Here is a 71,662-nt window from a genome sequence, read left to right as displayed (position 1 = left end):
TTGATTTCCTCTCCCTGTAATATCTCGAGACTTCCTTTCCTCTCCGAGTAACATCTCCAACCTTGCTTTTCTCTCTCTGTAACATCTCCAGCCTTGCTTTCCTATCTCTGTAACATCTACAGCATTGCTTTCCTATCTCTGTAACATCTACAGCCTTGCTTTCCTCTCTCTGTAACATCTCCTGCCTTGTTTTCCTCTCTGTAACATCTCCAGTATTGCATTCCAATCTCTGTAACATCACCAGCCTTGCTTTCCAATCACTGTAACATCTGCAGCTTTGCTATCCTCTCACTACGTAACATCTCCAGCCTTGCGTTCCTATCTCTGCAACATGTCCAACCTTGCTTTCCTGTAACATCTCCAGGCTTGCTTTCTGCCCTCGCTCTAACAGCCCCAGCCTTGCTTTCCTCTCAATGTAACATATCCAGCTTTGCTTTCCTCTCTCTGTCACAACTCCAGCCTTGCTTTCCGATCTCCGTAACAGCTCCAACCTTACTTTTCACTCTCGGTCACATCTCCAAACTTTCTTTCTGCTCTCAGTAACATCTCCAGCCTTGCTTTCATATCTCTGTAACATCTCCTGCCTTGCTTTCCTCTCTGTGTAACATCTCCTGCATGGCTTTCCTCTGTCTGTAATATCTCCAGCTTTGATTTTCTCCCTCTCTAACATTGGTAACCTTGCTTTCCTATCTCTGTAACATCCCCAGCCATTCTTTCCTACCTCTGTAACATCTCCAGCCTTGCTTTCCTGACGCTCTGTAACATCACCAGCCTTGCTTTCCTATCTTTCTAACATCTCCAATCTTGCTTTCCTTTCTCTGTAAAATCTCCAGCCTTGCTTTCCTCTCTCTCCGTAACATCACCAGCCTTACTTTCCCGTCTGTCTAACATCTCCAACCTTGCTTACCTCTCTCAGTAACATCTCCAGTCTTGCTTTCCTCTCTCTCCGTAACATCTCCAGCCTTGCTTTCCTCTCTATGTAACATTTCCAAATTGCTTTGCTCTCTCTCTGTATCATCTCCTGCCTTGCTTTCCTGTCTCTGTGTAACATCTCCAGCCTTGCTTTTCTATCTCTGTTACATCTCCAGCCTTGCTTTCCTATCTCTGGACCATCACCAGCCTTGCTTTGCTATCTCTGTAACATATCCTGCCTTGCTTTCCACTCTCTGTCACAACTCCTGCCTTGCTTTCCTCTCTCTGCAACATCTCGAACATTGCTTTCCACTCTCGCTGTAACATCTCAAGCCTTGCTTTCCAATCTCTGTAACAACTTCAGAGATGCTTTCCTATCACTGTATCATCTCCAACATTTCTTTCCTATCTCTCTGTAACATCTCTAAACTTGGTATCCTCTCTCTGTGTGACATCTCCAGTCTTGCTTTCTATCTCTGTTACACCTCCAGGCTGGTTTCTCTCTCTCTGTAACACGTCCAGTCTTGCTTTCCTCTCTCTGTAACATCTCCAACCTTACTTTTCTATCTCTGTTACATCTCCAGCCTTGCTTTCCTATCTCCGTACCATAACCAGCCTTGCTTTCCTATCTCTGTAATATCTCCTGCCTTGCTTTCCACTCTCTGTCCCAACTCCTGCCTTGCTTTCCTCTCTCTGTAACATCTCCAGCATTGCTTTCATATCTCTGTAACATCTCCTGCCTTGTTTTCCTCTGTTTGTAAGATCTTTGAGGAGAAAGTGAGGTCTGCTGATGCTGGAGATCAGAGATGGAAATGTGTTGCTGGAAAAGCGCAGCAGGTCAGGCAGCATCTAGGGAACAGGAGAATCGACGTTTCGGGCATTAGCCCTTCTTCCTGAAGAAGGGCTAATGCCCGAAACGTCGATTCTCCTGTTCCCTAGATGCTGCCTGACCTGCTGCGCTTTTCCAGCAACACATTTCCATCTCTGTTTGTAATATCTCCAGCTTTGATTTCCTCCCTCTCTAACATTGGCAACCTTGCTTTCCTATCTCTGTAACATCCCCAGCCATTCTTTCCTATCTCTGTAACATCTCCAGCCTTGCTTTCCTGACGCTCTATAACATCACCAGCCATGCTTTCCTATCTCTCCAACATCTCCAATCTTGCTTTCCTTTCTCTGTAACATCTCCACCCTTGCTTTCCTCTCTCTCCGTAACATCACCAGCCTTGCTTTCCTGTCTGTCTAACATTTCCAACCTTGCTTTCCTCTTCAGTAACATCTCCAGTCTTGCTTCCTCTCTCTCCGTAACATCTCCAGCCTTGCTTTCCTCTCTATGTAACATTTCCAAATTGCTTTCCTCTCTCTCTGTATCATCTCCTGCCTTGCTTTCCAGTCTCTCTGTAACATTTCCAGCCTTGCTTTTCTATCTCTGTTACATCTCCAGCCTTGCTTTGCTATCTCTGTAACATCCCCTGCCTTGCTTTCCTTTCTCTGTAACATCTCCAACCTTGATTAGATTAGATTAGATTTGATTACATTACAGTATGGAAACAGGCCCTTCGTCCCAACAGGTCCACACCGACCCGCCGAAGCGCAACCCACCCATACCCCTACATTTACCCCTTACCTCACACTACGGGCAATTTAGCATGGACAATTCACCTGACCTGCACATCTTTGGACTGTGGGAGGAAACCAGAGGAAACCCACACAGCCTTCCCTTCTGCTCTCTCCGTAACATATTCCGCCTTGCTTTCCTCTCTGTGTAACATTTCCGATCTTGCTTTCCTCTCTCTGTAACATTGCTTTCTTATCTCTGTAAAATCTCCAGCCTTACTTTCCTATCACTGTAACATCTCCAAACTTTCTTTCCTATCTCTCTGTAACATCACTAGCTTTGCTATCCTCTCTCTCTGTAACATCTCCAGCCTTGCTTTCCTCTCTCTCCGTAACATCTCCTGCCTTGCTTTCCTCTCTGTGTAACATTTCAAACCTTGCTTTCCTCTCTCTCTGTAACATCTTCTGCCTTGCTTTCCTGTCTCTGTAACATCACCACCCATGCTTTCCTATCTCTGTAACATCAACAGCCTTGCTTTCCTCAGTCTGTCAAATCTCTAGCCTTGCTTTCCTATCTCTGTCACATCTCGTGTCTTGCTTTCCTACCTCTGTAACATTACCAGCCATGCTTTTCTCACTCTGTAACATCCCCAGCCTTGCTCTCCCCTCTCTGTAATATTCCCAGCCTTGCCTTTCTATCTCTGTAACATCGCCAGCCTTGCTTTGCTATCTCTGTAACATCTCTAGCCTTGCTTTCACTCTCTGTAACGTCTCCGGCCTTGATTTCCTCTCTGTAACATCTCCGGCCTTGCTTTCCTATCTCTGTGACATCTCCAGCCTTGCGTTCCTCTCTCTCCGTAACATCTCCTGCCTTGCTTTCCTCTCTATGTAACATTTGCAAACTTGCTTTCTTCTCTCTCTGTAACATCTCCTGCCTTGCTTTCCTATCTCTCTGGAACACCTCAGCCTTCCTTTCCTCTCTCGCTGTAACATCTCCAGCCTTGCTTTCCTATCTCTGTAACATCTCCAGCCTTGTTTTCCTATCACTGGAACATCTCCAACATTTCTTTCCTATCTCTCTGTAACATCTCTAGCCTTGCTTTCTTCTCTCTCTGTAACATCTCCAGTCTTGCTTTCCTATCACTGTTACATTCCAGCCTTACTTTTCTCTCCCTGTAACACGTCCAGCCTTGCTTTCCTTTCTCTGTAACATCTCCAACATTGCTTTTGTCTCTCCCTGTAATATCTCCAGCCTTGCTTTTGTCTCCCTGTATCATCTCCAGCTTTGCTTTCTTCTCTCTGTAACATCTCTAGACTTGCTTTCCGATCTCTGTAACATCTCCTGCTTTGTTTTCCTATCTCTGTAACATCACTAGCCATGCTTTTCTCTCTCTGAAACATCTCCAGCCTTGTTTTCCTTTCCCTTTAATATCTCCAGCCTTGCTTTCCTCTCCCTGTAACATCTCCAAACTTGCTTTCTTCTCTCCGTAACATATCCAGGCTAACCGTCCTATCTCTGTAACATCTGCAGCCTTTCTTTCTTATCTCTGTAACCTCATCAGCCTTGCATTACTCTCTCTGGAACATTTCCAGCCTTGCTTTCCTTTCTCCGTAACATCTCCAGCATTACTTTCCTATATCTGTAACATCTCAAGCTTTGCATTCCTATCTCTGTAACATCTCCAGCCTTGCTTTACTATCTCTGTGACATCTTTAGACTTGCTTTCCTCTATCTGTAACTTATCCTGCTTTGCCTTCCTCTCTCTGTAACATCACCAGCCTTGCTTTTCTTTCTCTGTAACATCTCCAGTCTTGCTTTCCTATCACTGTAACATTCCAGCCTTATTTTTCATTCTCTGTAACACGTCCAGCCTTGCTTTCCTTTTTCTGTAGCATCTTCAACATTGCTTTTGTCTCTCCCTGTAATATCTCCAGCCTTGTTTTCCTCTCCCTGTATCATCTCCAGCCTTGCATTCTTCTATCTGTAACATCTGTAACTTAGCTACATTTCAATGTAGCTATGTGTGAGGTGATTCACTTTGGCAAGAGTAACAAAAAGATGAGGTACTGGGCTAATGGTCGGATACTTGGTATTGTGGATGAGCAGAGGGATCTTGGTGTCCATGTACACAGATCTTTGAAAGTTGCCACCCAGGTAAATAATGCGGTGAAGAAGGCATATGGCGTACTGGCTTTTATTTGTAGAGGAATTGAGTTCCGGAGTCCTGAGGTCATGTTGCAGTTGTATAAGACTCTGGTGCGGCCGCATCTGGAGTATTGTGTGCAGTTTTGGTCGCCATACGATAGGAAGGATGTAGAGGCACTGGAACGGATGCAGAGAAGGTTTACCAGGATGTTGCCTGGTATGGTAGGAAGATCGTATGAGGAAAGGCTGAGGCACTTGGGGTTGTTTTCATTCGAGAAAAGAAGGTTTAGGGGTGACTTGATAGAGGTGTACAAGATGATTAGGGGTTTAGACAGGGTCGACAGTGGGAATCTTTTTCCACGCATGGAGTCAGCTATTACAAGGGGGCATAGCTTTAAATAAAGGCGGGGGGGGGGGGGGGGTTTAGGTATAGGACAGATGTTAGGGGTAGGTTCTTTACTCAACGAGTCGTGAGTTCATGGAATGCCCTGCCAGTAGCAGTGGTGGACTCTCCCTCATTATGGGCATTTAAGCGGGCATTGGATAGGCATATGGAGGATAGTGGGCTGGTGTAGGTTAGGTGGGCTTAGATCGGCACAACATCGAGGGCCGAAGGACCTGTACTGCGCTGTATTCTTCTATATTCTATGTTCTATCTCTAGACTTGCTTTCCTATCTCTGTAACATCTCCTGCCTTGTATTCCTCTCTCTGAAACGTCACCAGCCTTGCTTTCCTATGTCTGTAACATCTCCAGCCTTGCTTTACTCTCTCCCTGTAACGTCTCCAGCCTTGCTTTCCTGTCTCAGTAGCATATCCAGCCTTGCTTCCATCTCTCTCAGTAACATCTCCAACATTGCTTTCCTCTCTCCCTGTAACATCTCCAGCCTTGCTTTCCTATCTCTGTAACATCTCCCACCTTGCTTTCCCATCACTGTAACATCTCCAAAATGTCTTTCCTATCTCTCTGTAACATCTCTAGCCTTGCTATCCTCTCTCTCTGTAACATCACCAGTCTTGCTTTCCTATCTCTGTAACAGCTCCAGCCTAGCGTTTCTCTCCGTGTAACACGTCCATCCTGGCTTTCCTCTCTCTGTAACATCTCTAGCGATGCCTTCCTATCTCTGTAACATCTCCAACATTGCTTTCCTATCTCTGTAACGTCTCCAACATTGCTTTCGTTTCTCCTTGTAATATCTCCTGCCTTGCTTTCCTCTCCTTGTAACATCTCCAGCCTTGCTTTCTTCTCACTGTAACATCTCCAGCCTTACCGTCCTCTCTCTGTAACCTCTCCAGCCTTGCTTACCTCTATCTGAAACTTCTCCTGCCTTGCTTTCCTATCTCTGTAATATCTCCTGCCTTGCCTTTCTCTCTCTGTGACATCACCAGCCTTGCTTTCCTATCTCTGTGACATCTCCAGCCTTGCTTTCCTATCTCTGTAACAGCACCAGTCTTGCTTTCCTATTTCTGTAACCTTTCCAGCCTTGCTTACCTCTATCTTAAACTTCTCCTGCCTTGCTTTCCTATCTCTGTAATATCTCCTGCCTTGCCTTTCTCTCTCTGTGACATCACCAGCCTTGCTTTCCTATCTCTGTGACATCTCCAGCCTTGCTTTCCTATCTCTGTAACAGCACCAGTCTTGCTTTCCTATTTCTGTAACCTCTCCAGCCTTGCTTACCTCTATCTGTAACTTCTCCTGCCTTGCTTTCCTATCTCTGTAATATCTCCTGACTTGACTTTCTCTCTCTGTGACATGAGGAGAAAGTGAAGTCTGCAAATGCTGGAGATCAGAGCTGAAAATGTGTTGCTCGAAACGCGCAGCAGGTCAGACAGCATCCAGGGAACAGGAGAATCGACGTTTCGGGGATACGCACTTCTTCAGGAATGAGGAAAGTGTGTCCAGCAGGCTAAGATAAAAGGTAGGGAGGAGGGACTTGGTGGAGGGGCGTCGGAAATGCGATAGGTGACATCACCAGCCTTGCTTTCCTGTCTCTGTAATATCTCCAGGTTTCTTTCCTATCTCTGTAACATCACTAGCGTTGCTTTCCTATCTCTGTAACATCACCAGCCATGCTTTCCTATCTCTGTAACATCACTAGCGTTGCTTTCCTATCTCTGTTACATCTTCAGCCTTGCTTTCCTCTCTCCCTGTGATGTCTCCAGCCTTGTATTCTTTTCTCAGTAACATCACCAGCCTTGCTTTCCTCTCTCTATAACATCTCCAGCCTTGCTTTCCGCTCTCGGTGTCATCTGCAGCCATGCTTTCCTGTCTCTGTAACATCTCCAACATTGCTTTCCTAACACTGTGACATCTACAACATTGCTTTCGTCTCTCCCTCTAATATCTCTAGCCTTGCTTTCCAATCTTTGTAACAGGACCAGACATGCTTTCCTATCTCTGTAACATCTCCAGCCTTGCTTTCCTATCTCTTAAACATCACCAGCCTTGCTTTCCTCTCTCTGAATCATCTCCAGCCTTGCTTTCCTATGTACGTGTCATCTCCAGCCTTACGTTTCTCTCTCTGTAACATCTCCAGCCTTGCTTTCCTATCTCTGTAACATATCCTGCCTTGCTTTCCTATCTCTATAACAGCACCAGCCATGCTTTCCTATTTCTGTAACATCTCCTGCCTTGCTTTCCTCTCTCTGCAACATCTGCAGCCTTGCTTTCCTCTCTCTCCGTAACATCTCCAGCCATGCTTTCCTCTCTATATAATAGTTCCAACCTTGCTATCCTGTAACATCCTAGCTTTCCTCTCAATGTAAGATCTCCAGCCTTGCTTTCCTCTCTCCCTGCAACGTTTCCTGCCTTGCTTTCCTCTCTCTGTAACATCTCCAGCCTTGCTTTCCTGTCTCTGTAACATCTCCAACCTTGCTTTCCTATCACTGTAACATCTCCAAAATTTCTTTCCTATCTCTCTGTAACTTCACTAGCTTTGCTATCCTCTCTCTCTGTAACATCTCCAGCCTTGCTTTCCTCTCTCTCCGTAACATCTCCTGCCTTGCTTTCCTCTCTGTGTAACATTTCCAATCTTGCTTTCCTCTCTCTCTGTAACATCTCCTGTCTTGCTTTCCTGTCTCTGTTACATCACCACCCATGCTTTCCTATCTCGGTAACATCAACAGCCTTGCTTTCCTCAGTCTGTCACATCTCGTGCTTTTGCTTTCCTATCTTTGTAACATTACCAGCCATGCTTTTCTCGCTCTGTAACATCTCCAGCCTTGCTTTCCTATCTCTGTAACATCTCTAGCCTTGCATTCACTCTCTGTAACATCTCTAGCCTTGCTATCCTCTCTCTCTGTAACATCACCAGTCTTGCTTTCCTATCTCTGTAACAGTTCCAGCCTAGCGTTTCTCTCCGTGTAACACGTCCATCCTGGCTTTCCTCTCTCTGTAACATCTCTAGCGATGCCTTCCTATCTCTGTAACATCTCCAACATTGCTTTCCTATCTCTGTAACGTCTCCAACATTGCTTTCGTTTCTCCTTGTAATATCTCCTGCCTTGCTTTCCTCTCCTTGTAACATCTCCAGCCTTGCTTTCTTCTCACTGTAACATCTCCAGCCTTACCGTCCTCTCTCTGTAACCTCTCCAGCCTTGCTTACCTCTATCTGAAACTTCTCCTGCCTTGCTTTCCTATCTCTGTAATATCTCCTGCCTTGCCTTTCTCTCTCTGTGACATCACCAGCCTTGCTTTCCTATCTCTGTGACATCTCCAGCCTTGCTTTCCTATCTCTGTAACAGCACCAGTCTTGCTTTCCTATTTCTGTAACCTTTCCAGCCTTGCTTACCTCTATCTTAAACTTCTCCTGCCTTGCTTTCCTATCTCTGTAATATCTCCTGCCTTGCCTTTCTCTCTCTGTGACATCACCAGCCTTGCTTTCCTATCTCTGTGACATCTCCAGCCTTGCTTTCCTATCTCTGTAACAGCACCAGTCTTGCTTTCCTATTTCTGTAACCTCTCCAGCCTTGCTTACCTCTATCTGTAACTTCTCCTGCCTTGCTTTCCTATCTCTGTAATATCTCCTGACTTGACTTTCTCTCTCTGTGACATGAGGAGAAAGTGAAGTCTGCAAATGCTGGAGATCAGAGCTGAAAATGTGTTGCTCGAAACGCGCAGCAGGTCAGACAGCATCCAGGGAACAGGAGAATCGACGTTTCGGGGATACGCACTTCTTCAGGAATGAGGAAAGTGTGTCCAGCAGGCTAAGATAAAAGGTAGGGAGGAGGGACTTGGTGGAGGGGCGTCGGAAATGCGATAGGTGACATCACCAGCCTTGCTTTCCTGTCTCTGTAATATCTCCAGGTTTCTTTCCTATCTCTGTAACATCACTAGCGTTGCTTTCCTATCTCTGTAACATCACCAGCCATGCTTTCCTATCTCTGTAACATCACTAGCGTTGCTTTCCTATCTCTGTTACATCTTCAGCCTTGCTTTCCTCTCTCCCTGTGATGTCTCCAGCCTTGTATTCTTTTCTCAGTAACATCACCAGCCTTGCTTTCCTCTCTCTATAACATCTCCAGCCTTGCTTTCCGCTCTCGGTGTCATCTGCAGCCATGCTTTCCTGTCTCTGTAACATCTCCAACATTGCTTTCCTAACACTGTGACATCTACAACATTGCTTTCGTCTCTCCCTCTAATATCTCTAGCCTTGCTTTCCAATCTTTGTAACAGGACCAGACATGCTTTCCTATCTCTGTAACATCTCCAGCCTTGCTTTCCTATCTCTTAAACATCACCAGCCTTGCTTTCCTCTCTCTGAATCATCTCCAGCCTTGCTTTCCTATGTACGTGTCATCTCCAGCCTTACGTTTCTCTCTCTGTAACATCTCCAGCCTTGCTTTCCTATCTCTGTAACATATCCTGCCTTGCTTTCCTATCTCTATAACAGCACCAGCCATGCTTTCCTATTTCTGTAACATCTCCTGCCTTGCTTTCCTCTCTCTGCAACATCTGCAGCCTTGCTTTCCTCTCTCTCCGTAACATCTCCAGCCATGCTTTCCTCTCTATATAATAGTTCCAACCTTGCTATCCTGTAACATCCTAGCTTTCCTCTCAATGTAAGATCTCCAGCCTTGCTTTCCTCTCTCCCTGCAACGTTTCCTGCCTTGCTTTCCTCTCTCTGTAACATCTCCAGCCTTGCTTTCCTGTCTCTGTAACATCTCCAACCTTGCTTTCCTATCACTGTAACATCTCCAAAATTTCTTTCCTATCTCTCTGTAACTTCACTAGCTTTGCTATCCTCTCTCTCTGTAACATCTCCAGCCTTGCTTTCCTCTCTCTCCGTAACATCTCCTGCCTTGCTTTCCTCTCTGTGTAACATTTCCAATCTTGCTTTCCTCTCTCTCTGTAACATCTCCTGTCTTGCTTTCCTGTCTCTGTTACATCACCACCCATGCTTTCCTATCTCGGTAACATCAACAGCCTTGCTTTCCTCAGTCTGTCACATCTCGTGCTTTTGCTTTCCTATCTTTGTAACATTACCAGCCATGCTTTTCTCGCTCTGTAACATCTCCAGCCTTGCTTTCCTATCTCTGTAACATCTCTAGCCTTGCATTCACTCTCTGTAACATCTCCTGCCTTGCTTTCCTATCTCCCTAACATCGCCAGCATTGCTTTCCTATCTCTGTAACATCCCCAGCCTTGCTTTCCTCTCTGTAATATTCCCAGCCTTGCCTTTCTGTCTCTGTAACATCTCCAGCCTTGCTTTGCTATCTCTGTAACATCTCTAGCCTTGCTTTCACTCTCTGTAACGTCTGCAGCCTTGTTTTCCCTCTCTGTAACATCTCAGGCCTTGTTTTCCTATCTCTGCGACATCTCCAGCCTTGCTTTCCTCTCTGTGTAACATTTGCAAACTTGCTTTCCTCTCTCTCTGTAACATCTCCTGCCTTGCTTTCCTATCACTGGTACATCTCCAACATTTCTTTCCTATCTCTCTGTAACATCTCTAGCCTTGCTTTCCTCTCTCTCTATAACATCTCCAGACTTGCTTTCCTATCACTGTAACATTCCAGCCTTACTTTTCTCTCTCTGTAACACGTCCAGCCTTGCTTTCCTTTCTCTGTAACATCTCCAACATTGCTTTCTTCTCTCTGTAACATCTCTAGACTTGCTTTCCTATCTCTGTAACATCTCCTGCTTTGGTTTCCTATCTCTGTAACATCTCCAGCCTTGCTTTCTATCTCTGTAACATATCCAGCCTTGCTTTCCTATCTCTGTAACATCTCCAGCCTTGCTTTCCTATGTCTGTAACACCTCTAGCCTAGCTTTTTTCACTCTGTAACATCTCCTGCCTTGCCTTCCTATCTCTGTAACCTCTCCTGCCTTGCTTTCCACTCTCCCTGTAACGTCTCCAGTCTTGCCTTCCTGTCTCAGTAGCATCTCCAGCCTTGCTTTCCTATCTCTGCAACATCTCCATGTTTGCTTTCCAAACTCCGTAACATCTCCAGCCTTACTTTCCTCTCTGTAACATCTCCAGCCTTGCTTTACTATCTCTATAACATCTCCAGCCTTGCTTTCCTATCTCTGTAACAGCACCAGCCAAGCTTTCCTAACTTTATAACATCTCCAGCTTTGCTTTCCTATCTCTTTAAAATATCCAGCCTTGCTTTCCTCGCTCTGTAACATCACCAGCCTTGCTTTCCTCTCTCTGTAACCTCACCAGTTTTGCATTCCTCTCTGTGTAACACCGCCAGCCTTGCTTTCCTATCTGTGTAAATTCTTCAGCCTTGCTTTCCCATCTCCGTAATATCTCCAGACTTACTTACCTCTTCTGTAACATCTCTAGCCTTGCTTTCCTATCTCTATAAAATCTGCAGCCTTGCTTTCCTATCACTGTAACATCTACAGCGTTGATTTGTACTCTCTGCAACATCTCCAGACTTACCATCCTCTCTCTGTAACCTCTCCAGCCTTGCTTTCCTCTCTCTGTAACCTCACCAGCCTTGCGTTCCTCTCTCTGTAACATCTCCAGCCTTGCTTTCCTATCTGCGTAAATTCTCCAGCCTTGTTTTCCTATCTCTATAACATCTCCAGCCTTGCTTTCTTCTCTCTGTAACATCTCCAGTCTTACCGTCCTCTCTCTGTAACCTCTCCAGACTTGTTTTCCTCTCTCTGTTACCACACCAGCCTTGCTTTCCTGTCTCTGTAACATCACCAGCCATGCGTTCCTATTTTTCTAACATCTCCAGCCTTGCTTTCCTATCTCTGTAACCTCTCCTGCCTTGCTTTCCACTCTCCCTGTCACGTCTCCAGCCTTGCCTTCCTGTCTCAGTAGCATCTCCAGCCATGCTTTCCTATCACTGCAACATCTCCAGGTTTGCTTTACAATCTCCGTAACATCTCCAGCCTTACTTTCCTCTCTCTCTAACATCTCCAGCCTTGCTTTACTATCTCTTTAAAATATCCAGCCTTGGTTTCCTCTCTCTGTAACATCTCCTGCCTTGCCTTCCTCTCACTGTAACATCACCAGCCCTGCTTTCCTATCTCTGTAAAATCTCCATCCTTGCTTTCCTCTGTCCCTGGAACATCTCCAGCCTTGTTTTCCTGTCTCAGTAGCATCTCCAGCCTTGCTTTCCAGTCTCTCTGTCACATCTCCAACATTGCATTCCTCTTTCCCTGTAACATCTCCAGTCTTGCTTTCCTGTCTCTGTAACCTCACCAGCTTTGCTTACCTCTCTCTGTAACATCTCCAGCCTTGCTTTCCTATCTCTGTAACATTTCCAGCCATGCTTTTCTCTGTCTGTAACATCTCCAGACTTGCTTTCCTCTCTCTGGATCATCTGCAGCCATGGTTTCCTATCTCTGTAACATCCCCAACATTGCTTTCCTACCTCTGCAACATCTCCAACATTGCTTTCGTCTCTCGCTGTAATATCTCCAGCCTTGATTTCCTCTCCCAGTAACATGACCTCCCTTGCGTTCTTCTCTCTGTAACATCTCCAGGCCTTACCGTCCTCTCTCTCTAACCTCTCCAGCTTTGCTTTCCTCTCTCTGTAACCTCACCAGCCTTGCTTTCCTCACTCCGTAATATCTCCAGCCGTGCTTTCCCATCGCCGTAACATCTCCAGCCTTACATTCCTATCTCTGAAACTTCTCGAGCCATACTTTCCTATCTCTGTAACATCTCCAGCCTTGCTTTCCTATCTCTGTAACATAGCCAGCCTTGCTTCCTCTCTCTGTAACATAGAACATAGAACATAGAAGAATACAGCGCAGTACAGTCCCTTCGGCCCTCAATGTTGCGCCGATCCAAGCCCACCCAACCTACACTAACCCACTATCCTCCATATGCCTATCCAATGCCCGCTTAAATGGCCATAATGAGGGAGAGTCCACCACTGCTACTGGCAGGGCATTCCATGAACTTACGACTCGTTGAGTAAAGAAGCTACCCCTAACATCTGTCCTATACCAACCCCCCCCCCCCCCCCCGCCCCCTTAATTTAAAGATATGCCCCGTTGTAATAGCTGACTCCACACGTGGAAATAGATTCTCACTGTCGACCCTATCTAAACCCCTAATCATCTTGTACACCTCTATCAAGTCACCCCTAAACCTTCTTTTCTCGAATGAAAACAACCCCAAGTGCCTCAGCCTTTCCTCATACGATCTTCCTACCATACCAGGCAACATCCTGGTAAACCTCCTCTGCACCCGTTCCAATGCCTCCACGTCCTTCCTATAGTATGGCGATCAAAACTGCACATAATACTCCAGATGCGGCCGCACCAGAGTCTTATACAACTGCAACATGACCTCAGTAATCCTGAACTCAATTCCTCTACCAATAAAAGCCAGTACGCCATATGCCTTCTTCACCGCACTATTTACCTGGGTGGCAACTTTCAAAGATCTGTGTACATGGACACCAAGATCCCTCTGCTCATCCACACGACCAAGTATCCGTCCATTAGCCCAGTACCCCATCTTTTGCTTTTTCTTACCAAAGTGAATCACCTCACACTTAGCTACATTGAACTCCATTTGCCACCTTTCTGCCCAGTTCTGCAGCTTATCTATATCCCGCTGTAACCTGCCACATCCTTCCTCACTGTCTACAACTCCTCCGACTTTCGTATCATCCGCAAACTTGCTCACCCAACCTTCTAACCCCTCCTCCAGGTCATTTATAAAAATGACAAACAGCAATGGTCCCAAAACAGATGCTTGCGGAACACTGGTAGTGACGGCACTCCAAGATGAACCTTTGCCATCAACTCCTACCCTCTGTCTTCTTCCGGCCAGCCAACTCCTAATCCAAACCTCCAACTCACCCTCAATGCCATGCCTCCGTATTTTTTGCAGTAGTCTACCATGGGGAACCTCATCAAACGCCTTACTAAAATCCATATACACCACATCTACCGCTTTACCCTCGTCTACCTCCTTAGTCACCTTCTCAAAGAATTCAATAAGGTTTGTGAGGCACGACCTGCCCTTCACAAAACCATGCTGACTATCCTTGATCACATTATTCCTATCCAGATGTTCATAAATCCTATCCCTTACAATTCTCTTTAAGATTTTGCCCACAACAGAAGTGAGACTCACCGGCCTATAGTTATTAGGGTTATCCCTACTCCCCTTCTTGAACAAGGGAACCACATTTGCTAGCCTCCAATCTTCTGGCACTACTCCTGTAGACAACGAGGACATAAAAATCAAGTCCAATGGCTCTGCAATCTCCTCCCTTGCTTCCCAGAGAATCCTAGGATAAATGCCATCAGGCCCAGGGGACTTATCTATTTTCACCCTTTCCAAAATTTCCAACACCTTTTCTCTACATACCTCAAAGCCATCCATTCTACTTAATTGTGACTCAGTATTCACATTGACAACAATGTCCTGTTCCTGATTGAATACTGACGAAAAGTATTCATTCAGTGTCTCCCCAATCTCTTCAGCCTCCACACGCAACTTCCCACTACCATCCTTGACTGGACCTATTCCTACCCTAGTCATTCTTTTATTCCTGACATTACTATAGAAAGCCTTAGGGTTTTCCCTAATCCTACCAACTAAGGACCTTTCATGTCCCCTCCTTGCTGCTCTTAGCTCTCTCTTCAGGTCCTTCCTGGCTACCTTATAACTCTCAATCGCCCCAATTGAACCTTCACGCCGCCCTCTTCTATTTAACAAGGGATTCCAATTCCTTATTAAACCACGGCTCCCTCACACGACCCTTTCCTCCCTGCCTGACGGGTACATACTTATCAAGGACACTCAATAGTTGCTCCTTGAACAAGCTCCACATATCAATTACGTCCTTGCCTTGAAGCTTTTTTTCCAAACCACACATCCTAAGTCATGCCTCACCGCATCATAATTTCCCTGCCCCCAGCTATAACTCTTGCCCTGTAGTGCACACTTATCCCTCTCCATCACGAGAGTAAAAGTCACCGAATTGTGGTCACTGTCCCCAAAGTGCTCACCTATCTCTAATTCTAACACCTGGCCTGGTTCATTACCCAGAACCAAATCCAGTATGGCCTCACCTCTTGTTGGCCTATCTACATATTGTGTCAGGAAACCCTCCTGCACACATTGGACAAACACTGACCCATCTAACGAACTTGTGCTATAGCTTTACCAATCAATATCAGGAAAGTTAAAGTCCCCCATAACAACCACCCTAGTACTTTCACTCTTCTCTTGAATCATCCTCGCAATCCTTTCTTCTACGTTTCTAGGACTATTAGGAGGCCTGTAAAATACTCCTAACAGGGTGAGCTCACCTTTCCTATTCCTAACCTCAGCCCAAACTACCTCAGATGGCGAGTCTTCATCCATCGTCCTTTGACAAGCAATGCCACACCTCCCCCTCTTTTACCCCCACCTCTGACCCTACTAAAACATTTAAACCCTGGGACCTGCAACAGCCAATCCTGTCCCTGTTCTACCCATGTCTCCGTAATAGCCACAACATCGAAGTCCCAGGTACCAACCCACGCTGCAAGTTCACCTACCTTATTTCTTAGACTTCTTGCATTGAAGTATTCACACTTCAAGCCACTTTCCTGTTTACAGGCACCCTCCTTTGAAATTGATGCCATGTTCCTAACCTCCCTCCACTCCAGGTCCTGCACCCTAAAGCTACAGTCTGGGTTCCCATGCCCGTGCAGAATTAGTTTAAACTACCCCCAAGAGCACTAGCAAACCTCCCACCAAGGATACTGGTGCCCCTCAGGTTCAGACGCAGGCCATCCTGTTTATAGAGGTCCCACCTTCCCCAGAAAGAACCCCAGTTATCCAAATACCGGAATCCCTCCCTCCTGCACCATCCCTGTAGCCACGCATTTAACTGTTCTCTCTCCCTATTCCTCGACTCTCTATCACGTGGCACGGGTAACAAACACATCTCGTGCCTTGATTTCCTATCTCTGTAACATCTCCTGCCTTGCTTTCCTCTCTCTGTAACATCACCAGAATTGCTTTCCTCTCTATGTAAATCACCATCCTTGCTTTCCTCCCTCTGTAACATCACCAGCCTTGCCTTCCTTTCTCTGTAACATTACCAGCCTTGCTTTCCAATCTCTTTAACATCTCCATCCTTGCGTTGCGCTCTCCCTGTAACGTCTCCAACCTTGCTTTCCTGTCTCAGTAGCATCTCCAGCCTTGCTTTCCTCTCCCTTTATCACATCTCCAACATTGCGATCCTCTCTCCCTGTAACATCTCCAGCCTTGCTTTCCTATCTCTGTAAAATATCCAGCATGGCTTTTCCATCACTGTAACATCTCCAAAATTTATTTATATCTCTCTGTAACAACTCCAGTCTTGCTTTCCTATCTCTGTAACCTCAACAGCCTTGCTGTCCGCTGTCTGTAACATCTCCAGCCTTGCTTTCCCATCTCCGTAATATCTCCAGCCTTACTTTCCTCTCTCTGTACCCTCTCCAGCCTTCCTTTCCTCTCTCTGTACCCAGACCAGCCTTGCTTTCCTGTCTCTGTAACATCACCAGCCATGCTTTCCTATTTCTGTAACATCTCCAGCCTTGCGTTCCTCTCTTTGTAACCTCGCCTACCGTGCTTTCCCTCTCTGTAACTTTTCCAGCCTTGCTTACCTCTCCCCTGTAACGTCTCCAAACTTGCTTTTCTGTCTCAATAGCATCTCCAGCCTTGCTTTCCTATCTCTTGAACATCTCCTGCCTTGCTTTCCAATCTCCGTAACATCTCCAGCCTTGCTTTCCTATCTCTGTAACAGCACCAGCCATGCTTTCCTAACTTTGTAACTTCTCCAGCCATGCTTTCCTATCTCTTTAACATAAACAACCTTGCTTTCCTCTTTCTTTAAAATCTCCAGCCTTGCTTTCCTTTAGTAGAACTTCTCCTGTCTTGCCTTCCTATCTCTGTAACATCTCCTGCCTTGCCTTCCTCTCTCTGTAACATCACCACCCTTGCTTTCCTATCTCTGTAACATCACCAGCCTTGCTTTCCTATCTCGGTAACATCTCCATCCTTGCTTTCCTCTGTCCCTGTAACGTCTCCAGCCTTGCTTTCCTGTCTCAGTAGCATCTCCAGCCTTGCTTTACTTTCTCTCTGTCACATCACTGTAACATCTCCAAAATTTCTTTATATCTCTCGGTCACATCTCTAGCCTGGCTGTCCTCTATCTCTGTAACATCTCCAGCCTTGCTTTCCCATCTCCGTAATATCTCCAGCCTTACTTTACTCTCTCTGTAACATCTCCAGCCTTGTTTCCCTATCTGTAACATATCCAGCCTTGCTTTCCTCTCTCTGTAACATCTGCAGGCATGCTTTCCAATCACTGTAAAATCTCCAACATTGCTTTCCTACATCTGTAACATCTCCGACATTGCTTTCGTACTCCCTGTAGTATCTCCAGCCTTGCTTTCCTCTCCCTGTAACATCTCCTGCCTTGCTTCCTTTTCTCTGTAACATCTCCAGACTTACCGTCCTCTCTCTCTAACCGCTCCAGCAATGCCTTCCTCTCTCTGTAACCTCAGCAGCCTTGCTTTCCTCTCTCCGTACCATCTCCCACCTTGCTTTCCTATCTCCGTAACATCTTCCACCTTACTTTCTTATCTCTGTAACGTCTCCAGCCAAGCGTTCCTATCTCTGTAACATATCCAGCCTTGCTTTTCTCTCTCTGTAACATCTCGTGCCTTCGTTTCCTATCTCTGTAGCATCTCCTGCCTTGCTTTACTCTCTCTGTAACATCAGTAGCCTTGCTTTCCTCTGCATGTGACATCACCAGCCTTGCTTTCCTCTCTATGTAACATCTCTAGCCTTGATTTCCTATCTCTGTAACATGTCCAGCCTTACTTTCTAATCTCTGTAACATCTCCAACCTTACCGTCCTCTCTCTGCAACCTCTCCAGCCTTGGTTTCCTACCTCTGTATCATCTCAAACATTCCTTTCGTCTCTCCCTGCAACATCTCCTGCCTTGCTTCCCACTCTCTGCAACGTCTCCAGCCTTGCTTTCCTCTCTCTCCGTAACATCTCCAGCCATGCTTTCCTCTCTATGTAACAGTTCCAACCTTGCTATCCTGTAACATCCCCAGCCTAGCTTTCCTCTCAATGTAAGATCTCCAGCCTTGCTTTCCTCTCTCCCTGTAACGTCTCCAGCCTTGCTTTCATGTCTCAGTAGCATCTCCAGCCTTTCTTTCCTCTCTCTCTATTACATCTCCAACATTGCAATCCTCTCTCCCTGTAACATCTCCATCCTTGCTTTCCTCTCTCTGTAAAATCTCCAGCCTTGCTTTCCCATCACTGTAACATCTCCAAAATTTCCTTATATCTCTCTGTCTCATCTCTGGCCTTGCTATCCTCTCTCTCTGTAACATCTCCAGCCATGCTTTCCTCTCTCTGTAACATCTCCAGCCTTGCTTTCCTATCTCTGTAAAATCTCCAGCCTTGTTTTCCTACCTCTGTACCGTCACCAGCCTTGCTTTCCTGTCTGTGTAACATCACCAGTCATGCTTTCCTATTTCTGTAACATCTTCAGCCTTGCTTTCCTATCTCTGTCACCTCTCCTGCCTTGCTTTTCGCTCTCTTTAACATCTCCAGCCTTACCGTCCTCTCTCAGTAACCTCCCCAGCCTTGCTTTCCTCTCTCTGTAACCTCACCAGCCTTGCTTTCCTCTCTCTGTAACACCTCCAGCCTTGCATACCTATCTCTGTAAAATCTACAGCCTTGCTCTGCTATCTCTGTAATATCTCCAGCCTTTCTTTCCTCTCTCTGTACCCTCACCAGCCTTGCTTTCCTTTCTCTGTAACATCACCAGCCATTCTTTCCTATTACTGTAACATCTCCAGGCTTGCTTTCCTCTCTGCCTGTGACGTCTCCAGCCTTGCTTTCCTGTCTCAGTTGCACCTCCAGCCTTGCTTTCCTATCTCTGTAACATCTCCAGCCTTGCTTTCCAATCTCTGTAACATCTCCAGCCTTACTTTACTCTCTCTGTAACATCTCCAGCCTTGCTTTCCTATCTCTGTAACATGGGGAGAAAGTGAAGTCTGCAGATGCTGGAGATCAGAGCTGAAAATGTGTTGCTGGAAAAGCGCAGCAGGTCAGGCAGCATCCAGGGAACAGAAGAATCGACGTTTCCGGCATAAGCCCTTCTTCAGGAAGAAGGACTTATGCCCGAAACGTCGATTCCCCTGTTCCCTGGATGCTGCCTGACCTGCTGCGCTTGTCCAGCAACACATTTTTATCTCTGTAACATCTCCAGTCTTGCTTTCCTATCTCTGTAACAGCACCAGCCATGCTTTCCTAACTTTGTAACATCTCCAGCCTTGTTTGTCTGACTCTGTAACATCTCCAGCCTTGCTTTCCTATCTCTGTAAAATCTCCAGCCTTGCTTTCCTCCAGGTTGAACTCCTCCTGCCTTGCCTTCCTATCTCTGTAACACCTCCTGCCTTGCTTTCCTATCTCTGTAACATCGCCATCCTTGCTTTCCTCTCTCCCTGTAACGTCTCTAGCCTTGTTTTCCTGTCTCAGTAGCATCTCCAGCCTTGCTTTCCTCTCTCTGTCACATCTCCAACATTGCGTTCATCTCTCCTTGTAACATCTCCAGCCTTGCTTTCCTATCTTTGTAACATCTCCATCCTTGCTTTTCCATCACTGTAACATCTCCAAAATTTCTTTATATCTATCTCTAACATCTCCAGTCTTGCTTTCCTACCTCTGCAACATCACCAGCCTTGCGTTCCTATCACTGTAAAATCTCCAGCCTTGCTTTCCTATGTCTGTAACATCTCCTGCCTTGCTTTCCTCTCTCTGTAACATCTCCAGCCTTGCTTTCCTCTCTCTGTATCATCTGCAGCAATGCTTTCCTATCTCTGTAACATCTCCAACATTGCTATCCTACCTCTGTAACATCTCCAACATTGTTTTCGTCTCTCTCTGGAATATGTCCAGCCATGCTTTCCTCTCCCAGGAACATCTCCTTCCTTGCTTTCTTCTTTCTGCAACATCTCAAGCCTTAACATCTTCTCTCTCTAACCGCTCAGGCAATGCTTTCCTCTCTCTGTAACCTCAACAGCCTTGCTTTCCTCGCTCCGTAACATCTCCAGCCTTGCTTTCCTATCTCCGTAACATCGCCAGCCTTACTTTCCTATCTCTGTAACAGCTCCAGACATGCGTTCCTATCTCCGTAACATCTCCAGCCTTGCTTTCCTATCTCTGTAACACCATAGCCCAGCTTTTCTCTCTCTGTAACACGTACAGCATTGCTTTCCAGTCTCTTGAACATCTCCAGCCATGCTTTCCTATCTCTGTAACATTTCCAGCCTTGCTTTCCTCTCTATGTAACATCTCCAAAATTGCTTTCGTCTCTCCCTGTGATATGTCCAGCCTTGCTTTCCTCTCCCTGTAAAATCTCCAGCCTTGCTTTCTTCTCTCTGTAACATTCCTGAAGCAAGGGCCTGTGCCCGAAACGTCGAATCTCCTGTTCCCTGGATGCTGCCTGACCTGCTGTGCTGTTCCAGCAATAATGTTATAGAGAGAAGAAAGCAAGGTTGGAGATGTTACAGAGATAGGAAAGGAATGCTGGACACTTTATAGAAATAGGAAACCAAGACTGGAGGTGTTACAGAGAGAGGTAAGCAAGGCTGGTGAGGTTACAGAGAGAGGAAAGCAAGGCTGGGGAGGTTACAGAGAGAGGACGGTGAGGCTGGAGATGTTAAAGAGAATTGAAAACAACGCTGGACATGTTACAGAGATAGGAAAGCAAGGTTGGAGATTTGACAGAGATAGGAAAGCAAGGCTGTTGAGGTTACAGAGATAGGAAAGCAAGACTGGAAATGTTACAAAGAGAGGATTGCAAGGCTTGAGTTGTTACAGAGAGATATAAAGAAATTTTGGAGATGTTACATTGATGGGCAAGCAAAGCTGGAGATGTTTACATTCCTGAAGAAGGGCCTGTGCACGAAACGTCGAATCTCCTGTTCCCTGGATGCTGCCTGACCTGCTGTGCTGTTCCAGCAATAAAGTTTCAACTTTGATCTCCAGCATCTGCAGACCTCACTTTCTCTCTATAACATCTCCAGTCTTAGCGTCCACTCTCTGTAACCTCTCCAGCCTTGCTTTACTCTCTGTACCCTCACCAGCCTTGCATTCCTGTCTCTGAAACATCTCCAGCCTTACTTTCATCTCTGTAACATCTCCAGCCTTGCTTTCCCATTTCTGTCACCTCTCCTGCCTTGCTTTTCTCTCATTGTAACATTTCCTGCCTTGCTTTCCTCTCTCCCTGTTACGTCTCCAGCCTTGCTTTCCTGTCTCAGTTGCATCTCCAGCCTTGCTTTCCTATCTTCGTAACATCGCCAGCCTTACTTTCCTCTCTCTGTAACATCTCCAGCCTTGCTTTCCTATCTCTGTAAATCTCCTGCCTTGCTTTCCTCTCTCTCTGTTACTTCTCCAGCCTTGCTTTCCTATTTCTGGAACATCTCCAGCCTTGCTTTCCAATCTCCGTAACATCGCCAGCCTTACTTTCCTCTCTCTGTAGCATCTCCAGCCTTGCTTTCCTATCTCTGTAACAGCACCAGCCATGCTTTTCTAACTTTGTAACATCTCCAGCCTTGCTTTCCTATCTCTTTAACATATCCAGCCTTGCTTTTCTCTCTGTAACGTCTCCAGCCTTGATTTCCTCTCCATGTAAAATTTCCAGCATTGCTTTCCTCTAGCTAGAACTGCTCCTGCTTTGATTTCCTATCTCTATAACATCTCCTCCCTTGCCTTCCTCTCACTGTAACATCACCAGCCTTGCTTTCCTCTCTCTGTAACATCTCCAGCCTTGCTTTCCTCTCTCTGTATCATCTGCAGCAATGCTTTCCTATCTCTGTAACATCCCCAACATTGCTTTCCTACCTCTGTAACATCTCCAACATTGTTTTCGTCTCTCTCTGGAATATGTCCAGCCATGCTTTCCTCTCCCAGGAACATCTCCTTCCTTGCTTTCTTCTTTCTGCAACATCTCAAGCCTTAACGTCTTCTCTCTCTAACCGCTCAGGCAATGCTTTCCTCTCTCTGTAACCTCACCAGCCTTGCTTTCCTCGCTCCCTAACATCTCCAGCCTTGCTTTCCTATCTCCGTAACATCGCCAGCCTTACTTTCCTATCTCTGTAACAGCTCCAGACATGCGTTCCTATCTCCGTAACATCTCCAGCCTTGCTTTCCTATCTCTGTAACACCATAGCCCAGCTTTTCTCTCTCTGTAACACGTACAGCATTGCTTTCCAGTCTCTTGAACATCTCCAGCCATGCTTTCCTATCTCTGTAACATTTCCAGCGTTGCTTTCCTCTCTATGTAACATCTCCAAAATTGCTTTCGTCTCTCCCTGTGATATGTCCAGCCTTGCTTTCCTCTCCCTGTAAAATCTCCAGCCTTGCTTTCTTCTCTATGTAACATTTCCAGGATAACCGTCCTCTCTTTGTAACATCTCCAACGTTGCTTTCCTCTCTCTGTAACGTCACCAGCCTTGCTTTCCTCTGTCTGTAACATCTCCAGCCATGCTTTCCTATCTCTGTAACATCTCCAGCCTTGCTTTCCTCTCTATGTAACATCTCCAAAATTGCATTCGTCTTTCCCTGTGATATATCCAGCCTTGCTTTCCTCTCCCTGTAACATCTCCAGCCTTGCTTTCTTCTCTCTGTAACATTTCCAGGATAACCGTCCTCTCTTTGTAACATCTCCAACGTTTCTTTCATCTCTCTTTAAATTTCCAGCCTCACCGTCCACTCTCTGTAACCTCCCCAGCCTTGCTTTCCTCTCTCTGTAACCTCACCAGCCTTGCTTACCTCTCTCCGTAACACCTCCAGCCTTGCTTTCCGATCTCTGTAAAGTCTCCAGCATTCCATTCCGATCTCTGTAACATCTCCAGCCTTGCTTTCCTTTCTCTGTAACATCTCCAGTCTTACCGTCCACTCGCTGTAACCTCTCCAGCCTTGCTTTCCTCTCTGTACCCTCACCAGCCTTGCTTTTCTGTCTCTGCAACATCTTCAGCCTTGCTTTCCTATTTCTGTCACCACTCCTGCCTTGCTTTCCTCTCTCTGTAACATTTTCAACCTTGCTTTCCTCTCTCCCTGTAAAGTCTCCAGCCTTGCCTTCCTGTCTCAGTTGCACCTCCAGCCTTGCTTTCCTATTTCTGAAACATCTCCAGCCTTGCTTTCCAATCTCCGTAGCATCTCCAGCCTTGCATTCCTATCACTGGAACATCTCCAACATTGCTTTCCTACCTCTGTAACATTTCCAACATGGGTTTCGTCTCTCCCTGTGATATATCCAGCCTTGCTTTCCTCTCCCTGTAACATCTCCAGCCTTGCATTCTTCTCTCTGCAACATCTCAATGCTTAACGTCCTCTCTCTCTAACCGCTTCAGGAATGCTTTCCTTTCTCTGTAACATCACCAGCCTTGCTTTCCTCTCTCCGTAACATCTCCAGCCTTGCTTTCCTATCTCCGTAACATCTCCAGCCTTACATTCCTATCTCTGTAACATCTCCAACATTGCCTTCCTATCTCTGAAACATATCCAGCCTTGTTTTCCTCTCTCTGTAACATCACCAGTCTTGCTTTCCTCTTTATGTAACATCACCAGCCTTGATTTCCTCTCTATGTAACATCTGCAGCCTTGCTTTCCTCTCTCTCTATCACATCTCCAACATTGTGATCCTCTCTCCCTGTAACTTCTCCAGCCCTGCTTTCCTATCTCTGTAACATCTCCAGCTTTGCTTGCCCATCAATGTAACATCTCCAAAATTTCTTTATATCTCTCTGTAACAACTTAACATCTCCAGCCTTGCTTTCCTATCTCTGTAACAGCACCAGCCATGCTTTTCTATCTTTGTAACATCTCCAGCCTTGCTTTCCTATCTCTTTAACATAACCAGCCTTGCTTTTCTCTCTGTAACGTCTCCAGCCTTGCTTTCCTCTCCATGTAAAATTTCCAGCATTGCTTTCCTCTAGCTAGAACTGCTCCTGCTTTGCTTTCCTATCTCTATAACATCTCCTCCCTTGCCTTCCTCTCTCTGTAACATCACCAGCCTTGCTTTCCTATCTCTGTAACATCTCCATCCTTGCTTTCCTCTCTGTCTGTAACGCCCACAGCCTTGCTTTCCTTTCTCAGTAGCATCTCCGCCCTTGCTTTCATCTCTCTCTTTCAAATCTCCATCATTGCGTTCCTCTCTGCCGGTACCATCTCCTGCCTTGCTTTCCTATCTCTGTGACATCTCCAGTCTTGCTTTCCCATCACTGTAACATCTCCAAAATTTCTTTATACCTCTGTGTAACATCTCTAGCCTTGCTATCCTCTCTCTCTGTAACATCTCAAGTCTTGCTTTCCTTTCTCTCTATCCTCACCAGCCTTGCTTTCCACTCTCTGTAACATCTCCAGCCTTGCCTTCCCATCTCTGTAATATCTCTAGATTGACATTTCCTCTTTCTGTCACATCTCCAGCCTTGCTTTCCTTTCTCTGTAAAATCTCCAGCCTTGCTTTCCTCTCACTGAAAAATCTTCAGCCTTGCTTTCCACTCTCTGTATCATGTGCAGCAGTGCTTTCCTATCTCTGTAACATCTCCAACATTGCTTTCCTTCCTCTGTAACATCTCCAACATTACTTTCGTCTCTCCCTGTGGTATGTCCAGCCTTGCTTTCCTCTCCCTGTAACATCTCCTGCCTTGCTTTCATCTCCCTTCAACATCTCAAGCGTTTCTATCCTCTCTCTCTAACCGCTCCAGCAATGCGTTCCTCTCTCTGTAGTCTCACCAGTCTTGCTTTCCTATCTTTGTAACCTCAACAGCCTTGCTTTCCTATCTCTGTCAAATCTCCAGCCTTGCTTTCCTATCTCTGTAACATGTCCAGCGTTGCTTTCAATTCTCTTTAACATCTCCAGCCTCACCGTCCTCTCTTTGTTACCTCCCCAGCCTTGCTTTCCTCTCTCTGGAACCTCACCAGCCTTGCTTACCTCTCTCTTTAACACCTCCAGTCTTGGTTTCCTATTTCTATAAAGTCTCCAGCATTCCTTTCCTATCTCTGTAACATCTCCAACCTTGCTTTCTTCTCTCGATAACATTTCCAGTCTTACCGTCCACTCTCTGTAACCTCTCCAGCCTTGCTTTACTCTCTGTACCCTCACCAGCCTTGCGTTCCTGTCTCTGAAACATCTCCAGCCTTACTTTCCTCTCTCTGTAACATCTCCAGCCTTGCTTTCCTATTTCTGTCACCTCTCCTGCCTTGCTTTCCTATCTCCGTAACATCGCCAGCCTTACTTTTCTCTCTCTGTAAAATCTCCAGCCTTGCTTTCATATCTCTGTAACATCTCCTGCCTTGCTTTCCTCTCTCCCTGTTACGTCTCCAGCCTGGCTATCCTATTTCTGTAACATCGCCAGCCTTACTTTCCTCTCTCTGTAACATCTCCTGCCTTGCTTCCCTCTCTCCCTGTTACGTCTCCAGCCTTACTTTCCTCTCTCTGTAACATCTCCAGCCTTGCTTTCCTATCTCTGTAACAGCACCAGCCATGCTTTTCTAACTTTGTAACATCTCCAGCCTTGCTTTCCTATCTCTTTAACATAACCAGCCTTGCTTTTCTCTCTGTAACGTCTCCAGCCTTGCTTTCCTCTCCATGTAAAATTTCCAGCATTGCTTTCCTCTAGCTAGAACTGCTCCTGCTTTGCTTTCCTATCTCTATAACATCTCCTCCCTTGCCTTCCTCTGTCTGTACCATCACCAGCCTTGCTTTCCTATCTCTGTAACATCTCCATCCTTGCTTTCCTCTCTCTCTGTGACGTCCGCAGCCTTGCTTTCCTTTCTCAGTAGCATCTCCAGCCTTGCTTTCATCTCTCTCTGTCAAATCTCCATCATTGCGTTCCTCTCTGCCGGTAACATCTCCAGCCTTGCTTTCCTATCTCTGTAACATCTCCAGTCTTCTTTCCCATCACTGTAACATCTCCAAAATTTCTTTATACCTCTGTGTAACATCTCTAGCCTTGCTATCCTCTCTCTCTGTAACATCTCCAGTCTTGCTTTCCTATTTTGTAACCTCACCAGCCTTGCTTTCCACTCTCTGTAACATCTCCAGCCTTGCTTTCCCATCTCCGTAATATCTCTAGACTGACATTTCCTCTTTCTGTCACATCTCCAGCCTTGCTTTCCTTTCTCTGTAAAATCTCCAGCCTTGCTTTCCTCTCACTGAAACATCTGCAGCCTTGCTTTCCCCGCTCTGTATCATGTGCAGCAATGCTTTCCTATCTCTGTAACATCTCCAACATTGCTTTCCTTCCTCTGTAACATCTCCAACATTACTTTCGTCTCTCCCTGTGGTATGTCCAGCCTTGCTTTCCTCTCCCTGTAACATCTCCTGCCTTGCTTTCATCTCCCTTCAACATCTCAAGCGTTTCTATTCTCTCTCTCTAACCGCTCCAGCAATGCGTTCCTCTCTCTGTAGTCTCACCAGCCTTGCTTTCCTCTCTCCGGAACATCTCCAGCCTCACATTCCAATCTCTGGAACATCTCCAGCCATGCGTTCCTATCTCTGTAACATCTCCAGCTTTGCTTTCCTATCTCTATAACATATCCAGCCTTGCTTTCCTCTCTCTGTAACATCTCGTGCCTTGCTATCATATCTCTGTAACATCTCCTGCCTTGCTTTCCTTTCTCTGTAACATCACCAGCCTTGCTTACCTCTCTATGTAACATCTCCAGCCTCGCTTTCCTGTCTCTATAACATCTCCAGCCTTGCTTTCCTATCTCTGTAACATCTCCAGCCTTGCTTTCCTCTCTCCGTAACATCTCCAGCCTTGCTTTCCTATCTCCGTAACATCTCCAGCCTTACATTCCTATCTCTGTAACATCTCCAACATTGCCTTCCTATCTCTGAAACATATCCAGCCTTGTTTTCCTCTCTCTGTAACATCACCAGTCTTGCTTTCCTCTTTATGTAACATCACCAGCCTTGATTTCCTCTCTATGTAACATCTGCAGCCTTGCTTTCCTCTCTCTCTATCACATCTCCAACATTGTGATCCTCTCTCCCTGTAACTTCTCCAGCCCTGCTTTCCTATCTCTGTAACATCTCCAGCTTTGCTTGCCCATCAATGTAACATCTCCAAAATTTCTTTATATCTCTCTGTAACAACTTAACATATCCAGCCTTGCTTTTCTCTCTGTAACGTCTCCAGCCTTGATTTCCTCTCCATGTAAAATTTCCAGCATTGCTTTCCTCTCGCTAGAACTGCTCCTGCTTTGCTTTCCTATCTCTATAACATCTCCTCCCTTGCCTTCCTCTCTCTGTAACATCACCAGCCTTGCTTTCCTATCTCTGTAACATCTCCATCCTTGCTTTCCTCTCTGTCTGTAACGCCCACAGCCTTGCTTTCCTTTCTCAGTAGCATCTCCGGCCTTGCTTTCATCTCTCTCTTTCAAATCTCCATCATTGCGTTCCTCTCTGCCGGTACCATCTCCTGCCTTGCTTTCCTATCTCTGTGACATCTCCAGTCTTGCTTTCCCATCACTGTAACATCTCCAAAATTTCTTTATACCTCTGTGTAACATCTCTAGCCTTGCTATCCTCTCTCTCTGTAACATCTCAAGTCTTGCTTTCCTATCTCTCTATCCTCACCAGCCTTGCTTTCCACTCTCTGTAACATCTCCAGCCTTGCCTTCCCATCTCTGTAATATCTCTAGATTGACATTTCCTCTTTCTGTCACATCTCCAGCCTTGCTTTCCTTTCTCTGTAAAATCTCCAGCCTTGCTTTCCTCTCACTGAAAAATCTCCAGCCTTGCTTTCCACTCTCTGTATCATGTGCAGCAGTGCTTTCCTATCTCTGTAACATCTCCAACATTGCTTTCCTTCCTCTGTAACATCTCCAACATTACTTTCGTCTCTCCCTGTGGTATGTCCAGCCTTGCTTTCCTCTCCCTGTAACATCTCCTGCCTTGCTTTCATCTCCCTTCAACATCTCAAGCGTTTCTATCCTCTCTCTCTAACCGCTCCAGCAATGCGTTCCTCTCTCTGTAGTCTCACCAGTCTTGCTTTCCTATCTTTGTAACCTCAACAGCCTTGCTTTCCTATCTCTGTCAAATCTCCAGCCTTGCTTTCCTATCTCTGTAACATGTCCAGCGTTGCTTTCAATTCTCTTTAACATCTCCAGCCTCACCGTCCTCTCTTTGTTACCTCCCCAGCCTTGCTTTCCTCTCTCTGGAACCTCACCAGCCTTGCTTACCTCTCTCTTTAAGACCTCCTGTCTTGGTTTCCTATTTCTATAAAGTCTCCAGCATTCCTTTCCTATCTCTGTAACATCTCCAACCTTGCTTTCTTCTCTCGATAACATTTCCAGTCTTACCGTCCACTCTCTGTAACCTCTCCAGCCTTGCTTTACTCTCTGTACCCTCACCAGCCTTGCGTTCCTGTCTCTGAAACATCTCCAGCCTTACTTTCCTCTCTCTGTAACATCTCCAGCCTTGCTTTCCTATTTCTGTCAACTCTCCTGCCTTGCTTTCCTATCTCCGTAACATCGCCAGCCTTACTTTTCTCTCTCTGTAAAATCTCCAGCCTTGCTTTCATATCTCTGTAACATCTCCTGCCTTGCTTTCCTCTCTCCCTGTTACGTCTCCAGCCTGGCTATCCTATTTCTGTAACATCGCCAGCCTTACTTTCCTCTCTCTGTAACATCTCCTGCCTTGCTTCCCTCTCTCCCTGTTACGTCTCCAGCCTTACTTTCCTCTCTCTGTAACATCTCCAGCCTTGCTTTCCTATCTCTGTAACAGCACCAGCCATGCTTTTCTAACTTTGTAACATCTCCAGCCTTGCTTTCCTATCTCTTTAACATAACCAGCCTTGCTTTTCTCTCTGTAACGTCTCCAGCCTTGCTTTCCTCTCCATGTAAAATTTCCAGCATTGCTTTCCTCTAGCTAGAACTGCTCCTGCTTTGCTTTCCTATCTCTATAACATCTCCTCCCTTGCCTTCCTCTGTCTGTACCATCACCAGCCTTGCTTTCCTATCTCTGTAACATCTCCATCCTTGCTTTCCTCTCTCTCTGTGACGTCCGCAGCCTTGCTTTCCTATCTCTGTAACATCTCCAGTCTTCTTTCCCATCACTGTAACATCTCCAAAATTTCTTTATACCTCTGTGTAACATCTCTAGCCTTGCTATCCTCTCTCTCTGTAACATCTCCAGTCTTGCTTTCCTATTTTGTAACCTCACCAGCCTTGCTTTCCACTCTCTGTAACATCTCCAGCCTTGCTTTCCCATCTCCGTAATATCTCTAGACTGACATTTCCTCTTTCTGTCACATCTCCAGCCTTGCTTTCCTTTCTCTGTAAAATCTCCAGCCTTGCTTTCCTCTCACTGAAACATCTGCAGCCTTGCTTTCCCCGCTCTGTATCATGTGCAGCAATGCTTTCCTATCTCTGTAACATCTCCAACATTGCTTTCCTTCCTCTGTAACATCTCCAACATTACTTTCGTCTCTCCCTGTGGTATGTCCAGCCTTGCTTTCCTCTCCCTGTAACATCTCCTGCCTTGCTTTCATCTCCCTTCAACATCTCAAGCGTTTCTATTCTCTCTCTCTAACCGCTCCAGCAATGCGTTCCTCTCTCTGTAGTCTCACCAGCCTTGCTTTCCTATCTCCGGAACATCTCCAGCCTTACATTCCAATCTCTGGAACATCTCCAGCCATGCGTTCCTATCTCTGTAACATCTCCAGCTTTGCTTTCCTATCTCTATAACATATCCAGCCTTGCTTTCCTCTCTCTGTAACATCTCGTGCCTTGCTATCATATCTCTGTAACATCTCCTGCCTTGCTTTCCTTTCTCTGTAACATCACCAGCCTTGCTTACCTCTCTATGTAACATCTCCAGCCTCGCTTTCCTGTCTCTGTAACATCTCCAGCCTTGCTTTCCTATCTCTGTAACATCTCCAGCCTTGCTTTCCTCTCTATGTAACATCTCCAGCCTTGCTTTCCTGTCTCTGTAACATCTCCAGTCTTACCGTCCACTCTCTGTAACCTCTCCAGCCTTTCTTTCCTCTCTGTACCCTCACCAGCCTTGCTTTCCTACCTCTGTAACATCTCCAGTCTTGCTTTCCGATCTCCGTAACATCTCCAGCCTTGCTTTCCTATTTCTGTCACCTCTCCTGCCTTGCCTTCCTCTCTGTAACATCTCCGGCCTTGCTTTCCTATCTCTGTAACATCTCCAGCCTTGCTTTCCAATCTCCGTAACATCTCCAGACTTGCTTTCCTATCTCCGTAACATCTCCAGACGTGCTTTCTTATCTCCGTAACATCTCCAGCCTTACTTCCCTTTCCCTTTCACCTCCCCAACCTTGCTTTCCTCTCTCCGTAACATCTCCAGCCTAGCTTTCCTATCTCCGTAACATCTCCAGCCTTACATTTCTCTCTCTGTAACATCTCTAGCCATCCATTCCTATCACTGTAACATATCCAGCCTTGCTTTCCTGTCTCTGTAACATCTCGTGCCTTGCTTTCCTATCTGTGTATCAGCACCAGCCATGCTTTTCTCTCTCTGTAACATCTCTAGCATTGCTTTCCTATCTCTGTAACATCTCCAGCATTGCTTTCCTATCACTGTAACATCTCCAGACTTGCTTTCTTATCTCTGTAACAGCAGCACCATGCTATCCTATCCCTGTAACATCTCCAGACTTCCTTTCCTATCTATGTAACATATCCAGCCTTGCTTTCCTCTCTCTGTAACATCAACAGCGTTGCTTTCCTATCTCTGTAAAATCTCCAGCCTTGCGTTCCTATCTCGGTAATATCTCCTGCCTTGATTTCCTCTCTCTGTAACATCTCCTGCTTTGCTTTCCTCTCTCTGTAACATCACCAGCCTTGCTTTCCTATCTCTGTAAAATCTCCAGCCTTGCTTTCCTCTCTATGTAACATCTCCAGCCTTGCTTTCCTGTCTCTGATACATCTCCAGCCTTGCTTTCCTATCTCTGTAACATCTCCAGCCTTGCTTTCCTATCTCTGTAACACCTCCAGCCCAGCTTTTCTCTCTATGTAACATCTCCAAAATTGCTTTCGTCACTCCCTGTGATATGTCCAGCCTTGCTTTCCTCTCTCTGTAACATCTCCAGCCTTGCTTTCCAATCGCCGTTACATCTCCAGCCTTACTTTCCTTTCTCTTTAACCTCACCAGCCTTGCTTTCCCATCTACGTAATATCTCCAGCCTTACTTTCCTCTCTCTGTAACATCTCCAGCCTTGCTTTCCTATCTCTGTAAAATCTCCAGCCTTGCTTTCCTATCTCTGGAGCATCTCCAGCGTTGGTTTCATCTCTCTTTAACATCTCCACCCTCACCGTCCACTCTCTGTAACCTCCCCAGACTTGTTTTCCTCTCTCTGTAATCTCACAGAGCCTTGCTTACCTTTCTCTGTCACACCTCCAGCCTTGCGTTCCTATCTCTGTAACATCTCCAGCCTTGCTTTCTTCTCTCTGTAACATCTCCAGTCTTACCGTCCACTCTCTGTAACCTCTCCACCCTTTCTTTCCTCTCTGTACCCTCACCAGCCTTGCTTTCCTACCTCTGTAACATCTCCAGTCTTGCTTTCCGATCTCCGTAACATCTCCAGCCTTGCTTTCCTATTTCTGTCCCCTCTCCTGCCTTGCCTTCCTCTCTGTAACATCTCCGGCCTTGCTTTCCTATCTCTGTAACATCTCCAGCCTTGCTTTCCAATCTCCGTAACATCTCCAGACTTGCTTTCCTATCTCTGTCAAATCTCCAACCTTGCTTTCCTATCTCTGTAACATGTCCAGCGTTGTTTTCAATTCTCTTTAACATCTCCAGCCTCACTGTCTTCTCTCTGTAACCTCCCCAGCCTTGCTTTCCTCTCTCTGTAACCTCACCAGCCTTGCTTACCTCTCTCTGTAACACCTCCAGTCTTGGTTTCCTATTTCTATAAAGTCTCCAGCATTCCTTTCCTATCTCTGTAACATCTCCAACCTTGCTTTCTTCTCTCTATAACATCTCCAGTCTTAGCGTCCACTCTCTGTACCCTCTCCAGCCTTGCTTTACTCTCTGTACCCTCACCAGCCTTGCATTCCTGTCTCTGAAACATCTCCAGCCTTACTTTCATCTCTGTAACATCTCCAGCCTTGCTTTCCTATTTCTGTCACCTCTCCTGCCTTGCTTTTCTCTCATTGTAACATTTCCTGCCTTGCTTTCCTCTCTCCCTGTTACGTCTCCAGCCTTGCTTTCCTGTCTCAGTTGCATCTCCAGCCTTGCTTTCCTATCTTCGTAACATCGCCAGCCTTACTTTCCTCTCTCTGTAACATCTCCAGCCTTGCTTTCCTATCTCTGTAAATCTCGTGCCTTGCTTTCCTCTCTCCCTGTTACTTCTCCAGCCTTGCTTTCCTATTTCTGTAACATCTCCAGCCTTGCTTTCCAATCTCCGTAACATCGCCAGCCTTACTTTCCTCTCTCTGTAGCATCTCCAGCCTTGCTTTCCTATCTCTGTAACAGCACCAGCCATGCTTTTCTAACTTTGTAACATCTCCAGCCTTGCTTTCCTATCTCTTTAACATATCCAGCCTTGCTTTTCTCTCTGTAACGTCTCCAGCCTTGATTTCCTCTCCATGTAAAATTTCCAGCATTGCTTTCCTCTCGCTAGAACTGCTCCTGCTTTGCTTTCCTATCTCTATAACATCTCCTCCCTTGCCTTCCTCTCTCTGTAACATCACCAGCCTTGCTTTCCTATCTCTGTAACATCTCCATCCTTGCTTTCCTCTCTGTCTGTAACGTCCACAGCCTTGCTTTCCTTTCTCAGTAGCATCTCCGCCCTTGCTTTCATCTCTCTCTTTCAAATCTCCATCATTGCGTTCCTCTCTGCCGGTACCATCTCCTGCCTTGCTTTCCTATCTCTGTGACATCTCCAGTCTTGCTTTCCCATCACTGTAACATCTCCAAAATTTCTTTATACCTCTGTGTAACATCTCTAGCCTTGCTATCCTCTCTCTCTGTAACATCTCAAGTCTTGCTTTCCTATCTCTCTATCCTCACCAGCCTTGCTTTCCACTCTCTGTAACATCTCCAGCCTTGCCTTCCCATCTCTGTAATATCTCTAGATTGACATTTCCTCTTTCTGTCACATCTCCAGCCTTGCTTTCCTTTCTCTGTAAAATCTCCAGCCTTGCTTTCCTCTCACTGAAACATCTCCAGCCTTGCTTTCCACTCTCTGTATCATGTGCAGCAGTGCTTTCCTATCTCTGTAACAACTCCAACATTGCTTTCCTTCCTCTGTAACATCTCCAACATTAGTTTCGTCTCTCCCTGTGGTATGTCCAGCCTTGCTTTCCTCTCCCTGTAACATCTCCTGCCTTGCTTTCATCTCCCTTCAACATCTCAAGCGTTTCTATCCTCTCTCTCTAACCGCTCCAGCAATGCGTTCCTCTCTCTGTAGTCTCACCAGTCTTGCTTTCCTATCTCTGTAACCTCAACAGCCTTGCTTTCCTATCTCTGTCAAATCTCCAGCCTTGCTTTCCTATCTCTGTAACATGTCCAGCGTTGCTTTCAATTCTCTTTAACATCTCCAGCCTCACCGTCCTCTCTTTGTTACCTCCCCAGCCTTGCTTTCCTCTCTCTGGAACCTCACCAGCCTTGCTTACCTCTCTCTTTAACACCTCCAGTCTTGGTTTCCTATTTCTATAAAGTCTCCAGCATTCCTTTCCTATCTCTGTAACATCTCCAACCTTGCTTTCTTCTCTCGATAACATTTCCAGTCTTACCGTCCACTCTCTGTAACCTCTCCTGCCTTGCTTTACTCTCTGTACCCTCACCAGCCTTGCATTCCTGTCTCTGAAACATCTCCAGCCTTACTTTCCTCTCTCTGTAACATCTCCAGCCTTGCTTTCCTATTTCTGTCACATCTCCTGCCTTGCTTTTCTCTCTATGTAACATTTCCTGCCTTGCTTTCCTCTCACCCTGGCACGTCTCCAGCCTTGCTTTCCTGTCTCAGTTGCATCTCCAGCCTTGCTTTCCTATCTTCGTAACATCGCCAGCCTTACTTTCCTCGCTCTGTAACATCTCCAGCCTTGCTTTCCTATCTCTGTAAATCTCGTGCCTTGCTTTCCTCTCTCCCTGTTGCTTCTCCAGCCTTGCTTTCCTATTTCTGTAACATCTCTAGCCTTGCTTTCCAATCTCCGTAACATCGCCAGCCTTGCTTTCCTCTCTCTGCAGCATCTCCAGCCTTGCTTTCCTATCTCTGTAACAGCACCAGCCATGCTTTTCTAACTTTGTAACATCTCCAGCCTTGCTTTCCTATCCCTTAAATCTATCCAGCCTTGCTTTTCTCTCTGTAACGTCTCCAGCCTTGATTTCCTCTCCATGTAAAATTTCCAGCATTGCTTTCCTCTAGCTAGAACTGCTCCTGCTTTGCTTTCCTATCTCTATAACATCTCCTCCCTTGCCTTCCTCTCTCTGTAACATCTCCAGTCTTGCTCTCCTATCTCTGTATCCTCACCAGCCTTGCTTTCCACTCTCTGTAACATCTCCAGCCTTGCTTTTCCATCTCCGTAATATCTACAGATTGACATTTCCTCTTTCTGTCACATATCCGGCCTTGCTTTCCTTTCTCTGTAAAATCTCCAGCCTTGCTTTCCTCTCACTGAAACATCTCCAGCCTTGCTTTCCCCTCTCTGTATCATGTGCAGCAGTGCTTTCATATCTCTGTAACATTTCCAACGTTGCTTTCCTTCCTCTGTAACATCTCCAACATTACCTTCGTCTCTCCCTGTGGTATGTCCAGCCTTGCTTTCCTCTCCCTGTAACATCTCCTGCCTTGCTTTCATCTCCATTCAACATCTCAAGCGTTTCTATCCTCTCTCTCCAACCGCTCCAGCAATGCGTTCGTCTCTCTGTAGTCTCACCAGTCTTGCTTTCCTATCTCTGTAACCTCAACAGCCTTGCTTTCCTATCTCTTTCAAATCTCCAGCCTTGCTTTCCTATCTCTGTAACATGTCCAGCGTTGCTTTCAATTCTCTTTAACATCTCCAGCCTCACCGTCCTCTCTTTGTTACCTCCCCAGCCTTGCTTTCCTCTCTCTGGAACCTCACCAGCCTTGCTTACCTCTCTCTTTAACACCTCCAGTCTTGGTTTCCTATTTCTATAAAGTCTCCAGCATTCCTTTCCTATCTCTGTAACATCTCCAACCTTGCTTTCTTCTCTCGATAACATTTCCAGTCTTACCGTCCACTCTCTGTAACCTCTCCAGCCTTGCTTTACTCTCTGTACCCTCACCAGCCTTGCGTTCCTGTCTCTGAAACATCTCCAGCCTTACTTTCCTCTCTCTGTAACATCTCCAGCCTTGCTTTCCTATTTCTGTCACCTCTCCTGCCTTGCTTTCCTATCTCCGTAACATCGCCAGCCTTACTTTTCTCTCTCTGTAACATCTCCAGCCTTGCTTTGTTATCTCTGTAACATCTCCTGCCTTGCTTTCCTCTCTCCCTGTTACGTCTCCAGCCTGGCTATCCTATTTCTGTAACATCGCCAGCCTTACTTTCCTCTCTCTGTAACATCTCCTGCCTTGCTTTCCTCTCTCCCTGTTACGTCTCCAGCCTTACTTTCCTCTCTCTGTAACATCTCCAGCCTTGCTTTCATAGAACATAGAACATAGAAGAATACAGCGCAGTACAGGCCCTTTGGCCCTCGATGTTGCGCCGATCCAAGCCCACCTAACCTATACTAACCCACTATCCTCCATATACCTATCCAATGCCCGCTTAAATGCCCATAAAGAGGGAGAGTCCACCACTGCTGCTGGCAGGGCATTCCATGAACTTACGACTCGCTGAGTGAAGAACCTACCCCTAACTTCAGTCCTATATCTACCCCCCCTTAATTTAAAGCTATGCCCCCTTGTAATACCCGACTTCATACGCGGGAAAAGGTTCACACTGTCAACCCTATCTAACCCCCTAATCATCTTGTACACCTCAATCAAGTCACCCCTAAACCTTCTTTTCTCTAATGAAAACAGCCCCAAGTGTCTCAGTCTATCCTCATACGATCTTCCTACCATACCAGGCAACATCCTGGTACACCTCCTCTGCACCCGTTCCAATGCCTCCACATCCTTCCTATAGTATGGCGACCAAAACTGCACACAATATTCCAGATGCGGCCGCACCAGAGTTTTATACAACTGCATCATGACCTCAGGACTCCGGAACTCAATTCCTCTACCAATAAAAGCCAGTACGCCATATGCCTTCCTCACCGCACTATTTACCTGTGTGGCAACTTTCAGAGATCTGTGTACATGGACACCAAGATCCCTCTGCTCATCCACACGACCAAGTATCCGACCATTAGCCCAGTACCCCTTCTTTTTGTTATTCTTCCCAAAGTGAATCACCTCACATTTAGCTACATTGAATTCCATTTGCCACCTTTCTGCCCAGCTCTGCAGCTTCTCTATATCCTGCTGTAACCTGCCACATCCTTCCTCACTGTCAACAACTCCTCCGACTTTCGTATCATCCGCAAACTTGCTCACCCAACCTTCTAACCCCTCTTCCAGGTCATTTATAAAAATGACAAACAGCAATGGTCCCAAAACAGATCCTTGCGGAACACCGCTAGTGACGGCACTCCATGAAGAAACTTTGCCATCAACTACTACCCTCTGTCTTCTTCCATCCAGCCAATTCCTAATCCAAACCTCCAACTCACCCTCAATGCCATATCTCCGTATTTTCTGCAGTAGCCTACCATGGGGAACCTTATCAAACGCCTTACTAAAATCCATATATACCACATCTACCGCTTTCCCCTCATCAACCTCCTTCGTCACCTTTTCAAAGAATTCAATAAGGTTTGTGAGGCACGACCTGCCCTTCACAAAACCATGCTGACTATCCTTGATCACATTATTCCTATCCAGATGTGCATAAATCCTATCCCTTACAATTCTCTCTAGGACTTTGCCCACAACAGAAGTGAGACTCACCGGCCTATAGTTACTAGGGTTATCCCTACTCCCCTTTTTGAACAAGGGAACCACATTTGCTATCCTCCAGTCTTCTGGCACTACTCCTGTAGACAAAGAGGACATAAAAATCAAGGCCAATGGCTCTGCAATCTCCTCCCTTGCTTCCCAGAGAATCCTAGGATAAATGCCATCAGGCCCAGGGGACTTATCTATTTTCACCTTTTCCAGGATTTCCAACACCTCTTCTCTACATACCTCAAAGCCATCCATTCTACTTATTTGTGACTCAGTATTCACATCGACGACAATGCCCTGTTCCTGAGTAAATACTGAAGAAAAGTATTCATTCAGTGTCTCCCCAATCTCTTCCGCCTCCACACGCAACTTCCCACTACTATCCTTGACTGGACCTATTCCTACCCTAGTCATTCTTTTATTCCTAACATACCTATAGAAAGCCTTAGGGTTTTCCCTAATCCTACCGACTAAGGACCTTTCATGTCCCCTCCTTGCTGCTCTTAGCTCTCTCTTCAGGTCCTTCCTGGCTACCCTATAACTCTCAATCGCCCCAATTGAACCTTCACGTCTCATCTTGAGATCGGCCGCCCTCTTCCATTTAACAAGGGATTCCAATTCCTTATTAAACCACGGCTCCCTCGCACGACCCTTTCCTCCCTGCCTGACAGGTACATAATTATCAAGGACACTCAATAGTTGCTCCTTGAACAAGCTCCACATATCATTTACACTCTTGCCTTGGAGTCTACTTTTCCAAGCCACACATCCTACGTCATGCCTCACCGCATCATAATTTCCCTGACCCCAGCTATAACTCTTGCCCTGTAGTACACACTTATCCCTCTCCATCACGAGAGTAAAAATCACCGAATTATGGTCACTATCCCCAAAGTGCTCACCTACCTCTAATTGTAACACCTGGCCTGGTTCGTTACCCAGAACCAAATCCAGTATGGCCTCACCTCTTGTTGGCCTGTCTACATATTGTGTCAGGACACTCTCCTGCACACACTGAACAAACACTGACCCATCTAACGAACTTGAGCTATAGCTTTCCCAATCAATATCAGGAAAGTTAAAGTCCCCCATAACCACCACCCTATTACTGTCACTCATCTCCTGAATCACCTTCCCTATCCTTTCTTCTACGTTTCTAGGACTATTGGGAGGCCTGTAAAAGACTCCTAACAGGGTGACCTCACTTTTCCTATTCCGAACCTCAGCCCAAACTACCTCAGATGGCAAGTCCTCATCCATCGTCCTTTCCACCACTGTAATACTATCTTTGACAAGCAATGCCATACCTCCCCCTCTTTTACCCCCACCTCTGACCCTACTAAAACATTTAAATCCTGGAACCTGCAACAGCCAATCCTGTCCCTGTTCTACCCATGTCTCCGTAATAGCCACAACATCGAAGTCCCAGGTACCAACCCACGCTGCAAGTTCACCTACCTTATTTCGTATACTTCTTGCATTGAAGTATACACACTTCAAGCCACTTTCCTGTTTACAGACACCCTCCTTGGAAATTTATGCCATGTTCCTAACCTCCCTACACTCCAGGCCCTGCACCCTGAAGCTACAATCTGGGTTCCCATGCCCCTGCAGAGTTAGTTTAAACCCCCCCCCCCAAGAGCACTAGCAAACCTCCCCCCAAGGATACTGGTGCCCCTCAGGTTCAGGTGTAGACCATCCTGTTTTTAGAGGTCCCACTGTCCCCAGAAAGAACCCCAGTTATCCAAAAACCGGAATCCCTCCCTCCTGCACCATCCCTGTAGCCACGCATTTAAGTGTTCTCTTTCCCTATTCCTCGAATCTCTATCACGTGGCACGGGTAACAAACCAGAGACAACAACTCTGTTCGTTCTAACTCTGAGCTTCCAACCTAGCTCCCTGAAAGTCTGTCTAACATCCTCGGCACTCCTCCTACCTATGTCGTTGGTGCCAATATGGACCACGACTTAGGGCTGCTCCCCCTCCCCCTCCAGGACCCGGAAAACACGATCAGAGACATCACGTACCCTTGCACCTGGGAGGCAACTTACCAGTCGTGAGTCTCTCTCGTTCCCACAAAACCGCCTATCTGTGCCCCTAACTATCGAGTCCCCAATTACTACTGCTCTGCTCTTCTTCACCCTTCCCTTCTGAGTAACGGGGACAGGCTCCGTGCCAGAGACCTGAGCCCCGTTACTTACCCCTGGTAAGTCATCCCCCCCACAAGTATCCAAAACGGTATACTTGTTCTTGAGGGGAATGGCCGCAGGGGGTCCCTGCACTGGCTGCTTCCTCCCAGTCCCCCTCACTGTCACTCATCTATCTGCCATCTTTGGAGTTACTACTTCCCTATAACTCTGATCTATGACCCCCTCTGCCTCCCGAATGATCCGAAGTTCATCCAACTCCAGCTCCAGTTCCCTAACACGGTCTTGGAGGAGCTGGAGATGGGTGCACTTCCTATCTCTGTAACAGCACCAGCCATGCTTTTCTAACTTTGTAACATCTCCAGCCTTGCTTTCCTATCTCTTTAACATATCCAGCCTTGCTTTTCTCTCTGTAACCTCTCCAGCCTTGCTTTCCTCTCCATGTAAAATTTCCAGCATTGCTTTCCTCTAGCTAGAACTGCTCCTGCTTTGCTTTCCTATCTCTATAACATCTCCTCCCTTGCCTTCCTCTGTCTGTAACATCACCAGCCTTGCTTTCCTATCTCTGTCACATCTCCATCCTTGCTTTCCTCTCTCTCTGTGACGCCCGCAGCCTTGCTTTCCTTTCTCAGTAGCATCTCCAGCCTTGCTTTCATCTCTCTCTGTCAAATCTCCATCATTGCGTTCCTCTCTGCCGGTAACATCTCCAGCCTTGCTTTCCTCTCTCTGTAACATCTCCAGTCTTCTTTCCCATCACTGTAACATCTCCAAAATTTCTTTATACCTCTGTGTAACATCTCTAGCCTTGCTATCCTCTCTCTCTGTAACATCTCCAGTCTTGCTTTCCTATCTTTGTAACCTCACCAGCCTTGCTTTCCACTCTCTGTAACATCTCCAGCCTTGCTTTCCCATCTCCGTAATATCTCTAGACTGACATTTCCTCTTTCTGTCACATCTCCAGCCTTGCTTTCCTTTCTCTATAAAATCTCCAGCCTTGCTTTCCTCTCACTGAAACATCTGCAGCCTTGCTTTCCCCGCTCTGTATCATGTGCAGCAATGCTTTCCTATCTCTGTAACATCTCCAACATTGCTTTCCTTCCTCTGTAACTTCTCCAACATTACTTTCGTCTCTCCCTGTGGTATGTCCAGCCTTGCTTTCCTCTCTCTGTAACATCTCCTGCTTTGCTTTCCTCTCTCTGTAACATCACCAGCCTTGCTTTCCTATCTCTGTAACATCACCAGCCTTGCTTTCCTCTCTATGTAACATCTCCAGCCTTGCTTTCCTGTCTCTGTAACATCTCCAGCCTTGCTTTCCTATCTCTGTAACATCTCCAGGCTTGCTTTCCTCTCACTGAAACATCTGCAGCCTTGCTTTCCCCGCTCTGTATCATGTGCAGCAATGCTTTCCTATCTCTGTAACATCTCCAACAGTGCTTTCCTTCCTTTGTAACATCTCCAACATTACTTTCGTCTCTCCCTGTGGTATGTCCAGCCTTGCTTTCCTCTCCCTGTAACATCTCCTGCCTTGCTTTCATCTCCCTTCAACATCTCAAGCGTTTCTATTCTCTCTCTCTAACCGCTCCAGCAATGCGTTCCTCTCTCTGTAGTCTCACCAGCCTTGCTTTCCTATCTCCGGAACATCTCCAGCCTTACATTCCAATCTCTGGAACATCTCCAGCCATGCGTTCCTATCTCTGTAACATCTCCAGCTTTGCTTTCCTATCTCTATAACATATCCAGCCGTGCTTTCCTCTCTCTGTAACATCTCGTGCCTTGCTATCATATCTCTGTAACATCTCCTGCCTTGCTTTCCTTTCTCTGTAACATCACCAGCCTTGCTTACCTCTCTATGTAACATCTCCAGCCTTGCTTTCCTCTCTATGTAACATCTCCAGCCTTGCTTTCCTATCTCTGTAACATCTCCAGCCTTGCTTTCCTCTCTATGTAACATCTCCAGCCTTGCTTTCCTCTCTGTACCCTCACCAGCCTTGCTTTCCTACCTCTGTAACATCTCCAGTCTTGCTTTCCGATCTCCGTAACATCTCCAGCCTTGCTTTCCTATTTCTGTCACCTCTCCTGCCTTGCCTTCCTCTCTGTAACATCTCCGGCCTTGCTTTCCTATCTCTGTAACATCTCCAGCCTTGCTTTCCAATCTCCGTAACATCTCCAGACTTGCTTTCCTATCTCCGTAACATCTCCAGACGTGCTTTCTTATCTCCGTAACATCTCCAGCCTTACTTTCCTTTCCCTTTAACCTCCCCAACCTTGCTTTCCTCTCTCCGTAACATCTCCAGCCTAGCTTTCCTATCTCCGTAACATCTCCAGCCTTACATTTCTCTCTCTGTAACATCTCCAGCCATCCATTCCTATCACTGTAACATATCCAGCCTTGCTTTCCTGTCTCTGTAACATCTCGTGCCTTGCTTTCCTATCTGTGTATCAGCACCAGCCATGCTTTTCTCTCTCTGTAACATCTCCAGCATTGCTTTCCTATCTCTGTAACATCTCCAGCATTGCTTTCCTATCACTGTAACATCTCCAGACTTGCTTTCTTATCTCTGTAACAGCAGCACCATGCTATCCTATCCCTGTAACATCTCCAGACTTCCTTTCCTATCTATGTAACATATCCAGCCTTGTTTTCCTCTCTCTGTAACATCAACAGCGTTGCTTTCCTATCTCTGTAAAATCTCCAGCCTTGCTTTCCTATCTCAGTAACATCTCCTGCTTTGCTTTCCTCTCTCTGTAACATCACCAGCCTTGCTTTCCTATCTCTGTAACATCACCAGCCTTGCTTTCCTCTCTATGTAACATCTCCAGCCTTGCTTTCCTGTCTCTGTAACATCTCCAGCCTTGCTTTCCTATCTCTGTAACACCTCCAGCCCAGCTTTTCTATCTATGTAACATCTCCAAAATTGCTTTCGTCACTCCCTGTGATATGTCCAGCCTTGCTTTCCTCTCTCTGTAACATCTCCACCTTGCTTTCCAATCGCCGTTACATCTCCAGCCTTACTTTCCTTTCTCTTTAACCTCACCAGCCTTGCTTTCCCATCTACGTAATATCTCCAATCTTACTTTCCTCTCTCTGTAACATCTCCAGCCTTGCTTTCCTATCTCCGTAACATCTCCAGCCTTGCTTTCCTATCTCCGTAACATCTCCAGCCTTACATTTCTCTCTCTGTAACATCTCCAGCCTTACATTTCTCTCTCTGTAACATCTCCAGCCATCCGTTCCTATCACTGTAACATATCGAGCCTTGCTTTCCTGTCTCTGTAACATCTCGTGCCTTGCTTTGCTATCTCTGTATCATCTGCCTTGCTTTCCTCGCTCTGTAACATCACCAGTCTTGCTTTCCTCTTTATGTAGCATCACCAGCCTTGCTTACCTCTCTATGTAACATTGCCAGCCTTGCTTTCCTCTCTCTATCACATCTCCAACATTGCGATCCTCTCTCCCTGTAACTTCTCCAGCCTTGCTTTCCTATCTCTGTAACATCTCCAGCTTTGCTTTCCCATCAATGTAACATCTCCAAAATTTCTTTATATCTCTCTGTAACAACTCAAGCCTTGCTATCCTCTCTCTCTGTAACATCTTCAGTCTTGCTTTCCTATCTCTGTAACATCACCAGCCTTGCTTTCCTCTCTCTGTAACATCTCCAGCCTTGCTTTCCATTTCCGTAACATCTCCAGCCTTACTTTCCTTTCTCTGTAACATCGGCAACCTTTCTTTCCTACCTCTACAACATCTCCAGCTTTGCTTTCCTATCTCTGTATCAGCAACAGCCATACTTTTCTCTCTCTGTAACATCGGCAACCTTTCTTTCCTACCTCTGCAACATCTCCAGCCTTGCTTTCCTATCTGTGTATCAGCACCAGCCATGCTTTTCTCTCTCTGTAACATCTCCAGCCTTGCTTTCCTATCTCTGTAACATCTCCAGCCTTGCTTTCCTATCACTGTAACATCTCCAGACTTGCTTTCTTATCTCTGTAACAGCAGCACCATGCTATCCTATCCCTGTAACATCTCCAGACTTCCTTTCCTATCTATGTAACATATCCAGCCTTGCTTTCCTCTCTCTGTAACATCAACAGCGTTGCTTTCCTATCTCTGTAAAATCTCCAGCCTTGCTTTCCTATCTCGGTAATATCTCCTGCCTTGCTTTCCTCTCTCTGTAACATCTCCTGCTTTGCTTTCCTCTCTCTGTAACATCACCAGCCTTGCTTTCCTATCTCTGTAACATCACCAGCCTTGCTTTCCTATCTCTGTAACATCACCAGCCTTGCTTTCCTGTCTCTGTAACATCTCCAGTCTTGCTTTCCTATCTCTGTAACATCTCCAGCCTTGCTTTCCTATCTCTGTAACACCTCCAGCCCAGCTTTTCTCTCTATGTAACATCTCCAAAATTGCTTTCGTCACTCCCTGTGATATGTCCAGCCTTACTTTCCATTCTCTTTAACCTCACCAGCCTTGCTTTCCCATCTACGTAATATCTCCAGCCTTACTTTCCTCTCTCTGTAACATCTCCAGCCTTGCTTTCCTATTTCTGTAAAATCTCCAGCCTTGCTTTCCCATTTCCGTAACATCTCCAGCCTTACTTTCCTCTCTCTGTAACATCGGCAACCTTTCTTTCCTACCTCTGCAACATCTCCAGCCTTGCTTTCCTATTTCTGTATCAGCACCAGCCATACTTTTCTCTCTCTGTAACATCGCCCACCTTTCTTTCCTACCTCTGCAACATCTCCAGCCTTGCTTTCCTATCTCTGTATCAGCACCAGCCATGCTTTTCTCTCTCTGTAACATCTCCAGCCATCCGTTCCTATCACTGTAACATATCCAGCCTTGCTTTCCTATCTCTGTAACATCTAGTGCCTTGCTTTGCTATTACTGTATCATCTGCCTTGCTTTCCTCGCTCTGTAACATCACCAGTCTTGCTTTCCTCTTTATGTAACATCGCCAGCCTTGCCTTCCTCTCTGTCTATCACATCTCCAACATTGCGATCCTCTCTCCCTGTAACTTCTCCAGCCTTGCTTTCCTATCTCTGTAACATCTCCAGCTTTGCTTTCCCATCAATGTAACATCTCTAAAATTTCTTTATATCTCTCTGGAACAACTCAAGCCTTGCTATCCTCTCTCTCTGTAACATCTTGAGTCTTGCTTTCCTATCTCTGTAACATCACCAGCCATGCTTTCCTCTCTCTGTAACATCTCCAGCCTTGCTTTCCCATTTCCGTAACATCCCCAGCCTTACTTTCCTCTCTCCGTAACATTTCCTACCTCTGCAACATCTCCAGCCTTGCTTTCCTATCTCTGTATCAGCACCAGCCATGCTTTTCTCTCTCTGTAACATCTCCAGCCTTGCTTTCCTATCTCCGTAACATCTCCAGCCTTACATTTCTCTCTCTGTAACATCTCCAGCCATCCGTTCCTATCACTGTAACATATCCAGCCTTGCTTTCCTGTCTCTGTAACATCTCGTGCCTTGCTCTCCTATCTGTGTATCAGCACCAGCCATGCGTTTCTCCCTCTGTAACATCTCCAGCATTGCTTTCCTATCCCTGTAACATCTCCAGACTTCCTTTCCTATCTATGTAACATATCCAGCCTTGCTTTCCTCTCTCTGTAACATCAACAGCGTTGCTTTCCTATCTCTGTAAAATCTCCAGCCTTGCGTTCCTATCTCGGTAATATCTCCTGCCTTGCTTTCCTCTCTCTGTAACATCTCCTGCTTTGCTTTCCTCTCTCTGTAACGTCACCAGCCTTGCTTTCCTATCTCTGTAACATCACCAGCCTTGCTTTCCTCTCTATGTAACATCTCCAGCCTTGCTTTCCTGTCTCTGTAACATCTCTAGCCTTGCTTTCCTATCTCTGTAACATCTCCAGCCTTGCTTTCCTCTCTCTGTAACACCTCCAGTCCAGCTTTTCTCTCTATGTAACATCTCCAAAATTGCTTTCGTCACTCCCTGTGATATGTCCAGCCTTGCTTTCCTCTCTCTGTAACATCTCCAGCCTTGCTTTCCAATCGCCGTTACATCTCCAGCCTTACTTTCCTTTCTCTTTAACCTCACCAGCCTTGCTTTCCCATCTACGTAATATCTCCAGCCTTACTTTCCTCTCTCTGTAACATCTCCAGCCTTGCTTTCCTATCTCTGTAACATCTCCAGCCTTGCTTTCCTATCTCCGTACCATCTCCAGCCTTACATTTCTCTCTCTGTAACATCTCCAGCCTTACATTTCTCTCCCTGTAACATCTCCAGCCATCCGTTCCTATCACTGTATCATATCCAGCCTTGCTTTCCTGTCTCTGTAACATCTCGTGCCTTGCTTTGCTATCTCTGTATCATCTGCCTTGCTTTCCTCGCTCTGTAACATCACCAGTCTTGCTTTCCTCTTTATGTAGCCTCACCAGCCTTGCATTCCTCTCTATGTAACATTGCCAGCCTTGCTTTCCTCTCTCTCTATCACATCTCCAACATTGCGATCCTCTCTCCCTGTAACTTCTCCTGCTTTGCTTTCCTATCTCTGTAACATCGCCAGCTTTGCTTTCCCATCAATGTAACATCTCCAAAATTTCTTTATATCTCTCTGTAACAACTCAAGCCTTGCTATCCTCTGTCTCTGTAACATCTTCAGTCTTGCTTTCCTATCTCTGTAACATCACCAGCCTTGCTTTCCTCTCTCTGTAACATCTCCAGCCTTGCTTTCCATTTCCGTAACATCTCCAGCCTTACTTTCCTTTCTCTGTAACATCGGCAACCTTTCTTTCCTACCTCTACAACATCTCCAGCCTTGCTTTCCTTTTCCGTAACATCTCCAGCCTTACTTTCCTTTCTCTGTAACATCGGCAACCTTTCTTTCCTACCTCTACAACATCTCCAGCTTTGCTTTCCTATCTCTGTATCAGCACTAGCCATACTTTTCTCTCTCTGTAACATCGGCATCCTTTCTTTCCTACCTCTGCAACATCTCGTGCCTTGCTTTCCTATCTGTGTATCAGCACCAGCCATGCTTTTCTCTCTCTGTAACATCTCCAGCCTTGCTTTCCTATCTCTGTAACATCTCCAGCCTTGCTTTCCTATCACTGTAACATCTCCAGACTTGCTTTCTTATCTCTGTAACAGCAGCACCATGCTATCCTATCCCTGTAACATCTCCAGACTTCCTTTCCTATCTATGTAACATATCCAGCCTTGCTTTCCTCTCTCTGTAACATCAACAGTGTTGCTTTCCTATCTCTGTAAAATCTCCAGCCTTGCTTTCCTATCTCGGTAATATCTCCTGCCTTGCTTTCCTCTCTCTGTAACATCTCCTACTTTGCTTTCCTCTCTCTGTAACATCACCAGCCTTGCTTTCCTATCTCTGTAACATCACCAGCCTTGCTTTCCTATCTCTGTAACATCACCAGCCTTGCTTTCCTGTCTCTGTAACATCTCCAGCCTTGCTTTTCTATCTCTGTCACATCTCCAGCCTTGCTTTCCTATCTCTGTAACACCTCCAGCCCAGCTTTTCTCTCTATGTAACATCTCCAAAATTGCTTTCGTCACTCCCTGTGATATGTCCAGCCTTGCTTTACTCTCTCTGTAACATCTCCAGCCTTGCTTTCCAATCTCCGTTACATCTCCAGCCTTACTTTCCTTTCTCTTTAACCTCACCAGTTTTGCTTTCCCATCTACGTAATATCTCCAGCCTTACTTTCCTCTCTCTGTAACATCTCCAGCCTTGCTTTCCTACCTCTGCAACATCTCCAGCCTTGCTTTCCTATCTCTGTATCAGCACCAGCCATGCTTTTCTCTCTCTGTAACATCTCCAGCCATCCGTTCCTATCACTGTAACATATCCAGCCTTGCTTTCCTATCTCTGTAACATCTCGTGCCTTGCTTTGCTATTACTGTATCATCTGCCTTGCTTTCCTCGCTCTGTAACATCACCAGTCTTGCTTTCCTCTTTATGTAACATCACCAGCCTTGCTTTCCTCTCTATGTAACATCGCCAGCATTGCCTTCCTCTCTCTCTATCACATCTCCAACATTGCGATCCTCTCTCCCTGTAACTTCTCCAGCCTTGCTTTCCTATCTCTGTAACATCTCCAGCTTTGCTTTCCCATCAATGTAACATCTCTAAAATTTCTTTATATCTCTCTGGAACAACTCAAGCCTTGCTATCCTCTTTCTCTGTAACATCTTGAGTCTTGCTTTCCTATCTCTGTAACATCACCAGCCATGCTTTCCTCTCTCTGTAACATCTCCAGCCTTGCTTTCCCATTTCCGTAACATCCCCAGCCTTACTTTCCTCTCTCCGTAACATTTCCTACCTCTGCAACATCTCCAGCCTTGCTTTCCTATCTCTGTATCAGCACCAGCCATGCTTTTCTCTCTCTGTAACATCTCCAGCCTTGCTTTCCTATCTCTGTAACATCTCCAGCCTTGGTTTCCTATCACTGTAACATGTGCAGACTTCCTTTCCTATCTATGTAACATCTCCCGCCTTGCTTTCCTCTCTCTGTAACATCAACAGCGTTGCCTTCCTATCTCTGTAAAATCTCCAGCCTTGCTTTCCTATCTCTGTAACATCACCATCCTTGCTTTCCTATATCTGTAACATCTCCAGCCTTGCTTTTCTCTCTCCCTGTAACGCCTCCAGCCTTGCTTTCCTTTCTCAGTAACATCTCCAGCCTTGCTTTCCTCTCTCTGTAACATCTCTAGCCTTGCTTTCCCATCTCCGTAATATTTCCAGCATTACTGCACAAAACACTATATAGGACAAACAGGAAGACAGCTAACGATCCGCATCCACGAACATCAACTAGCCACGAAACGACACGACCAGCTATCCCTAGTAGCCACACACGGAGACGACAAGCAACATGAATTTGACTGGGACAACACTACCATTATAGGGCAAGTGAAACAATGAACAGCCAGGGAATTCCTAGAAGCTTGGCACTCATCCACAAGCTCCATCAACAAACACATAGACCTGGACCCAATATACCGGCCACTACAGCGGACAGCTGAAACCGGAAGCGGCAGGGACAGGCCACTATAAATGCCGGAGGAAACACCACAGAAGCGCTCCACAGGAGGCTCCCAAGCACTGAGGATGTCACCTAGACAGGGGACGAAACGTATGCAACAAAAACTTCCAGCTCGGCGAACAGAACCACAGCTTACTTTCTTCTCTCTGTAACATCTCCAGCCTGCTTTCCTATCTCTGTAAAATCTCTAGCCTTGCTTTCCTATCTTGTAACATCTCCAGCCTTGCTTTCTTCTCTCTGTAACATCTCCACCCTTACCGTCCTCTCTTTGTAACATCTCCAACCTTGCATTCCGCTCTCTGTAACCTCACCAGCCTTGCTTTCCTCTCTCTGTAACATCTCCAGTCTTGCTTTCCAATCTTCGTAACATCTCCAGACTTACTTTTTTCTCTCTGTAACTTCGCCAGCCTTGCTTTCCTATCTCTGTAACATCTCCAGCCTTGATTTCCTATCTCTGTAACAGCACCAGCCATGCTTTCCTATCTCTGTAACATCTAGAACCATGCTTTCCTATCTCTGTAACATATCCAGCTTTGCTTTCCTCTCTCTGTAACATCTCCTTCCTTGCTTTCCCATCACTGTAACATCTCCAAAACTTCGTTCCTATCTCTCTGTAACATCTCTAGCCTTGCTATCCTCTCGCTGTCATATCGAAAGTCTTGCTTTTCTCTCTCTGTAACATCAACAGCGTTGCTTTGCTATCTCTGTAACATCTCCAGCCTTGCTTTGCTATCTCTGTAACATCTCCAGCCTTGCTTTCCTCTCTCTGTAACGTCAACAGCCTTGTTTTACTCTCTCTGTAACATCTCCAGCCTTGCTTTCCTCTCTCCCTGTGACGTCTTCAGCCTGCTTTCCTCTCTCAGTCACATATCCAGCCTTGCTTTCCTGTCTCTCTAACATCTCCAGCCTTGCTTTCCTCTCTCTGTATCATTTGCAGCAATGCTTTCCTATCTCTGTAATATCTACAGCCTTGCTTTCCTATCTCTGTAACATCACCAGCCTTGCTTTCCTCTCTCTGTAACATCTCGTGCCTTGCTTTCGTATCTCTGTAACATACCCTGCCTTGCTTTCCTCTCTCTGTAAAATCACCAGCCTTGCTTTCCTCTCTCTGTAACATCACCATCCTTGATTTCCTATCTCTGTAACATCTCCAGCCTTACTTTCCTCTCTCGGAAACATCTCCAGCCTTGCTTTCCAATCACTTTAACATCTCCTAAATTTCTTTCCTATCTCTCTGTAACATCTATAGCCTTGCTTTCCTATATCTGTATCATACCCAGCCTTGCTATCCCATCTCCGTAATATCTCCAGCGTTACTTTCTTCTCTCTGTAACATCTCCAGCCTGCTTTCCTATCTCTGTAAGATCTCTAGCCTTGCTTTCCTATCTCTGTAACATCTCCAGCCCTGCTTTCTTCTCTCTGTAACATCTCCACCCTTACCGTCCTCACTCTGTAACATCTCCAACCTTGCATTCCGCTCTCTGTAACCTCATCAGCCTTGCTTTACTCTCTCTGTAACATCTCCAGTCTTGCTTTCCAATCTCCGTAACATCTCCAGACTTACTTTCCTCTCTCTGTAACTTCGGCAGCCTTGCTTTCCTATCTCTGTAACATCTCCAGCCTTGCTTTCCTATCTCTGTAACAGCACCAGCCATGCTTTCCTATCTCTGTAACATCACCAGCCTTGCTTTCCTATCTCTGTACCATCGCCTTCCTTGCTTCCCATCACTGTAACATCTCCAAAACTTCGTACATATCTCTCTGTAACATCTCTAGCCTTGCTATCCTCTCTGTCTGTCACATCTAAAGTCTTGCTTTCCTATCTCTGTAACCGCACCAGCCTTGCTTTCCTATCTCTGTAACATCTCCAGCCTTGCTTTCCTATCACTGTAACATCTCCAGCCTTGCTTTCCTATCTTGGTAACATCTCCTGCCTTGCTTCCCTATCACTGTAACATCAACAGCCTTGCTTTCCTATCTCTGTAACATCACCAGCCTTGTTTTACTCTCTCTGTAACATCTCCAGCCTTGCTTTCCGCTCTCCCTGAAACGTCTGCAGCCTTGCTTTCCACTCTCAGTCACATATACAGCCTTGCATTCCTGTCTCTGTAACATCTCCAGCCTTGCTTTCTTCTCTCTGTATCATCTGCAGCCATGCTGTCCTATCTCTGTAACATCTCCAACATTGCTTTCCTACCACTGTAACATCTCCAACATTGCTTTCGTCTCTACCTCTAATATCTCCAGGCTGGCTTTCCTATCACTGTAACATCTCCAGCCTGGCTTTCCTATCTCGGTAACATCTCCTGCCTTGCATTCCTATCTCTGTAACATCAACAACCTTGCTTTCCTATCTCTGTAACATCACCAGCCTTGTTTTACTCTCTCTGTAATATCGCCAGCGTTGCTTTCCTCTCCCTGTAACATCTCCTGCCTTGCTTTCCTATCTCTGTAACATCTCCAGCCTTGCTTTCCTACCTTCGTCACATCTCCAGCCTTACTTTCCTCTCTCTGTAACATCTCCAGCCATCCTTTCCTATCTCGGTAACATTTCTAGCCTTGCTTATATATCTCTGTTATATCTCGTGCCTTGCTTTTGCATCTCTGTAACAGAGGGCCTTGCTTTCCTCTCTCTGTAACATCACCAGCCTTGCTTTCCTCTGTCTGTAACATCACCAGCGTTGCTTTCCAATCTCAGTAATATCTCCAGCCTTGCTTTCCCATCACTTTAACATCTCCAAAATGTCTTTCCTATATCTCTGTAAGAATCTCTAGCCTTGCTTTCCGGTCTTTGTAACATATCCAGCCTTGCTTTCCCATCTCCGTTATATCTCTAGCGTTACTATGCTCTCTCTGTAACATCTCCAGCCTTGCTTTCCTCTCTGTGTAAAATCTCAAGCCTGCTTTCCTATCTCTTTAACATCTCCAGACCTGCTTTCTTCTCTCTGTAACATCAAAAGCCTTACCGTCCTCTCTCTGTAACATTTATAGCCTTGCTTTCCTATATCTGTAAAATCTCCAGCCTTGCTTTCCTATCTCTGTAACATCTCCAGCCTTACGGTCCTCTCTCTGTAACCTCTCCAGCCTTACTTTCCTCTCTTTGTAACCTCACCAGCCTTGGTCTCCTCTCTCTGTAACATCTCCAGCCTTGCTTTCCTATGTCTGTAAAATCTCCAGCCTTGCTTTCCTATCCCTGTAACATCTCCAGCCTTACGGTCCTCTCTCTGTAACCTCTCCAGCCTTACTTTCCTCTCTTTGTAACCTCACCAGCCTTGCTTTCCTCTTTCTGTAACATCTCCAGCCTTGCTTTGCTATCTCTGTAACATCTCCAGCCTTGCTTTCCTCTCTCTGTAACGTCAACAGCCTTGTTTTACTCTCTCTGTAACATCTCCAGCCTTGCTTTCCTCTCTCCCTGTGACGTCTTCAGCCTGCTTTCCTCTCTCAGTCACATATCCAGCCTTGCTTTCCTGTCTCTCTAACATCTCCAGCCTTGCTTTCCTCTCTCTGTATCATTTGCAGCAATGCTTTCCTATCTCTGTAATATCTACAGCCTTGCTTTCCTATCTCTGTAACATCACCAGCCTTGCTTTCCTCTCTCTGTAACATCTCCTGCCTTGCTTTCGTATCTCTGTAACATACCCTGCCTTGCTTTCCTCTCTCTGTAAAATCACCAGCCTTGCTTTCCTCTCTCTGTAACATCACCATCCTTGATTTCCTATCTCTGTAACATCTCCAGCCTTACTTTCCTCTCTCGGAAACATCTCCAGCCTTGCTTTCCAATCACTTTAACATCTCCTAAATTTCTTTCCTATCTCTCTGTAACATCTATAGCCTTGCTTTCCTATATCTGTATCATACCCAGCCTTGCTATCCCATCTCCGTAATATCTCCAGCGTTACTTTCTTCTCTCTGTAACATCTCCAGCCTGCTTTCCTATCTCTGTAAGATCTCTAGCCTTGCTTTCCTATCTCTGTAACATCTCCAGCCCTGCTTTCTTCTCTCTGTAACATCTCCACCCTTACCGTCCTCACTCTGTAACATCTCCAACCTTGCATTCCGCTCTCTGTAACCTCATCAGCCTTGCTTTACTCTCTCTGTAACATCTCCAGTCTTGCTTTCCAATCTCCGTAACATCTCCAGACTTACTTTCCTCTCTCTGTAACTTCGGCAGCCTTGCTTTCCTATCTCTGTAACATCTCCAGCCTTGCTTTCCTATCTCTGTAACAGCACCAGCCATGCTTTCCTATCTCTGTAACATCACCAGCCTTGCTTTCCTATCTCTGTACCATCGCCTTCCTTGCTTCCCATCACTGTAACATCTCCAAAACTTCGTACATATCTCTCTGTAACATCTCTAGCCTTGCTATCCTCTCTGTCTGTCACATCTAAAGTCTTGCTTTCCTATCTCTGTAACCGCACCAGCCTTGCTTTCCTATCTCTGTAACATCTCCAGCCTTGCTTTCCTATCACTGTAACATCTCCAGCCTTGCTTTCCTATCTTGGTAACATCTCCTGCCTTGCTTCCCTATCACTGTAACATCAACAGCCTTGCTTTCCTATCTCTGTAACATCACCAGCCTTGTTTTACTCTCTCTGTAACATCTCCAGCCTTGCTTTCCGCTCTCCCTGAAACGTCTGCAGCCTTGCTTTCCACTCTCAGTCACATATACAGCCTTGCATTCCTGTCTCTGTAACATCTCCAGCCTTGCTTTCTTCTCTCTGTATCATCTGCAGCCATGCTGTCCTATCTCTGTAACATCTCCAACATTGCTTTCCTACCACTGTAACATCTCCAACATTGCTTTCGTCTCTACCTCTAATATCTCCAGGCTGGCTTTCCTATCACTGTAACATCTCCAGCCTGGCTTTCCTATCTCGGTAACATCTCCTGCCTTGCATTCCTATCTCTGTAACATCAACAACCTTGCTTTCCTATCTCTGTAACATCACCAGCCTTGCTTTCCTACCTTCGTCACATCTCCAGCCTTACTTTCCTCTCCCTGTAACATCTCCAGCCATCCTTTCCTATCTCGGTAACATTTCTAGCCTTGCTTATATATCTCTGTTATATCTCGTGCCTTGCTTTTGCATCTCTGTAACAGAGGGCCTTGCTTTCCTCTCTCTGTAACATCACCAGCCTTGCTTTCCTCTGTCTGTAACATCACCAGCGTTGCTTTCCAATCTCAGTAATATCTCCAGCCTTGCTTTCCCATCACTTTAACATCTCCAAAATGTCTTTCCTATATCTCTGTAAGAATCTCTAGCCTTGCTTTCCGGTCTTTGTAACATATCCAGCCTTGCTTTCCCATCTCCGTTATATCTCTAGCGTTACTATGCTCTCTCTGTAACATCTCCAGCCTTGCTTTCCTCTCTGTGTAAAATCTCCAGCCTGCTTTCCTATCTCTTTAACATCTCCAGACCTGCTTTCTTCTCTCTGTAACATCAAAAGCCTTACCGTCCTCTCTCTGTAACATTTATAGCCTTGCTTTCCTATATCTGTAAAATCTCCAGCCTTGCTTTCCTATCTCTGTAACATCTCCAGCCTTACGGTCCTCTCTCTGTAACCTCTCCAGCCTTACTTTCCTCTCTTTGTAACCTCACCAGCCTTGGTCTCCTCTCTCTGTAACATCTCCAGCCTTGCTTTCCTATGTCTGTAAAATCTCCAGCCTTGCTTTCCTATCTCTGTAACATCTCCAGCCTTACGCTCCTCTCTCTGTAACCTCTCCAGCCTTACTTTCCTCTCTTTGTAACCTCACCAGCCTTGCTTTCCTCTTTCTGTAACATCTCCAGCCTTGCTTTCCCATCTCCGTAACATCTCCAGCCTTACTTTCCTTTCTCTGTAACATCTGCAGTCTTTCTTTCCCATCCCTGCAAGATCTCCAGCCTGGCTTTCCTATCTCTGTAACCTCTCTAGCCTTGCGTTCCTATCACTGTAACATCTCCAGATTTGCTTTCTTATCTCTGTAACAGCCGCACCATTCATTCCTATCCCTGTAACATCTCCAGACTTGCTTTCCTCTCTCTGTAACATCAACAGCATTGCATTCCTTTCTCTGTAACAACAACAACTGTGCATTCCTACCTCTGTAACATCACCAGCCTTGCTTTCCTCTCTCTGTAGAATCAACAGCCTTGCTTTCCTATCTCTGTAACATCACCAGCCTTGCTTTCCTATATCTGTAACATCTCCAGGCTTGCTTTCCTCTCTCTCTGTAACGTCTCCAGCCTTGCGTTCTTCTCTCAGTAACATCTCCAGCCTTGCTTTCCTCTCTCTGTAACATCTCCTGCCTTGCTTTCCTCTCTCTGTATCATCTGCAGCCATGCTTTCCTATCTCTGTAACATCTCCAAAATTGCTTTCCTACCTCTGTAACATCTCCAACATTCCTTTCGCCTCTCCCTGTTATATCGCCAGCGATGCTTTCCTCTCCCTGTCACATCTCCTGCCTTGCTTTCTTCTCTTTGTAACATCTCCAGCCTTACCGTCCCCTCTCTCTAACATCTTCTGCCATGCTTTCCTTTCTCTGTAACATCTCCAGCTTTGCTTTCCTCGCTCTGTAACATCACCAGCGTTGCTTTCCTCTCTCTGTAACATCTCGCGCGTTGCTTTCGTATCTCTGTAATATCTCCTTCCTTGCTTTCGTCTCTCTGTAACATCACCAGCCTTGCTTTCCTCACTCTGTAACATCACCTGCCTTGCTTTCCTATCTCTGTAATATGTCCAGCCTTACTTTCCTCTCTCTGTAACATCACCAGCCTTGCTTTCCTATATCTGTAACTGCTCCAGCCATGCTTTCCTATCTCTGTACTATATTGAGCCTTGCTTTCCTCTCTGTAACATCACCAGCGTTGCTTTTGCAACTCTGTAATATCTCCTGTCTTGCATTCCCATCACTTTAACATCTCCAAAATTTCTTTCCTATCTCTCTGTAACATCTCTCGCCTTGCTTTCCGATCTCTGTAACATATCCAGCCTTGCTTTCCCATCTCCGTAATATCTCTAGCGTTACTTTCCTCTCTCTGTTACATCTCCAGGCTTGCTTTCCTATCTTTGTAAAATCTCCAAACTTGCTTTCGTATCTCTTTAACATCTCCAGCCTTGCTTTCTTCTCTCTGTAACATGTCAAGCCTTACCGTCCTCTCGCTGTAACATCTATAGACTTGCTTTACTCTCTCTGTAACATCTCCAGCCTTGTTTTCCTATTTCTGTAAAATCTCCAGCCATGCTTTCCTATATCTGTAACATATACAGCCTTACCGTCCTCTCTCTGTAACCTCTACAGCCTTGCGTTCCTCTCTCTGTAACATCACCAGCCTTGCTTTCCTCTCTATGTAACATCCCCAGCCTTGCTTTCCTCTGTCTGTAACATCACCAGCGTTGCTTTCCAATCTCAGTAATATCTCCAGCCTTGCTTTCCCATCACTTTAACATCTCCAAAATGTCTTTCCTATCTCTCTGTAAGAATCTCTAGCCTTGCTTTCCGGTCTCTGTAACATATCCAGCCTTGCTTTCCCATCTCCGTTATATCTCTAGCGTTACTATGCTCTCTCTGTAACATCTCCAGCCTTGCTTTCCTCTCTGTGTAAAATCTCCAGCCTGCTTTCCTATCTCTTTAACATCTCCAGACCTGCTTTCTTCTCTCTGTAACATCAAAAGCCTTACCGTCCTCTCTCTGTAACATTTATAGCCTTGCTTTCCTCTCTCTGTAACATCTCCAGCCTTGCTTTCCTATATCTGTAAAATCTCCAGCCTTGCTTTCCTATCTCTGTAACATCTACAGCCTTACGCTCCTCTCTCTGTAACCTCTCCAGCCTTACGTTCCTCTCTTTGTAACCTCACCAGCCTTGCTTTCCTCTCTCTGTAACATCTCCAGCCTTGCTTTCCCATCTCCGTAACATCTCAAGCCTTACTTTCCTTTCTCTGTAACATCTGCAGTCTTTCTTTCCCATCTCTGCAAGATCTCCAGCCTGGATTTCCTATCTCTGTAACCTCTCCAGCCTTGCTTTCCTATCACTGTAACATCTCCAGATTTGCTTTCTTATCTCTGTAACAGCAGCACCATTCATTCCTATCCCTGTAACATCTCCAGACTTGCTTTCCTCTCTCTGTAACATCAACAGCATTGCATTCCTTTCTCTGTAACAACAACAACTGTGCATTCCTATCTCTGTAACATCACCAGCCTTGCTTTCCTCTCTCTGTAGCATCAACAGCCTTGCTTTCCTATCTCTGTAACATCACCAGCCTTGCTTTCCTATATCTGTAACATCTCCAGGCTTGCTTTCCTCTCTCTCTGTAACGTCTCAAGCCTTGCGTTCTTCTCTCAGTAACATCTCCAGCCTTGCTTTCCTCTCTCTGTGACATCTCCAGCCTTGCTTTCTTCTCTCTGTAACATGTCAAGCCTTACCGTCCTCTCGCTGTAACATCTATAGCCTTGCTTTCCTCTCTCTGTAACATCTCCAGCCTTGTTTTCCTATTTCTGTAAAATCTCCAGCCATGCTTTCCTATATCTGTAACATATCCAGCCTTACCGTCCTCTCTCTGTAACCTCTACAGCCTTGCTTTCCTCTCTCTGTAACATCACCAGCCTTGCTTTCCTCTCTATGTAACATCCCCAGCCTTGCTTTCCTCTGTCTGTAACATCACCAGCGTTGCTTTCCAATCTCAGTAATATCTCCAGCCTTGCTTTCCCATCACTTTAACATCTCCAAAATGTCTTTCCTATCTCTCTGTAAGAATCTCTAGCCTTGCTTTCCGGTCTCTGTAACATATCCAGCCTTGCTTTCCCATCTCCGTAATATCTCTAGCGTTACTATGCTCTCTCTGTAACATCTCCAGCCTTGCTTTCCTCTCTGTGTAAAATCTCCAGCCTGCTTTCCTATCTCTTTAACATCTCCAGACCTGCTTTCTTCTCTCTGTAACATCAAAAGCCTTACCGTCCTCTCTCTGTAACATTTATAGCCTTGCTTTCCTCTCTCTGTAACATCTCCAGCCTTGCTTTCCTATATCTGTAAAATCTCCAGCCTTGCTTTCCTATCTCTGTAACATCTACAGCCTTACGCTCCTCTCTCTGTAACCTCTCCAGCCTTACGTTCCTCTCTTTGTAACCTCACCAGCCTTGCTTTCCTCTCTCTGTAACATCTCCAGCCTTGCTTTCCCATCTCCGTAACATCTCAAGCCTTACTTTCCTTTCTCTGTAACATCTGCAGTCTTTCTTTCCCATCTCTGCAAGATCTCCAGCCTGGATTTCCTATCTCTGTAACCTCTCCAGCCTTGCTTTCCTATCACTGTAACATCTCCAGATTTGCTTTCTTATCTCTGTAACAGCAGCACCATTCATTCCTATCCCTGTAACATCTCCAGACTTGCTTTCCTCTCTCTGTAACATCAACAGCATTGCATTCCTTTCTCTGTAACAACAACAACAACTGTGCATTCCTATCTCTGTAACATCACCAGCCTTGCTTTCCTCTCTCTGTAGCATCAACAGCCTTGCTTTCCTATCTCTGTAACATCACCAGCCTTGCTTTCCTATATCTGTAACATCTCCAGGCTTGCTTTCCTCTCTCTCTGTAACGTCTCAAGCCTTGCGTTCTTCTCTCAGTAACATCTCCAGCCTTGCTTTCCTCTCTCTGTGACATCTCCAGCCTTGCTTTCTTCTCTCTGTAACATGTCAAGCCTTACCGTCCTCTCGCTGTAACATCTATAGCCTTGCTTTCCTCTCTCTGTAACATCTCCAGCCTTGTTTTCCTATTTCTGTAAAATCTCCAGCCATGCTTTCCTATATCTGTAACATATCCAGCCTTACCGTCCTCTCTCTGTAACCTCTACAGCCTTGCTTTCCTCTCTCTGTAACATCACCAGCCTTGCTTTCCTCTCTATGTAACATCCCCAGCCTTGCTTTCCTCTGTCTGTAACATCACCAGCGTTGCTTTCCAATCTCAGTAATATCTCCAGCCTTGCTTTCCCATCACTTTAACATCTCCAAAATGTCTTTCCTATCTCTCTGTAAGAATCTCTAGCCTTGCTTTCCGGTCTCTGTAACATATCCAGCCTTGCTTTCCCATCTCCGTAATATCTCTAGCGTTACTATGCTCCCTCTGTAACATCTCCAGCCTTGCTTTCCTCTCTGTGTAAAATCTCCAGCCTGCTTTCCTATCTCTTTAACATCTCCAGACCTGCTTTCTTCTCTCTGTAACATCAAAAGCCTTACCGTCCTCTCTCTGTAACACTTATAGCCTTGCTTTCCTCTCTCTGTAACATCTCCAGCCTTGCTTTCCTATATCTGTAAAATCTCCAGCCTTGCTTTCCTATCTCTGTAACATCTCCAGCCTTACGCTCCTCTCTCTGTAACCTCTCCAGCCTTACGTTCCTCTCTTTGTAACCTCACCAGCCTTGCTTTCCTCTCTCTGTAACATCTCCAGCCTTGCCTTCCCATCTCCGTAACATCTCAAGCCTTACTTTCCTTTCTCTGTAACATCTGCAGTCTTTCTTTCCCATCTCTGCAAGATCTCCAGCCTGGATTTCCTATCTCTGTAACCTCTCCAGCCTTGCTTTCCTATCACTGTAACATCTCCAGATTTGCTTTCTTATCTCTGTAACAGCAGCACCATTCATTCCTATCCCTGTAACATCTCCAGACTTGCTTTCCTCTCTCTGTAACATCAACAGCATTGCATTCCTTTCTCTGTAACAACAACAACTGTGTATTCCTATCTCTGTAACATCACCAGCCTTGCTTTCCTCTCTCTGTAGCATCAACAGCCTTGCTTTCCTATCTCTGTAACATCACCAGCCTTGCTTTCCTATATCTGTAACATCTCCAGGCTTGCTTTCCTCTCTCTCTGTAACGTCTCCAGCCTTGCGTTCTTCTCTCAGTAACATCTCCAGCCTTGCTTTTCTCTCTTTGTGACATCTCCTGCCTTGCTTTCCTCTCTATGTATCATCTGCAGCCATGCTTTCCTATCTCTGTAACATCTCCAAAATTGCTTTCCTACCTCTGTAACATCTCCAACATTCCTTTCGCCTCTCCCTGTTATATCGCCAGCGATGCTTTCCTCTCCCTGTCACATCTCCTGCCTTGCTTTCTTCTCTTTGTAACATCTCCAGCCTTACCTTCCCCTCTCTCTAACATCTTCTGCCATGCTTTCCTTTCTCTGTAACATCTCCAGCTTTGCTTTCCTCGCTCTGTAACATCACCAGCGTTGCTTTCCTCTCTCTGTAACATCTCGCGCGTTGCTTTCGTATCTCTGTAACATCTCCAGCCTTGCTTTCCTATATCTGTAAAATCTCCAGCCTTGCTTTCCTATCTCTGTAACATCTCCAGCCTTACGCTCCTCTCTCTGTAACCTCTCCAGCCTTACGTTCCTCTCTTTGTAACCTCACCAGCCTTGCTTTCCTCTCTCTGTAACATCTCCAGCCTTGCCTTCCCATCTCCGTAACATCTCAAGCCTTACTTTCCTTTCTCTGTAACATCTGCAGTCTTTCTTTCCCATCTCTGCAAGATCTCCAGCCTGGATTTCCTATCTCTGTAACCTCTCCAGCCTTGCTTTCCTATCACTGTAACATCTCCAGATTTGCTTTCTTATCTCTGTAACAGCAGCACCATTCATTCCTATCCCTGTAACATCTCCAGACTTGCTTTCCTCTCTCTGTAACATCAACAGCATTGCATTCCTTTCTCTGTAACAACAACAACTGTGTATTCCTATCTCTGTAACATCACCAGCCTTGCTTTCCTCTCTCTGTAGCATCAACAGCCTTGCTTTCCTATCTCTGTAACATCACCAGCCTTGCTTTCCTATATCTGTAACATCTCCAGGCTTGCTTTCCTCTCTCTCTGTAACGTCTCCAGCCTTGCGTTCTTCTCTCAGTAACATCTCCAGCCTTGCTTTTCTCTCTTTGTGACATCTCCTGCCTTGCTTTCCTCTCTATGTATCATCTGCAGCCATGCTTTCCTATCTCTGTAACATCTCCAAAATTGCTTTCCTACCTCTGTAACATCTCCAACATTCCTTTCGCCTCTCCCTGTTATATCGCCAGCGATGCTTTCCTCTCCCTGTCACATCTCCTGCCTTGCTTTCTTCTCTTTGTAACATCTCCAGCCTTACCTTCCCCTCTCTCTAACATCTTCTGCCATGCTTTCCTTTCTCTGTAACATCTCCAGCTTTGCTTTCCTCGCTCTGTAACATCACCAGCGTTGCTTTCCTCTCTCTGTAACATCTCGCGCGTTGCTTTCGTATCTCTGTAATATCTCCTTCCTTGCTTTCGTCTCTCTGTAACATCACCAGCCTTGCTTTCCTCACTCTGTAACATCACCTGCCTTGCTTTCCTATCTCTGTAATATGTCCAGCCTTACTTTCCTCTCTCTGTAACATCTCCAGCCTTGCCTTCTCATCGCTTCAACATCTCCAAATTTTCTTTCCTATCACTGTAAAATCTCCAGCCTTGCTTTCCTCTCTCTGTAACATCTCCAGCCTTGCTTTCTTCTCTCTGAAACATCTCCAGCCTTACCGTCCTCTCTATGTAACATCTCCAGCCTTGCTTTCCTATCGCTGTAACTCAACAACCTTGCTTTCCTCTCTTTGTAACATCTCCAGCCTTGCTTTCCTATCTCTGTAACTTCTCCAGTCTTGCTTCCTTCTCTCTGTAACATCTCCAGCCTTGCTTTCTTCTCTCTGAAACATCTCCAGCCTTACCGTCCTCTCTATGTAACATCTCCAGCCTTGCTTTCCTATCGCTGTAACTCAACAAACTTGGTTTCCTCTCTTTGTAACATCTCCAGCCTTGCTTTCCTATCTCTGTAACTTCTCCAGTCTTGCTTCCTTCTCTCTGTAACATCTCCAGCCTTACCGTCCTCTCTCTGTAACCTCTCTATCCTTGCTTTCCTCTCTCTGTAACCTCACCAGCCTTGCTTTCCTGTCTCCGTAACATCTCCAGCCTTTCTTTCCTATCTCTGTAACATCTCCAGCCTTGCTTTCCCATCACTGTAACATCTCCAAAATGTATTTTCTATCTCTCTGTAACATCTCTAGCCTTGCTATCCTCTCTCTCTGTAACATCTCCAGTTATGCTTTCCTATCTCTGTAACATCTCCAGCCTCGCGTTTCTCTTTCTGTAACACATCCAGCCTTGCTGTCCTCTCTCTGAAACATCTCCAGCCATGCTTTCCCATCTCTGTAACCTCTCCAACCTTGCTTTCCTATCTCTGTTACATCTCCAGGTTGCTTTCTACTCTCTGCAACACCTCGTACCTTGCTTTCCTATCTCTGTTACATCTCCAGGTTGTTTTCTTCTCTCTGCAACACCTCGTCCCTTGCTTTCCTTTCTCTGTAACATCTCCTCCCTTGCTTTCCTCTCTCTGTAACATCACCAGTCTTGCTTTCCTATCTCTGTCACACCACCAGCCTTGCTGTCCTATCTCTGTAACATCTCCAGCATTGCTTTCCTACCGCTGTAACAGCACCAGCCAGGCTTTCCTATCTCTGTATCATTTCCAGCCTTGATTTCCTATCTCTCTGACATATCCAGCCTGCTTTCCGCTCCCTGTAACATCACCTGCCTTGCTTTCCTATGTCTGTAACATCACCAGCCTTGCTTTCCTCTCTCTGTAACACTCATGCCTTGCTTTCCTATCCCGGCAACATCTCACTCCTTGCTTTCCTATCTCTGGAATATCTCCTGCCTTGCTTTACTATCTCTGTATCATCTCCTGCCTTTTTTTCCTCACTCTGTAACATCACCAGTCTTGCTTTCCTATCTCTGCAACATCTCCTGCCTTGCTTTCCTCTCTCTGTAGCATTAACAACCTTCCTTTCCTCTCTCTGTGACATCACGAGCCTTGCCTTCCTATCTCTGTAACATCTCCAGCCTTGCTTACCTCTCTCCCTGTAACGTCTTCAACCTTGCTTTCCTCTCTCAGTAACATCTCCAGCCTTGCTTTCTTCTCCCTTCTCCCTTCTCTCCTTCATTTCCCCTCTCTCTCTTCTCCCCTCTCTCTCTTCTCCCCACTCTCTCTTCACCCCTCCCTCTTTCACCCCGATCTCTCTCTTTATCTCCACTTTCATTCAACCCCTCTCTATTCTCCCCTCTCTCACGTCACCCCCTCTCTCTGTTCTCCCCACATACTCCCTCGTCTCCCTGCTCTCTCGTGTCTCCACTCTCTCTTATCGCCCCTCTCACTCTCTTCTCCCCCCTCTTTTCTCAGCGCTCTCTCTTCTTTACTATCTCTCTTCTCCTCCTTTCTCTCTTCGCCCATATCTCTCTTCCCCATATCACTCTTCTCCCCTCTCTCTATTCCCCCTCTCGTCTCCCCTCTCTTCTCCACCTCTCTCCAGCACTTCTCTCTCTTCGCCACCCTCTCACTCTCCCCCTCTCTTCCCCCTCGCTCTTCTCTCCCTCTGTTTCTATTCACCCCTCTCTTGTCCCCTCTCTCACCTCCCCTTCTCTCTCGCTTCTCGCCCCCAACTCTGCTTCACCCCTTATTCTACCCCTCTCTCTCTTCTCCCCCTGTCTACAGACCTTCTGTCTCTTCGCTACCCTCAATCTCTCCCCTTTTCATCTCCACACTCTTTGTCTCTTCTCCCTCCAGCCCGTCTCTCCTCTCTCAATTCTCCCCCTCAGTCTCTTCACCCCACTCTCTCTTCTCCCCATCTCTCACCTCCCCATCTCCCTTCCATCTCCCCCTCGCTCTCTTCTCCCAACTCTCTCTCCCCCTCATCGTCACACCCTCTCTCTCTTCTCCCCCTCTCCCTTTCACGCTCTCTCACCTATCCCCCTCTCTCACTTCTCTCCACTTTTTCTCTTCCACCCTGTCATCTCCCCTCTCTCTCTCCTTCCACTCTGTCTCTTCTCCCCTCTCTCATTCTGCCCACTCTCTCTTGTACCCGCGCACTCTTTCTCTTCTCCCCTCAATCTCTTCACCCCTTCTCTCTTCTCCCTTCTCTCACTTCACCCCATCTCTTTCTTGTCTCCTCTCTCTCTTCTCCCCTCTCTCGCTCTCTTCTCTGCTACCTCTCTTATCCTCCTCTCTCTCTTCTGCACCTCTCTCCCATCTCCCTTCTCTCGCTTCTCCTCTCTCTCTTCATTCCGCTCTCTCTTCACACCCTCTCTGTTCTCCCTCTCTCTCTTCCCCTCTCTCCTCCCCCTCTCACTTCTCCCCTCTCATCTTCCCTTTCTCTCTCTCTTCTACCCCCTCTTCTCCCCATCTCTCTTCTCCACCCCCTATTGTAGCCCCTTTCCCTTCTCCCCACTCTCTCTCTCTTCTCCCTCCATCTCTTCTCCCGGTATCTCTTTTCCCCAATCTCTCTCATTTTCCCCGCTCTCTTCACCCCTCTCCCTTCTCGTCTCTTGCTCTTTTGTCTCTCCACTCTCTCTCCATTATCGCCCCTCCTCTCTCTATTCTCTCCAATCTCCATTCTCCCCTGACTCTCTTCTCCCCTTTCTCTTCTCCACCATTTTCTTCTCCCCTCTCTCTGTTCTCCCCTAACTCTCTTGTCCCCTATCATTCTTCTCCCCCCTCTTCTGCCCACTTTCTCTTTCTTCTAACCCTCTCTCTTCTCCACAACCTCTTCTCCCCCCTGTCTCTATTCTCCCCTCTCTCTTCTCCCCATCTTTATTCTCCGCTATCACTCTTCCCCTCTCTCTCTTCTCTCCACTCTCTCTTTCTTCTAACTTTCCGTCTTCTCCACCCCCTCTTCTCCACTCTCCAATTTCCTCCTCTCTTATCCCCCTCTCTCACCTCGACCCTCTCTCTCTTATCTCGTTCCTCTCTCCCTTCTCGCCCCTGTCGCTGTCTTCTCCCCATCCCTCCAATCTCCCTTCTCTCTCTTCTCGCCCTCTCTCTTCTGCCCCTCACTCACTTCTCACCCATCTCCCTTCTCCCTTATCACTCTTCGCCCCTTCTGTCTTCTCCCCACTTTCTCTCGCTTTTCACCCTCACTCATCTCCACCCCATCTTCTCCCCTCTCTCTATTTTCCCCCTCTCGTCTCCCTCTCTCTATCATCTCCCCCTCTGAATCTCCCCTTTCTCTCTCTCTTCTACCCCCTCTCTCATCTCCCCATCTCTCTTCTCCACCCCTATTCTACCCCCTCCCTCTCTTTTCCCCACACGCTCTCTCTTTTCCCTCCATCTCTTCTCCCACTCTCTCTCTCTCTCTTCTCGCATCCCTTTCTCTTCTCCCTCTTCTCTCACCTCTCTCTTCTCTCCCTTCTCGCTTCTCTCCCCCTCTCTCTGCTCTCCACTCTCTCACTTTTCTCACCACACTCTTCTCGATCCTCTCTCTTCTCCCTACTCTCTCACTCTTCTCCCATTCTCTCCCTTCTCGCCCTCTCACCCTTCTCACATTCTCTCGCTTCTCCCCTCTCTCGCTTCCCCTCTCTCGTTTCTACCCCTCGCTCTCCTCTCCCCCGCTCTCTTCTCCCACTCTCTCTCGTCCTCTTCTCTCTTCTCCGCTATCTCTCTTCTCCCCTATCAATTCTTTCTTCTCTCCCTCTTCTAACCCGATCTCTTCTCCCCGCGCTCTCTGTCTTCTCCCCCTCTCTCTACTCTCTCCCCTCTCTCTCTCTTTACCCCTGTCGCTCTCTCTTCTCCGACCTCTCTTCTCCAAACACTCTTTCCACCCCCTCTTCTCCCCGTCTCTTTCCCCTCTCTCTTCCTCCCTCTCTCCCTTCTCACACTCTCATTCTTATCCTCACTCTCTCTTCTCTCCCCTTTCTTCTCTCCACTCTCTGTCTTCTCCGCCCTCTCTTCTCCAAACCCTCTTCTCCCCCTCTCTTCTCCCCCTCTTCTCGCCCTCTCTCTTCTTTCCCCTCTCTCTTCTCCCATATCTGTCTTCTCCCCTATCACTTCCCTACCCTCTCTCACTTCTCCCCACTCTCTCCCTTTTAACCCTCTATTCTCCACCTCCTCTTCTCCCCACCTCTCTCTCTATTCTCCCCTCCCTTCTCCCCACTCTCTCACCTCCCCGTCTCTCTTCTCCCCCTCCCATTTCCCCTTCTCTCTCTCTTCTCGCTCCCTCTGTCTGATCCCCCCTTATTCTAACCCCTCTCTGTTCTCCCCCTCTCTGCACCCATTCTCTCTCTTCGCCACCTCTGTCTCTCCCTCTCATTCTTCTCCCCACTCTTTGTCTCTTCTCCCTCAATCTCGTCTTCCCCTCTCTTAATTCTCCCCCTCCCTCTCTTCTCCCTTCTCTCCTCTCCCCGTGCTCTCTGCTACAATCACTCTCCTCCACTTCTCTCTCTTCTCCCCCGCTCTCTCTTCTCCCCTACCTCTCTTCTCCCCCTGTCCCTTCTTCCACTCCCTCCCTACTCCCCCACTCTCCTTTCTCCGCCTCACTCTCTTCACGTGGGTCCCTATCTTCTCCCCTATCTCCCACCTACCTATCTCTCTTCTCCCCCTCCCTTCCTTCTCTCCCTCGCTCTGTGCTCCCAACTCTCTCTCTCCCCCTCTCTCTTTCCCCCACTCTCTCTTCTCACCCTCTCTCCCTCCTCACGCTCTCACACCTATCCCCCTCTCTCACTTCTCCCTATTCTTTCTCTTCTCTCCCTCTCATCACCTCTCTCTCTTCTCCCCGTCTGTATTCTCCTCTCTCTCTTCTCCCCACACTCTCTTGTACCCGCGCTCTCTCTCTTTTCTCCCCCTCACTCTCTTCACCGTCTCACTCCCTCCTCCTGTCTCTCTCTTCTCCACTCTCTCTATTCTCGCCCCTCTGCCACTTCTCCCCTTTCTCTCTCTTCTCCAGCTCTCTCCCAACTACCTTCGCTCTCATCTCCCTCTCTCTCTTCTCCCTTCTCTCTCTCTTCACTCCGCTCTCTCTTTTCACCCCGCACCGTTTTTTCATCCCCTCACTCTCTTTCCCCTTTCTCTTCTTCCCCTCTCACTTCACACCTCCCCCTTTTCTCCCCATACAGACTCTCTTCTTCCTCTCTCTTCTCTCCGCTCTCTTCTACCCACTCTTTCTCTCTTCTCCGCCCACTCGTCTCCCTCTCTCTGTCTCCTTCTCTCTCTTCTACACAGTCTCACTCTCTTCTAACCCACTCTCTTCTCCACCCCCTATTCTCCCCTCTCTCTTTATTCTCCCCTCTCATCTACACCTCTCTCTCATCTCCCCTCCAACTTCTCCCTCTCTTATCTACCCTTTCTATCTCTTCTCGCTCCCCCCACTCTCCCCATTTCCCTTCTCCACCCCTTCGTCTCCCCTCTCTCTCTCTATTCTCCCCCTCGCCTCTCCCCCTCACTCTCCTCCCCATCTCTTCTCCCCTTCTGGCTCTGTCTTCTCTCACGATTTTCCTCCTCTCTCTTCTCCCCTGTCTCTTTCTCTCCTCCAATCTCTCTCCTGCCCCTCTCTCTTCTCCCCCCTCGCTCTCTCTTCGCTCACGAACTTCTCAACATCTTTATCCTCTCCCCCACTCTCGCTTCTCCCCCCAAATTTGCTCACTCTCTCTCGGTTGACCCCGCTCTCTCTCTTCTATCCTATCTCTCTTCTCACTCTATGTCTCTTGTTCCCCTCTCTCCCTTCTCCCACTCCCTCCCTACTCCCCCACTCTCCCCGTACTGTCTTCTCCCCGCTCTCTCTGCCTTATCCCCTATCTCTCAACTCCCCTATCAGCCCTCTCACCTCCCTTGCTTCTACCCTCGCTCTTTTCTCCCTACACACTCCCTCTCTTCCCCTTTTCTCTTCACCCCACTCTCACTTCTCCCCATTCTCCTTCTTTTCTCCCCACTCTCTATCTTCTCCCCCTCTCCCTTCTAACGAACTGTCATTCTTCTCTCCTGCCACTTCTCCCCACACGCGCTCTTCTCTCCCTCTCCACATCCTCTCTCTCATGTCCCCCTCTCTCTTCTCCCCCTCTTTATTCTCCCCTTCTCTCTTTGAACCGCGCTCTTTCTCTCTTCTCTCCCTCACTCTTTTCATACCCTCTCTCTTTCCTCCCCACTCTCACTTCACACCCTCTTTTTCCTTTTCCCTTCTCTCTCTTCTCCACGCTCTCTTCTCCGAGCTCTTTTCCCCTTCTCTCTCTTCTCCTCTTTTCTTCTCCCCCTCTCTGTATTCTCGCCAGTCTCTCGCTTCTTGCTCACTCGCTCGTCTCCCCCTCTCACTTCAACCCCCTCTCTTCTTCCCACAGACTCTCTCTTCTCCCGTCCCTCTTCTCGACCCTCGTTCTCTCGTCTCTCCATTCTCTCTCTCTCATCGCGCCTCTCACGCTCTTCTCCCCAATCTCCATTTTCCCTTCAATCTCTTCTCCACTCTCTCTCTCCTCCACCTCTCTCTTCTCCCCATCACTCTTCTCCCCTCTCTCTGTTCTCCCTACTCTCTATCTGCTAAACTTGTCACTTCTCCAACCCCTCTTCTCCCCCTCTCTCTGTTCTTCACCTTTCTTATACCCCTCTCTATTCTCGACTCTCTCTCTTCACGTCCATCTCTCCCTTCTCGCTCCGCTCTATATTAGATTACTTACAGTGTGGAAACAGGCCCTTCGACCCATCAAGTCCACACCACCCCGCCGAAGCGCAACACACCCATACATTTACCCCTTACCTAACACTACGGGCAATTTAGCATGGCCAATTCACCTGACCCCTGCACATTTTTGGACTGTGGGAGGAAACCGGAGCACCCGGAGGAAACCCACGCAGACACGGGGAGAACGTGCAAACTCCACACAGTCAGTCGCCTGAGGCGGGAATTGAACCCGGCTCTCTGGCGCTGTGAGGCAGCAGTGCTAACCACTGTGCCACCGTGCCACCCACATATCTTCTCCCCTCCCTCCCATCACCCTTCTCTCCATTCTCCCCTCTCTCTCTTCTCCCCCTCTCTTCACCCCTCTGTTGCTCTTTACCCTGCGCTCTCTCTTTCATTCCCTATCTCTCTTTCCTCTTTGTCTCTTTTCCACCCCTCTCACTTCTCCCCCTCTCTCTCTTCTCCACCTCTCTATTCTCCCCTCTCTCTCTTCTCAGGTATCTGTCTTCTCCTCCTCTCTCTCTTCTCCCCTCTCTCTCTTCTACCCACTCTCACTCTTTTCTCACCCACTCTCTTCTCCACCTCCCTTTTCTCCCCTCTCTCTCTTCTCCGCTATCTCTCTTCTCTTCCTCTCTCTCTTCTCCTCTCTCTATCGTCTCCCCTCTCCCTCTCACTATTCTAAACCTCTCTTCTCGTTTCCTCTTCTCCCCCTCTCTCTATTCTCCCCGTCTCTTCTCCCCCTCTCAACTCCCCTTCTCCTTTCTCCCTCTCTCATCTCCCCTTTCTCTCACTCTTCTCGCCCGCTCTCGCTTCTCCCCATCTCTCTTCTACACTCCTTCGTCTCCCCTCTCTTTCTATTCTCCCCCTCTCTTCTCCCACTCCCTCCTCTCCCCGCTCTCTTCTCGGCCCTCCCTCTCTCGTCACTGCACTCTCTTTCTTTTATTGCCCCTCTGACTGTCTTCTCTCAGTCTCTCACTTCTCCACCCCTCTCTTCTCCCCTCTCTCTTCGCCTTCTCTCTCTCCTCCACCTCTCTCTCTTCTCACATCTCTCTTTTACCATTCTCTTCTAACCCTCTCTCTTCTCCACCCACTCTTCTTCCCATTCTTCTCTCCCCACTCTTTCTATTCTCCCCCTCTCCACATCCCCTCTCTATCATCTCCCCCTCTCTTCTCCCTCACTCTCGCTTTTCCTCGATCCCACTTCTCCACCCCTTCATCTCCCCTCTGTCGCTCCTACCCCTCTCTTCTCCCCCTCACTCTCCTCCCCCCTCTCTTCTCCCCTTCTCTCTCTCTTCTCGCTTCTCGCCCCCTCTCCTCTCCACTCGGTATTCTACCGCTATCTCTTCTCCCCCACTCTGCACTCCTTCTCTCCCTTCTGCACGCTCTCTCTCCCTTCTCTCTTCTCCCCACTCTTTGTCTCTTCTCCCTCCATCTCATCTTAATTCTTCCCTATCACTTCTCACCCTCGCTCTGTCTTTCCCCCTCCCATCTCAACCTCTCTCTCTTCTCCCCCCTAAATCTCTCCGCCCTCGCTCTATTGTCCAGGCTCTCTCTCTTCTCTCCTATCTCTCTTCTCACCCTATCTCTCTCTTTCCCCCACCCTTCTCAACCTCTCTCCCTTCTCCCACTCTCTCTCTCTCTTCTAACCCCCTCTCTTCCCCCCGCCCTCTATTCTCCTGCTCTGTCTCTTCTCCCCTCTCTCTTCTACCCGCTCTCACTCTCTTCTAACCAAATCTCTTCTCCACCTCCTTCTTCTCCCCTTTCTCTTCTCCGCTATCTCTCTTCTCTTCCTCTCTCTCTTCTCCCCTCTCTCTCGTCTCCCCACTCTCTCTCTTCTAAACCTCTCTTCTCGACCCACTCTTCTTCCCCGGTCTCTCTATTCTCCCCGACTCTTCTCCCCCTCTCTCTCATATCCCCTTTCTCTCACTCTTCACGCCCCCTCTCGCTTCTTCCCATCTCTCTTCTACACTCCTTCTCCCCTCTCTTTCTATTCTCCCCCTGTCTTCTCCCACTCTCTCTCCTCCCCCTCTCTCTTCTCGCCCCTCATCTCCCCCTTCTTTCTCTCTTCTCGCCCCCGTCTCCTCTGCACGCACTATTCTACACCCCTCTCTACACCCATTCTCTCTCTTAACCCCCTCGCTCTCTGCTCTCTCTCTCTTCTTCCAAATCTTTGTCCCTTCTCCCTCCATCTCGTCTCCCCCTCTTACAATTCTCCACCCTCCTCTTCTCTCCCACTCTCTCTTCACCTCTCTCTCTTTCACCCCGATCTCTCTCTTTTGTCCCCACTCTCTTTCACCCCCTCCATTCTCCTCCTCTCTCACTTCACCCCCTCTCTCTGTTCGCCCCACGCACTCCCTCTTCTCCCAAATCTCTTCTCGACCTTCCCTCTCTCGTCACTGCACGCTCTCTCTCTCTCTTATCGCCCCTCTGACTCTCTTCTCCCATCTCTCACTTATCCACCCCTCTCTTCTCTCCTCTCTCTCTTCGCCTCCTCTCTCTTCTCACATCTTTCTTTTACCCACACACACTTTCTTCTAACCCTCTCTCTTCTCCACCCCCTCTTCTACCCCTCTCTCTGTTCTCCACCTCTCCACTTACCCTCTCTCTCATCTTCCCCTCTCTTCTCCCTCGCTCATCTCCCCTTTCTCTCTCGCTTCTCGCCCACTCTCGCTTTTCCCCGATCTCACTTCTCCACCCCTTCATTCCCCTCTGTCGATCCTACCCCTCTCGTCTCCCCCTCACTCTCCTCCTCTGTTCCCCCACACACTCCCTCTTCTTCCCGCTCTCTTCTCGACCCTCCCACTCTCGTCACTCCACTCTCTCTCACTTATCGCCCCTCTGACTCTCTTCTCCCACTCTCTCACTTCTCCACCGCTCTCTCCTCCCCTCTCTCTCTTCGCCGGTATCTCCCTTCTCCTCTCTCTCTTCTCACATCTCTCTTTTACCCACTCTCACTCTCTTCTAATCTTCTCTCTTCTCCATCCCCTTTTCTCCCCTCTCTCTCTATTCTCCATCTCTCAATTTTCCCTCCCTCTCATCTCCCCCTCTCTTCTCACTCTCTCATCTCCCCTTTCTCTCTCGCTTCTCGCCCACACTCGCTTTTCTCCGATCTCACTTCTCCACCCCTTCATTCCCCTCTGTCGCTCCTACCCCTCTCTTCATCCCCTCACTCTCCTCCCCCTCTCTTCTCCCCTTCTCTCTCTCTCTTCTCGCCCCCCTCTCCTCTCCACCCGCTATTCTACCCGCAGTCGCTTCTCCCCTCTCTGCACCCCTTCTCTCCCTTCCCCCCGCTCTCTCTCCCCTCTCTTTTCTCCCTACTCTTTATCTCTTCTCCCTCCATCTCGCCTCCCCCTCTGAATTCTCTCCCATCTCTTCTCACCCTCGCTCTGTCTTTCCCCCTCCCATCTCAACCTCTCCCTCTTCTCCCCCACTCTCTCTCTCTTCCCCTAAATCTCCCTGCTCTCTCTCTCTGTTGTCCAGGCTCTCACTCTTCTCTCCTATCTCTCTTCTCACCCTATCTCTATCTTTCCCCACCCTTCTCAACCTCTCTCCCTTCTCCCACTCTCTCTCTTTCTAACCCCCTCTCTTCCCCACGCCCTTTTCGCCCCCTCTCTCTCTTCTCCCCACTCTCTCTCTTCTCAACCTCTTTCTTCTCCATTCCCACTCTCTTTCAACCCCTCTCTACTCCCCCTCTCTGACTTCACCCCCTCTCTCAGTTCTCCCCACACACTGCCTCTTCACCCCTCTCTCTTCTCGAACCTCGCTCTCTCGTCTCTCCACTCTCTGTCTCTTATCGACCAACTCACACTCTTCTCCCCCTCTCTCTCTTAGCCATCTCTCTCGTCTCCCCTCTCTCTTCTCCGCTATCTCGCTTCTCCTCCTCTCTCGCTTCTTCCCTGTCTCTCTTCTCCCCGCTCTCTCTCTCTTCTCCAATCTCTCTCTTGCACCCTCTTTTCTCCCCCGCTCTCTCTTCGCCCCCTCCCTTCTCA

This window comes from Chiloscyllium plagiosum, unplaced genomic scaffold (assembly GCF_037043375.1).
Source record: "Chiloscyllium plagiosum isolate Xiang-an unplaced genomic scaffold, Cpla_swu_hap1 HiC_scaffold_46, whole genome shotgun sequence".
Lineage (NCBI taxonomy): Eukaryota > Metazoa > Chordata > Chondrichthyes > Orectolobiformes > Hemiscylliidae > Chiloscyllium > Chiloscyllium plagiosum.
Note: the sequence above shows the minus strand (reverse complement) of the source record.